The 72089-nt window shown below is 34.1% G+C and overlaps 1 pseudogene; it reads left to right on the top strand.

Moving 5' to 3' along the window:
* The first annotated feature begins 36710 nt into the window (after positions 1–36710).
* On the top strand, positions 36711–39784 carry LOC149265153 (putative methyltransferase PMT21; annotated as a pseudogene).
* Positions 39785–72089: the final 32305 nt, after the last annotated feature.

The raw sequence follows: 72089 nt of genomic DNA on the forward strand, positions 1-72089 counted from the left end.
TTGTCTCATCAATAATTTTTATATCAAGTTAATTAATTATAATTTAAATGAATTTAAAAAAATTAACCACTAAGATAGAAAGTGATTAAGTCATTAATATACCATATTTTACTGTACATAAACTATAATAAAGCAACAAAAAAAACATTTTTCTCATGATATTAGAAAACCTGAAATCTCCCAACAACTACTAGTGCTTCTAGCTTTTTTTCAGCCCCATAATTGATATTTTTCATATTATTGATTTTTATTTTAATTTAAAATGAAAAAAAAAAGATTAATTAAGTGGATAGATGTCTTTGTTTTGGAATAGGGTTTCACAATCATGATCAACCTATGGAAACCTCCCAACTGATATGTAGAAGATGGGCATTTAATAGGCAAGGGCCATAGATGCTTCACCTGATCAAAACCATAATCAAAAGTAAACGATATCCCTATATAAAAAAACCTTACATTTTGCAAATCCAATAAACTATATGCCTATGTAAAAAAAACTTACATTTTGCAAATCAGAGTATACTACTTTAAGAATTCACAATATACCTCTCTTTTGATACACACCAACCTAGATCCATCCTTAGTTAAGGTGAATGGGAAATGAGAATCAAAACCTAGTGAGTGGGAAATGAGAATCAAAACCAAGGGTTTCAAGGGATACCCAGAGGAAGAGGGAGAAGATGGATCTAGGCTAGTTTATGAGAATCAAAACCTAGCAAGTGGGAAATGAGAATCAAAACTGATGGTTTCGACGCATAGGAAGAGGAAGAGGGAGAAGATGGATCTAGGCTAGTTTAATTCCCCCTTTAAAAAGACTATATTCCACATGAATTTCATGGGAAATACCATGGGTTCTTATAAACCTGGAGCTAAAAAACCACTGGTAACTTCACAGAACAAGACAACATCCTTGGATGCAATTAAAAAAACCTCCCAAATGATAGCTAGAATATGGGCACTTAATAGACAAGGGTCATAGACACTTCACCTGATCAAAACTAGAATATAGACACTTAATAGGAAAGGGTCATAGACGTTGCACCTGATCAAAACCATAATCAAAACTCATCAAAACCAGAGTATGGGCACTTAATAGGCAAGACCATAATAAAACGTAAACGATAGCCCTATGTAAAAAAAATATCATTTTGCAAATCCATGTATACTACTTTAAGATATCCCTATGTAAAAACAAATCTTACATTTTGAAAATCCAAGTATACTACTTTAAGAATTCATAGCATACCTCTCTTTAGATATACACGAGCCAAGATCCATACCTCTCTAAGCTTGAGAGATTGACAAATCTTGAGAGATCAAGAGTTAAGGCTAATGCGAAATGTGAATTAAAACTGAGAGAGAGAGAGAGAGAGAGAGAGAGAGAGAGAGAGAGAGAATGAGAAGATGGATTTAGGATGGTATAATTCCCCCCTTTAAATAGACTATATTCCACATGAATACCATGGGTTCTTATAAGTCTTGAGCTCAAAAACCAGTAATGGACAAAACAATATATCTTGATATAATAAAAAAATAATAATGTAGAATTTTCGTTTTTACATAGAGTTATTTTAATTTTAATTTTCAAATTTACCTTTACTCAGCAAAAATTGATTAAAAAAAATAATAACCTAAATTTTTTACATAAAATAATAATGTAGACTTTTCATTTTAACATAGGGTTATTAATTATCAAATCTCTCGGTAGATCCAAAGTTAAAATGGATCTAGGTTTGTTTAATTATTAATTTTATTTTTTTAATGTAATTTCTATTTTTATGTAATTTCATTGAGTCAAAATATTTTAATTTTTAATTAATTAATTAATCAATTTTTTTAATTTGATTGAGTCATAATGTTTAGATAACATAACATGACATTACAATATCTTTTCCATACCAAAAATGTAATAACATTAAATTAAAAGAAAAAACTATAAAATATTTTGATAGTAAAATGAGAGATGGTTTTTGGGCATGTGGTATTGATAAGTCATGGTGTTGGCCCATGGTATTATAACAAAGCATGTTCACAACCTAATAATGTCCATGGTAAAATGGGGGTGAATATGCATGGTTAAAAAATTTGTTATATTATAAGTATTAAATTTTTATGTGCTTATTAATAAAGTTTAAATATGGTTACAAAATTATTAGACTAACTTATATGGTAAAATGGATCTTAATTTATAACTATTATTTATATCTCATATATTTGAATGTGATAAGGGATTTAGATATATCTTAAAAGTAATTATAATATTTTTGATTTTAGATTTAATTAAAAAAAGTTATAAAATTAAACTCAAATAAAATATTTATAAATATTTTGATTGTGAAATGAGAGATGGTTTTTGGACATGTGGTATTGGCCCATGGTATTAAAAAAAATTTCTCCCAATGTAAGGTATTAAATCATTTTAATCTCCCAAACCAGCGGAAAATATCAAAATTGGGTGATTTTAAGGGAATACGATTTCCCAAAACCAGGGAATTGGGCCAAATGAAGGTTCGGTTAGTTTACCTGCCCTTTTTTTTATTTTGGGCTAAAATTAAAAAATTAATTATTTTCTAAATAAAATTGGGGCTAACTATATGAACAGGTTTTTTAATAAAAAATTCGTCCTCTTAAAATGTAAAAACCCTAAAATTTCACCTATGGGCTATAATTTGCCACTAATATTTACCATGGGTGTGGGCGTTTAGTTGTATTGAATGGGGTCGCCGCATGGTTGCGGGTCGGCCCATGTGGCCGACGTTGGCCCAATCCCCGTCGGCCTTTGTATCTCAAGCGCAAGTGGGGATGGGGGCCTGGGTTAGTTCGATAGGAGGTGGCCCGCCCACCCCATATATATTACAATATCATTACGTGGGTTGGAGGTTGGAGGGTCAACGGGGGTCATGGCCCGTCGACCCACTTTTAATATTAATTTTTATTATGAAGGTTGGGGCTGATGGTGGTGACGGCTTGTTGGCCCAATTTTAAATAAAAATTTGTTTTTATAATTTATATTTGGGTCTGGTGGAGGTGGCGGGGGTCATGGCTCGCCACCTATATTAATATTTTCTTTATTCTCATGTAATAAGAGTTATTTTCTATTTTGTCTAATATAAAGGATATTAGACAAATTAACAATCCAACAAATTCACCCACTTTCGGGACCTAAGTTTCATTCCCCGTGGTCGGTAAAATTGTAGGACACTTAAACCTAGCCCACAACCCACTTTGAACAAAACATTGACTAGCTCATTCTCCCTCATACGAGATCGGATTGATGAACCATTCACACCGTTGCGATCAGGACGACAAGATCTATGCTCTAGTCCTAGTTCGAAAGCATTATGATCACTTTGCTTTTTGAGCTTCCATAAGCCCTCTTTGTCTTGTGTGTGTCTCTACAGCCACTTGGATCACCCAACCTCTCTATGAATATGTTTCTTACTATTTTGAATCCTCAAGTTTCCCAAAATAAAACACAATATAACAACCATGACAACAATAACCATAGGTATGATAACTCTTTTTTATTCCAAACACTTTCATGTTTGTGAGCATGGCATGGTGGTAGACTCTCCTAATGTCCACAATGATTAGGATTTCTCATGAATTCCATGGCACCAAGATTTTTGAAAATTCCTCCTTTAGGGACTACTACTAACAACTTGTTGAAAGAAAAATTACAATGGCAGAGAATTTTGAGCTTTTCCAATGACAACGGTATTCTACCTAATAAATTATTGTAGGATAAATCCATGTCGTCAAGGCTTTGAATTTCATTGAGTGTGACTAGAATTGGACCTTCAAGGGTATTATGGGAAAGATTGAGGTACTGCTAAAATTGGAAACTACACCCAAATTCCACTTTGGATAACTCCTATTGGAAACATTATTACAACATTGAATTCCTATTTTTGAGAGGACCAAAGTCAATCTAAAGATCACCAAATTTAGATAAGTAAAAATGAATTTTTGAATTTATGTTTCTCTCATGTAATTTATCAAGGTCAACTTCTTCCATAAGTTGGCTCAATCAGCTCAAAGGACACATCTCTTCATCTCCATTGAATTGTATATATAGAGGATCTCATTTCTGATCATCGAAAAGGCTTGGATCTATGTCTATGGCAGCCGAAGTCTTGAAGGAGGTCAAAGGATTATCTGGTTCTAGGTTCAATTCTACTCTAGGGCCAAATCTCTCTTTGATGGATAGTCGCAGGCTTGGATAAGTTTTTATGGGTTATCTTTCTATTACAGATTTACATTAGGGAGCTGAATGATAGGCCGAGTTTGTTTCCTAGCTTGTTTGTGGATAAGATGAAGGAGACACCCTCTCCTTACGAGGCCACACCACTGTCGTCTCATTTCAGATAGGCCCGTTGCATATATCCCAAGTAAAGGCGTCTGATATTCCTTTCATGGTAAAAAACTCACTCTAATGGAAGCTCCTTATATCTTAAAGTTAACCGCAACCATGCGGACTTGTTTTGAATGGATGTCAATGATTCTTGTGCAATCCTAACTAGACTCAGTATTTTGATGGATGGCTATATTTTTCCCTAACTTGTCTTATCCTTTCTGGCTATCCCCATTTCATGCATAGACTACAGTTGCATGTAGATCAATCATTGTTGAAAGACTGTTATGCCTAGATCTCTAGATTGTCAAGTCAGCATTGACTTTGTACCTTTGTACCTTATGTCCCTCTCTCCGCTGAATTTTTTATGACAAATAATAGAAGAATTGATCAAAGGTTTTCCCCATCTTGGGGATGTTTCCCATTAGAGTTTTGGAAAAAGGACTCATAGGGCTACCACAATTCGCAATTTCAGACCTTGGGGATCCGAAATTACAAAGATACAATAGATTCTATATCGATCTCCTATAAGGCAGAAAAAGGTGTGTGCATAAGTTTTTCTTGAAGAAATAGTTTGAAGTAATTAAAATGGCATGGTGAAGAAAAGTATCATTAATTCATGCCCCGAAGAAAGAAAATCATAATGTTCACCTAGTAACCAACCTAGAAGCTCTACTATGATTCATGAAGAAGAGGAAGAAATACAACATGACATTTCAAAATTACGAGACCAAGTGCAAAAAACCACTCTCACAAAAAGTAATAGAATCCAAGATAGACGATAATATGGATGGCATGGAAGCTAAGATGGATGGTATGAAAGGAAACATTGAAGATATGAAGAAAGACATGTAAGGTTTGAAGGGAGGTTTGGCAAAGTTGCTACAAGAAATGCTTCCTAATGGAGAAAAGGTAGTAGAGGAAACTTATGATGAGAACAAAAGAAATGTTAATCATGATTTCATAGACTCTAACATTGGATTGAATACCTGCCATATTTCAAATACCGATATGAGGAATTTTGATGGGCAAGGATCCCGTAACATGGATACTACAGATGGAGCAATATTTTGATCTCCATAATGTGCAAAACACACAAAAGGTACGCATTATAACTTTATATTTAGAACCCAATCAATTTGTTTTGTATCGATATCTTTGATCTCATAAAAAAATTGTCACTTGGTAAATTTTTCTGGAGGAAATCATAGCACATTATGAGGATACAAAAAGGAACACCTTCTTTATCCATTTGATAAATCTCAAACAAAAGGGCTCAATGGTGGAGCACATTGAGGACTTCCAAAAATTTAATATAAGGGTAAAAGATATTTTAGAGGAGCATAAGATTGATGTGTTCATAGGTACTTTAAATGATAACATGCAACATGAGGTTCTCCTTTGGGAATCTGACTCATTGGAGAAGGCATTTAGGATGGTAGGAAAAATTGAATGAAAAATTATGGCAACAGGGAAGCCTATCACTTAAAAATTTAAAGATGGAAGTGTTGTTTCCTCTAGCCTTCCAAAACCTACAAGGTTGACACCACAAAACTTGGAAGAGAAAAGAGAAAAAGGGGCTTGTTACAGTTGTGATAGTAAATACACTAAAGGTCATAAGTATGCTGAGAAGAAATTATTTTACATAGATTGTGAATAGGAGGAATAAAAGGAACAACAAACGTCAATAGAAGAAGATATACAACAGGAACCAACCAAATATAAAAAAGAAATGAATCCAAACATATCTTTTAATGTATTAGTAGGAATTATCACTCATCAAACCCTAAAGGTAGAAGGGCATATCAAGAAGAAAAAGGTAATAGTGTTGATTGATTCAGGTAGTACCCATAATTTTATTCATTGTGAGATAGCCAAGGACATGAGTTGATTCCTATATGTAGCACCAAAGTATCAAGTGATGGTTTCAAATGGAGGAACCATAAATTCCTCTCGAAAGTGCCATAATATCAAGCTATCGATGTGAGAATATGTATTGAATACTCCAATTATTTCCATTCCAATGGGTGGTGTTGATGTTGTACTAGGAGTCCAATGGCTACAATGTTTGGGTACAATAGCTTTTAATTTTCAAAAAAATTTCTTGAATTTTTTTTGGGAAGGAAAGGAATTTAAACTAAGGTTTATCGAGGGGAAATCAAGAAATATAATCAGCTCTGACAACATGACAAGGCTTCTACAGAAAGAATAAAGGGGCGTAATTGTACAATTATGTTCACTAGGGGTTCCCACATCGAAATAATCTATTTCACCATATATCCAAAAAAATTTGGACAAGCATTCCAAGGTATTTGAGACTCCTAAATGCCTCCCACCTATTCTTGATCCTGATCATGCTATTCATTTGATTCCAGTAAGTGTTCCTCCAAACATCGGGCCTTACAGATATCCATATGCCCAAAATAGTGAAATTGAATGTATGGTTGCATAAATGCTAGAGGCTTGTATAATTCAACCTAGTCAAAGTTCTTTCTCTGCTCCAGTAGTATTGGTGCACAAGAAGGATTGATCATGGCTCATGTGTCAAGATTATAAGGAGATGAACAAGCTCATTATTAAAGCTAAATTTCCCATTCTTGTCATTGATGAATTATTGGATGAATTAGAGGGAGTAATTTACTTCCCCAAGTTGGATCTTCGTTCAAGATATCATCAAATCAGAATGAAAAGTTAAGACTTTCTGAAAGCAACGTTTAGAACTCATGAGGGCCATTATGAATTTTTTGTCATGCCTTTTGGCCTTAAAAATGCACCTTCTACATTTGAAGGTTTGGTGAATTCCATTTTCAAACCCTTCCTTAGAAAATTTGTGTTAGTATATTTTGATGATATACTAATCTACAACAAGTCTTGGAAGGACCATGTTCAACATGTTGATAGAGTGCTCAAACTATTGGAAGAGAAACAATTATATGCAAAACCCTCCAAATGTTTCTTTGGAGTACAAGAGGTGGAATATTTGGGTCATATCGTATCTCATGAAGGTGTTAAGGTAGACCCTAGAAAAAGTAATTCCATTAAGGAATGGAAAATCCCCACCATTAGGGGACTTTTGAGGTCTAAAATGGGCCTCCTAAGAAAAATATACAACCAAAATAAACTTTATAAGAAAAAATAGGATTCAAGATTATGATTTCAACCATGGGGGATGATTCAACATTTTTGGAGTAAAACAACAGAAATATTAAAAAATAATAAAATAATAAAACTATTTTTTCAACTCGTAATTTCCACTTATCTCCCTAAGTTTTTACTCAAATTTCGAGTGGGAGTACTCGTTGGATGAAAAATTTAATTCCTCATCCAAGGAGTACCCATGTTGCATACTCTCAGCTTTTACATGAAAAATTAGAAATACATGACAAAAATTGCAATCACATTTTTCATGTATTTATCATTTTTCATACAGTAGGTCCATCGAAAGTATGCAAAATGGGTACTCCTTGGATAAGGAATCAAATTTTGCATCCAATGAGTGTTTTCCCTCTAATTTTGAGTAAACCCATAGGGAGATAAGTTGAAAAATTAGTTTTGTGTTTTTTCTGTCTAAATTTTGATGATGTAATCTAATCTTATTTTATTATTCCCACTATTATTTTATAATTTCCTTCGGAGGCCCATTTTATTCCTCAAAATTTGCTTAATGCATCCATAAAGCATATGAGAGGATTTCTCAGGTTGACAGGGTATTATCCTAAGTTTGTTAGGAATTATGGGAGAATAGCAGCACCTCTAACAACATTACTGAAGAAAGATGAATTTTCTTGGACTCCAGAAGCAACAAAGAAATTTGAAAATCTTAAAGAAATGTGCCAAGAACCAGTCTTAGCTACGCTAGACTTCAAAAAAACCTTTATTGTCAAATGTGATTCCTCAGGAAATGGAATTGGTGTTGTTTTAATGCAAGAAGGAAGACCCATTTATTTCAAAAGTTGTTCAATAAAAGGAAGGTATTTACACAAAGATATTTATGAAAGGAAATGTTGGATATACTACACGCACTTAAGAAATGGCGACCTTACCTAATGGGAGGACGCTTCAAGGAAAAAAAAGATCATGATAGTCTTAAATACTTTTTAGAACAAATATTATCCTTAGAAGAGCAGAAAAAATGCGTCACAAAGATGTTGGGTTATGACTTTGAAATCATCTACAAAAAAGGGAAGAAAAATACTGTTGCAGATGCAATCTCAAGAAACGATGAGGATGTGGAAGCATTGTTTTGTGCCATTTCTATTGTCCAACCAAATTGGATAAATGAAGCAAGGGACGAATGGAAGAATGATGAATAAGCGTGGGGGACACATTCAAAAGTTATAGCAAGATCCCAACACATCAGATACATAGCTGGAAAAATGATTTTTTATGGTACAAAGATCGCTTATATCTTTGTAAAATTCCCAAATCAAACAAAATATTCTTCTAGAATAGCATCCCTCTCCCTTGGGAGGGCACTCACGGTTTTTAAAAACTTACCATAGGGTTAAGAAGGAATTTTTTTGGGATGGTCTTGAATCTAATATTCAAACTTTTGTGCCGAAATGTTTTATTTACCAACAAAGTAAAGTTGATACAATTAAGACCCCAAGTCTGTTACAACCTTTTTCCATTCCAAGTCAATGTTGGGTGGAGGTTTCTATGGATTTTATCATAGGTTTACCCAATTTCGAAGGAAAGAGTGTCATCGTGGTGGTAGTTTATAGAATTACCAAGTATGCACAATTTTGTGCATTATCTCACCCATTTAAAGCTAGTAAATTTGCTATTGCATTTATGGAAACAATTCAAAAGCTACATGGAAACCCAAAGATCATTGTAAGTGACAAAGATCCCATTTTCACTGGAAATGTTTGGAAAAAATTATTTTCTTGTGTGGGTACTTAGATAGCTCATAGCTCATCTTATCATCTCCAATCTGATGGGAAAACTGAGATAGTGATAAAAATTTGGGAAGGATATCTTTGTTTCATTCTATATAGTAAGAAAACATAATGGGTCAAGTGGTTTCCTCTTGTTGAATGGTGGTATAACACTTCCTTCCATACTACAACAAAAATAAACCCATTTATGGCACATTATGGATGTCATCCACCGTCCATCACATCATATTTAAGAGAAAAGTTTAATGTTCAAGTAGTGGAAGATCACATTGAGCATCAACAACAAGTTCTCCAACTCTTAAAGGATAACCTCAGTTTGGTACATAATAGAATGAAACAACAAGGATATCAACATCACATCGAAAGAAGTTTTGATGTAGGTGACTGTGTATTTCTATGACTACAATCATACAAACAAATTTCCCTCAAGCAAGCTAAGAAGCATAATAAATTATCACAAAAGTATTATGGTCTGTACAAGGTGTTACAATAGATTACTACTATGGCATATAAATTGGAGTTTCCTACATCTTCCTAAGTGCACCTAGTTTTCCATGTGTCATGCTTAAAAAATGATATAGGTGACAAGCTCCCAGTTCAAACAATATTTCCAAAACTTAACGAGGAAGGAACAATCATATTGGAACCTGAAGCACTGACAAAAAAAAAGAAATCCACAACTACAGAGTCAATCAAGTTTAGAGTATCTCATCATGTGGAAGAACTTACCCACTCAAGATTCCATAAGGGAGGATGAACATTTTATACAAAAGCAGCCAAAACTACTCAAGCGTTGAGGAAAACAATTTTTTGAAGGAGAGGGACATGTTAGGCCCCTATAATACTACTGTATTCCCTTATTATTATTGTCATTGTAGCCCCTTATTATTATTGTTGTGCCAATGTTGTCCCTATATTGTTATTATTATGCCCCATAGAAGCCCACTATTGTTATTATTGTGCCCTTACATTATTATTGTTATGTGAGCTCTGATTACATTGTGACCCCTTAGACTCATATATATAGAAAGGAGGCTTTGTCATTTGAATCATCCAAGGTGTATTCATTTGTGTAATGTAAATTAGATTGACCCCCCGAAGAGGCTTATTTTGAAGTCATTGATCTATATTTCTTCTATTTTGTGAGTTGGTTGCATAACAAACTAATTTGATACAATCTCACTTGAAGTATGACTGCTATATGATCTCACTATAACATATACAATAACATATGGATGGCATATGGTTTCAATTTGTATGATTTCGCATTGAGATAAGGTCTCACATCACTTAATAGGGTCTTAAGTATGATCACTCATGGATATCACTTCATTGTATGCATCATGTATGGAATTGTCTACTTATGGATATCCTCTACTAACTTCTGTAGCTAGGAACATGACTGTGGCCTTTTTGTTTCCATTCATTTTCTGTAGCATTATTCATTTTATGAATAGATCTTAGTAAAATTCATTACTATATGTAGTACAAAATTGGATGTAATGATGTAAAAGAAACTCGCACTAGGCCTCACTCATGAGTTTGTTAGACTATGCATTATTTGCTTATCATTAGAGAGAAATGCTTTGGTTCGTCTTGTTAATTAGAAAGAGCGGGGCTATCACCCAATTTTTCCTTGTAGATATTTGTTTAACACCAATGAGTGTTTGTCTCCATGTTTCCTTATCCTCTAGTACAGTATTAAATTGTTCTGCAATCTTCACAACATTGTCAATTTTTATGAAGATTTTTCATCAATTATAGCCTTGCCAACTTTGCTCCAACTATAATATGTTTATATTATGTACAATTTTTTGAAGTTAATGTAATTCTTTCCAAAAAGTTCTTAGGAGACATGAAGCACATTCTAAGCTTTATCATAATTCTGGAGAAATGGCTATTAACGATCTCAGACTTGAATCATTTCTAAAATCAAAGCCTAATAGAATTAAAGATGATAAATGTCTTATGGATATGCATTTTCTTCATATAGATATTTTCTAGCTACATGTGATTAGAATAATGTCACAAGATTGTGGAGTATAACAAAGATATAATATTGCTACTTAAAGGAACATACTGAATGATTTACTGATGTGGCATTTTCGCCTATAATATTCCATTTAACAACCTCCTGTGTTGATCATACTACTATGGAATTCTGTAAGAGTTCTGATGAAAACATATGAAGGCCATAGTCTTTATCATCTCGCATTCTACCCATCTAGAATATATCTGGGCATTGCTAGCCTTAACAAGATGTAAAAATTGTGGGATGTTATCTTGGGGATTTGCAAGAAGGCCACAACCAAAGTGTGTATGGGACTGTCTTTTAGTTTGATGGTTCATTAGAAACAACCTGTGGGTTGAGATACATTTGGATACTCATACAAGGAGAATCATTTTTTCTCTTGAAGGCCACATGAAATCAATCATTTTCATAGTTTTCTCCAAATGGTCATCACCTAGCAACTAGTAGCAAGGATGATTCTTGTCACATTTGGGACCTAAGGAAGAGGAAATCAGTAGATATATCATACCTTCCCATTCTCGCCTTCATTAATAGGTAAAATTAATCCACCGGAGGGATATTTCTTTGTCACTTCTTCATATGACAACGCTGCTTAGGTATGTTTAGCACGAGACTTCAAATCCATTAAGATATTGGAAAGATGTGAAGAAGGTTATGACCATGGATATTAAAAGAGCACCCTTGTGATTGCATTATAAACATGAAAAAGGTGGCGACAATGATACATGAGGTAACAACATGAACAAGTCATATTTCATTATAACTTCAAATTAAGCATAAATGTGTGAATCAATGATAGTTCGCATAACCTGGAAGACATTATTGAAGTAAACCACTTGTCACCTTAGCATTATTACAATATCAACAATAATAGTATCAACAGTAATAATTACATGAACTTTAGATTTTGACATATTAGACTAATATCCTTCTTTCTTCAAGATCAAGATCTTGGCTTCACGCCTTTGACCATGAAGTACAAAATCATATGTGATGGCAAAAGATACGTACCATCTGGTGAGTAAATGTGTATCCAAGTTTATGGGGAATGCAAGAAGAAATGTTGTATCAATTAAATAATATTATCTACTGGTGATGTGGTGTCAATAGCCATTGTATGAGGCATCACCACTATTTTTATCTCCATGATAGGTTTATCTAAGAAAAGAAAAGAGATGGTTGCAATGCTCTTGTATTTTCTCCATAATGATGTGGATGAACCTGAGCAGTTGTTGATTCAAAATTCCTCCCGCCTTTCCAACCATATCATAAAAATAACCTCTAGGGGGTCCAAATGAAGTAAAACTAATTCAGGAAACTTGTAAATACTCTTAGTCATATCCTCTTCATATAAAATTGTTCGAATGGATTGATAACTCCTTTTTCCCTATGATTATTTGAGTGAGGTTGTCCATGTCTAAGGTCATAAGGACTTCTAGCCGATTGCAAATGACTTGATGGGCAAGGTTTTTTTCTGAATATTCAGGGGGGAGATACGATTCAAAGGGATTTGATGTCTTCCTAGCTTTAAGGAGATGATGTTGATGCAAACTCTTTGCAGGTGCTCTTAGGTACATCATCTAAATTGCTGAAGCATAATATGATGAAAAGTAAGATGCTATAATTCATCTTACTCTGAAGTCTGGAAGCTTGTTTAGGATGAATGCTCAAAGTAGTAAGCCCATACTTTATTAAGCCATTTCAATTAGCTCTTCAGTAGGAAAAGAGTACGATTTTGAGAATCAAATATTTCACATACCACATTATATGGTACAACAAACGACATACCTGTTTTATGGCATGTTTAAAGTGGAACCAAATTGACTGGGACTACTATTTATTTTTGCGAATTCAAACAATCCCCTTAACCCTCTTTCAATAATTACAATTGTATCCTTCTAATAAAGTGACTTGGAGAGTGGCCAAGTTCCCCAAGACTGGTATCATTTTTCATAGTCAAAGCCATCCCCTTCCCCCCTTGCAAGTAGGAAAGTTAGAACCTTCAAAGAAAATCAATTTTGAGAGTTCCATAGTTCACCAGCACTGCTATTAGTGACATAATAAAGAGATATAACGTGATTATTATAAATTTTTAAGGTGCTAGTGAGGAACTTCCAAGCCACAATTGCAAGACAAGTGCCTAAGATAATCATGGAGTTATGCTTAAGACCTGAGCTTTGTTAGGGAAAATTAAAAAAAAAAACAAATATATGACACCTCAAACACTAGAAAATTGTAACAATATTGAACTGAGGTCTCCAGACCCAATAAGTACCACTCTTAATGGCTTGCATTCAAGGTAAGGGAAAATGAAACATTCAGGAATGAACAAACAATAATACCACTAATTTGAAACCTTCACTTAGTAATATTTCACAAACATGGAAACCTATCTTATAAAGTTATTTTTGAAACAAAATTTTAAAATGAAACGACAAATAAATAAAAAAAACGAGTTATCAAGGATCCAGAAGACTTAAAGCATCCATATCCACTCTAGCCATTATTTTAAAAATGTTGTCCAAATTTCTGAAATTGAAGTTGATCTTCCCTTGAGATCGTTTGAGGATTTGAATATGGAACATAAGGTTTTTTTCCTAGCAGAGGAATTAAAGGACATTAATTATGATGGTAAATTATATCCACCAACATTGTTGGGTTTAGGTGTAATCGAAGGAGGATGAACATGAGAATTGTAGTGGTTAGAATCCATATTTCTTACAAAATCATCAATGCTCCAATGAAAACTTGAATGAAATTTAAAAACTTCAGTAGAAACATCATGAATGCTCAGCGTCCCTGGCACCCCATATTCAAGAATCCTCTATCTTAGAAACCCACTTTAGAAACAAGCACAATTTCACAAAAAAGGGATTAGAGTTTGTGACACAAATACAAGATCCGTAAATTGCAAATCCAATTCAAAGAGGATCCTAATCGGGTATATATCGAACCAAAATTATCATCTCGATCGAGTATTTCTTGGTCATGCTGCTTCAATCTGAAATGAAAGAAGATTGGTGGCAAGAATTCCATAATTTAAAAAAAAAATTGTAAAGAATCACACGAATGTCCTGGACAAGATTTTATGCCTCCTCTTGAACCAATGTGAAGAGAAGGAAAAGGATTTATCCATAATCTTTTTTTTTTGTTATAACAATTTGATTGGGATTGTGTTTGAAGTTCATGGCAATGAACGTTGCAATAGAATATTGTGATCATATATTATTTCTAATTTTCCAATGTAATCAAGCAAACTAGAGATGAGTTTCAAACCTAGGTTGTGTTGAGAATAGAGGTCAATCTCTAGAGAAGAACACATTTGTGAATAGTTTATTTGTATTTGACACGCATCTTGGAACACTAATTTTGGATCACAAGGAATACTTTGTCAAATGACCTAAAAAATTGCAAAATTCTTCATTAATAAGGAAATATCAGAGAGTGTAACATATTTATCCAACAATTTTATCAAACACAACAAGAAAAAGAAACATTAAATGATAATAGAGTATAGCTTGTTAAAGGACGTGAATGCTTTCAAAACCACATTTTTGATGTGAATGCCTTCAGGGATACATATTTCACTAAAATTCACTAAGCTCAATATCTACCTAACGCTTTTACAGAGTCTACAAAATTGAAAGCATGCTTCTACATCATATTTCAAAAATCTTGTATAGAAATACTTAGCGAAGTTTAGTAGGTTAAATAAAAATAGAATAATAAATTTCCCACTTACCAGGGTTGGGGAAAAATATTCAACGATCATTTGGGGCAACATAAAAGAAGAGAATTTGTAGGATCAAAAATTTCTCTGCATATTAATTAGAACCACTTTTGATAAAATCCTAGACCAGCTGCAAATTCTACAAGAATTTCTCCCTGTAAAACATCGGCTTCTACATAAGAAAGTGACACAAATTAATCCACAAGAAGTTGATATTTATGAACTAAAATTTCATGTTTTTCATCATGATCTTCTTGTGGTTCTAGAAGCATGGCCATTACTAGATACCTCTTGGACATGAAGTCAAGAAGGAGTTATATTCATGTAACCAAAAATGAGCATCATGCAATTGTAAATGTTGAGTGAGTTTGTTTAAATCTAATTGGCATGCACTTATCATGGATAGAAAATATTCCACATCATCCTTAGAAAGCCTGGGAATGGCACGAAGTCCCTTCCAAATGAAAAGGAATGGAGCTCAACCAAAAAGGAAATACTCACATGTGTTTCCTCATCTTTTGCTGCACCAAAGTCTTGACTCATTTGAGGGATCACTGCGGCAACCTCCACTGGCAACATCTCAATAAAAGGCACCCTCAACTTATTCCACTGGTAGGGGCCGATCTACTTTCACTCTCCTGCGAAGAGGCTGGCAATGGGTTCAACAAGATTGAGGATTTTATTGGATAGATGAGGCCTCAACCCATATTGGATCACAATGTGATGGAAATTTCAATTTTTGGGATTTAGTTTCCATAGAAAAATAGTTTGGAGTGTGAGATTGGGCTCCAAATGGAATGTACAAAAGTGATATTTGGTATTTATTTGTGGATTCATATCTGGAAGTATGAATGGGATAGTGTTTACAGTATAAATAAAACTCTAATATATACCAGAATGGTAGTATAATGATTTTAAAGATGAACTAAAATTTGAGAATGACTCACCAGGTTTTGAACATATTGAGAAGAGGACAACTTCTTCATGAAGATATATATTGCCAACAACAATGAGTATAGATGCCTCTCAGTTTTCGAATGATAAGTGTTTTGAGCTCTGGAAAACCCTACAAAGCTTCCTTATTTCCCTACAGAGCTCTAGAAGTTTAGTTATTTGGCACTAAACATAGCCTCTGCGAGTTGGCCGATAGAATTGAGACTCTCTTAGAGTCAATCACATGACCTAAACTTTGGATCAAAATGCACACAACAAAAACGCCCATATCATTCTTCGATCGAATTCCTTCGCCGATTTATGAGGCCAAAAACCACACTCCTCTGCACAGGGTTCGCTGTAATTTCCTATTCCGATGGTAGTTTAGAAAAAAGATGAACAATGTTTACCTATAGTCATGATGTGTAGAAGAGAGATGCTTGAGGATAGCAGATAGATATATCTCGCTAGCTAGGTCCATATGCTAAAGTACAGTATGAAAAAATATGGTCCTGAGGATCCTTGATCAGAAGCACTTCTTGTCCATGAAGATTCGATGGTGGCATTCAATTTTGGATATTTCATGATCAATCGACTGAAGGTTCAATGGTAGCATTCGATATTGGGTTTGCAGCGATCAATGGATTGAAGATTTGATGGTGGAATTTGATATTGGGGCCGCTAGTCCTAAAACCATAATTCATAACTCTGTCAGATGTCATTTTCCCTCATTATGAAAAGTTTGTTGTTGGGATGTCATTTTCCCACACTATGAAAAGTTTGTCGTTAGGAGGGGTATTGTAAATAAAAATTAAAGTTTAAATTTTTAAAATGTGTTAAAATTTTCCAATGCTAAAAAAATAGATACAATATTTTATTTGCACTTACATATTTTAGTTGTATATGAGAAACTAATAGCCTTTTACATGTTCTTGGTTGTGATATTAGGTGGTATTTATTATAATAAAAAAAATAAAAATAATTTAATTTTAAGGTTATGTTTTTATGAAATAATTTTGTTATTAATGTTTATGGAGGAGAAATGTGAGATGTTGGAAGGAAACAAGTTCTTTTAACTTGGTTGTATTGAAAACATTTAGGTTCTCTTGCATCATAGGTGGGCAAAAATAAAATATAGTATATAGTAAATGGATTTAATAGTTAAAAAAAAGTGTTAGTTTATTAAAATTCTTATGTCCAATTCGGAAGGAGAATAATACACATCTTTCTTTAGGTTAAATATATTCAAATTGTTGCAGGAATGCGGTTGTAAGACCCTATGTTTTCATCTTGAGAAAATGGATTTCTCTCCTACTTATTCACATAGTTTAGGTGCTTACAAGAAAAGTAGGTGTTTTTCCTTAAGACATGAACACTTAATTTTAAGTAGTGTTATAATGTGGTTCCAATGCGGCATCAAATATGGAATGAACATGCACATTTGGGATGCTATTGTTAGGTTCTTCTTTAGGTATGAATGCACGTCTAAGAAGACTCTAACAAAGGTTGAGGAGTGTGAATAGTTAGAGATGTTGGAGGGTTGTAGTCTCAATTAGAGGTTTAGACAAGTAATTTAAGTACCATGGGAAGTTGTCAAGAAAACTTAAGATATTTGAAAAGCTACACGAAGGAAACTTGGTAGTGCTACTAAGTGAACATTCCTTGATCAAAGTTCATGCCCTCTCCTTAGCACTACCACTTTGCAAGATGAAGAAGAAATGTGAAATAGATGTGCAACCCACTAAATAAGTTGGAAAGGTTGTTGCAACATATATAGGTGGTCATGTCATGTTGCAAAAGGAGGTGTTGGCCCACTCCCATTTTCGATAATTTGTCAACCTTTGAATTTAATTCCTTATGAATGTGATCAAATGATATGACCCTAAAGATTATAATAAGCTCCATAATTTTAATCATCCTCTAATCCAATAAAGAAGTGTATAAGGAAGTATAACCTTTCATCCAATCTATAACAAACTTTGAATCCTCTATCACTTGTAAGTTTAGGTTGCTGAAGTGACATATTTTAAATTACTAACATAAATGACTAATTCATATTATCGTAGTTCTTGTTAGGTAGTCATATTTTTGTTCCTAGACTAAATTAGCCATTCACATTAGTCATTTTTAGTAGTATTACTTATTAGCTAGTCATATATTTTAACTCGGGAGTAAATTTGTCATTTATGCTATTTGTCTTTCATTGGATCTCTTAATATTACTAATTTTTGGTAGTATTTCACTTGGAAAACTTGTGGTGACTAACATTTTTAGTCACCTAGTCACTAATCTCACTATTTTATACTAGTGAATGTTATTACATTAGATTAAATTTAGGATAGACAAATGGAAACTAGTAGATACAAAATAGAGAGGATAATAAAAAACAGACTAACAAAGTTGTAAGAAAACTCAATAAGATTTATAGGGTTATTGACTTACTTTAAATAGAAAAGATGATTTATTCTTGTACAAATTCACACATTTCACATGATTGTTCAGAGATAGGCTTGTGGAAGAACATAAGACCCTCGTCAAAAAAGTAACAATCACATCGGTGGCGAATGAGATGAATAGAGTGATTCTAGTTTCTATGAGGGAATACATGCATGCTGACTGTAACATAGATACCATTTTGAATCATTTCATATATGTTTGATTTGATTAGTGAAACAATGACATATGTGTGGTTTCAGAGTTGTATAATTGGTTTAAATGTACTTACATTAATTGCATCAATAATAGATTTTACTTTACATGTGAGCACCAAGGGAGAATCATGAACTAGATTGTTCCTCAACATGGTTGAGTATAGCATTACACTAGCAGAAAATGATGAAATTAGTGACTAGATGACTAAAAACATTAGTCACCACAACTTTTCCAAGTGAAATACTACCATAAATGAGCAATCTTAAGTGACCCAACTAAAAACGACCAACATAAATGACTAATTTAGTCTGAGACTAAAATATATGACTAGCTAATATGTAATATAACTAAAAATGACTAGCGTGGATGACTAATTTAGTCTAAGAACAAAAATAAAACTACCTAACAAGTACTAAAATAATACAAATTGGTCATTAATGTTAGTCATTTTAATTGTTCCACTTCAACAATCTAAAATTATAAGTGATAGGGGATTCAAAGGTTTTTATCGATTTGCTAAAAGGTTATACTTCCTTACAAACTTCTTTATTGGATCAGTGGATGATTAGAGTTATGGAGCTGATTATAATATTCGAGGTTATATCATTTGATAACATTCACAAGGAATTAAATTCGAAGCATTTGTCAAGTGTGCATGCACATGACATCCTTGTGAACCATCAACTTAAACAATGACATCACACTTCTACACATCATTTAGAAACATTGACGGACAAATACAACAAGGCCAACATCCAACAAAAACCCATGTAATGAAGAATACACTGTAATAAATATTTGGCCATAAAAATAAATCATTTATGCTAACCTTACCATAATTCTAAACTCGTTATGTTATATTACTCGAGTATGGTGCCATGGAACCATAGTTGAGTAATATAACATAATGAGTTTAGATTTATGGTAAGGTTAGCATTATATATATATATATATATAGTCAAATATATGTTACAGAAACACTAATAAACACATGTGGAATCCTCAATCCTTAGTTTTAAATATTAAGAAACCCATGCAAATGCTCAAATCCACCAAAAAAAATATAATGTGGTAATCTGAATGAAAAGGGAAATAAATTAGAAAATCATCAAATCCACTTTGACCCTCACACATAGCACCAAGCATCACAATTGTTCCAAATCATCTACAACATCTACAATACTAACGATTAGAAACAAAATTGATAAATAAATAAATAAATAAAATTACAAAAACCAAGTAAAATCCATCTAATGGTAAACCAGAATGGTGATGATTGTAACATCAACCACAAAAAGTCACAAAATAAGAAAGATCCATCCACTTATAGATTGCAATAGGGAGCCTCACAACATCATCTCACCAATGCCAAACCTCCATAAAGTTTTGATTTCTAAGGAGCAAGAGCTAAGTATTTGGCGGAAATTTAATTAAATTCAAATTACATTTCAATAAAAAATCAATTTTTTTCATTGCATTTTTTTATAATTAATCATTCTAAAAAGTGACTTTAAAGCTCCTATATGCTCCCTCCACCCCAATTTTTGAATAGAAATGCTGGTCATTCACCCTTTGATGAGAATGAAATCAAACTTCAGTTAAATATCATCAACATATCGTAATTGATCCTTGAGCCATGGGGTTTCCAATTGTAGATATCATGACCAGGGACTAAATTTTTCCAAGATCAAGATGATGAAGATCCCAATGCTGTAATTAAGATTTACTTCGGAGAGTAAAAAACCTAAGGTGATTCCCTCCTATCAGCACGACCACGTTTTCTTGGTGGGATATTCAAAATTTTAGAGTTTCGAATTCTATTTCAACTGTCATTTTTGCATTGTAGAACAAGTATCCATTTAGATTTTGTCTTGCGCAACCCTAAGGCAAAGCTTATCATCCCAAATGCTTACTAAATTCGATAGATTTCGATCTAGGGTTTTTATTTTGAATTTGATGGCAACATGCATGTATGGTCACTTCTTGTTGTTTTGATGAATTCTGCATGAGGTTCTAGGAGGATTTTATGTAATGTTGAAGTTAATTGGGGAGATGCTTGGAAGGAAATTGTCTATATATGATGTATGTTTAGATACCCAACTGTTATTATATTAATTATTGGATTTCACTTGCATAGAATACGACGGATTCAATCCATTCTTGGTAATGTATTTCAACGGGTTGCTATGCTATCGTCTTCATTTTGGCTGGAGTGGGGTTGTGAAATGGAGCAGTATGGAAAATTGGGGGCGTTGAAGAGTGGAATGGATCTAGTTATGCCATGGAAAAACAAAACTTCAAGTCACTCAATCTATTCATCCTTATATTGTGAATGTTGCAAGGGAGCAATGGATGTTGTAGGTGACAATGAGCACTTGTATAGGTCATTTCCTTCAAATGTCGATGGATCAGTGAATCGTTGATGAGCCATCATTCAATGATTCAATGACCAATACTTCTAGTATGAGGTCTATTTCTACTTCCGCTCCTCTTCCTACCTCATCCCCTTCATCCTCATCACTTAGAAGGTTTCAAGGGAAGCATGCACTGTTTTATGCTAGTATATTGCAATCGAGGAATACTTTTGGAGATGCACTTGGTTTCTATGAAACTAGTATGGAAATAGAACCTACCAATATCGAGGCTAGCATTGTAAAATTAATTTTTCTCCAAATATAAAGTCTCATTCCAAGGGCAATTGAATGCTTTACAGAAACTATTGTGCTCAATCCCCAGAATGTGTGTGCTCTCATGCACTGTAGAGTTTTGTACAAATATGATGCACCAGAGGTTTGTTTCTCAAAACTAACACTGTTTGATTTTTCTTTTCTTTTCTTGTGTACTATTTTTTTCATTACTTATTTTTTCGAGCTTCTATATAGTAGTAGGTATTTTATAATTGATTTTGAAACTGAATTCATTTTAGCATGTATCTTAAAGAGATCAATTCTTGGTTTTTTAGCTAAAAAAAATCAGTGTACACCAAGGCACCAGTTTAGAAGTTAGGTTTAAGTTATGAAGGTGAGCCAACAAATGTGACAATTGGTCCATAGTTTTATATTATTACAACCAAATTGGCAAAATTTCAAATCTTATAAGACTAGTAATTTGTTACTTTGGTTTACATGCAAATGGATTTTCAATCCTAAAGTATGTGACTGAAAGAATAAGTAAAATATATCAAGGAAGTACATATGAATATAACCCTTGCTTTTGCTCGGCAGATCATAACACTAACCAAACTATGGTGGAAGTTTCACAATTGGATAATCGTTCAAAGAATTTTATTTGGGAAGAAGCAAAACATGGGCAAGAGGTTCAAAATGTGACTATGGAAGTGCTTGAGAAAGTGACAAAAGAGCTTGGAAAATGCAAAGGCAGGCTCAAGGAAATGGAGGTTAGTTTAGAAGTTGGGATCTCATTAGAACCTGATAATAAATATCTTGCAATGGATAAAGATGATAATAATTTTTAGAGTTTTATGCTCCTTCCAAATGTTGATGGGCCTTCTGTTGAAAATAGTGATCTTGTTTAGTCTATAAAATTACCTTCTGTTTCAATGAGGGGGATGATAAACTGGAGAAGGTTGAGACTGAATTTGGAGATTTAGAAGCCAATTCTATGTCTCAAATTAGAAATACTTTCACGTTTGAGATTGGATAAATAATGTCACCACTGGAGAGGGTATTTATAGCTCAGTTGATTTCACCCAGTCTAGTGAGATAGATAAAAATTTTGGATGCTAGAAACTCCTTCAAACTAGCCATCCGAGCAAAGTGATTCAAGTTTACTTCCATTTATGATATGAAGTTTATTTTTATTATGTTAAAAGAAATTCATTTTTCATGTAGAACAAGTTTTACAAATGAAGCTTATGTTCATTACAATGTCATTTGGAATTATTGAATATGTTGTGGCGATCGAAGTCGGATTCCATTCTTCTTTCTAAAAGATTTTGATTATTTAATTGATCGGGTCTTATTCATTTTGACTTCATTGTTTGGACTGGGTTGGAGTCGGTCCTTTCTTTAGCTTTGTAGACTTACAAATAGGGTGCTTATTGAAAATATCTTATTGTCACTGGATTTTTCCACACAGAACAAGGCTTCTAAAACATGCCTAACTGGGAAAGATGAAGCTGAAGCATGTCAAAAATACGTAAATGATAATGTCAATTCTGCAGTGCCTGATACAATTTTAATACTCTTGAAGGGAGGTTATGCCTTTGTTGAAGCCAAAGCTAAAAATATACCCAATGGAGAGAAAATAAGTCATGAAAATATTGTTACAAACTCGGACAACAAATTTACAAGTCATGACAAAAAATGTGGTGATAGTGAGGTGGTATGTTTATGTACTATGGCCATGATCTGTAGTGCATTAGTTAGGCTAGGGAGCCATTCCTTGAAAATTGAGGCTAGATAGGAACAAAAGCCTTCTAGTACAGTTCTTCCTGATATTGGCCCATAATTTACATCATCATGTACCATGTAACTATCAACATTAACATATTTGAATGCAACAATAGTACCAACATCAATGTTGTTTCAACAACTTTTCTCAGGTTCACAACAAGTACAATTGTGTGCATAAATTCTTGTGTACTAGTTGTGTATGTGAGTTATCTCTACTGTGTTTATTCACCTCAGAACTCACAATTGTTCTTAATTGGGATCTGAATTCTAACTAGCAATGCATGATATGTTTTGGCAGTCAAGGGTCATTACCATATGAGGCATTGATGATAACAACTTTTTCTAATATAGGGGGAGGTGTGTGACCATGTTCTATGCTGAGTTTGTTATCTATGTGGGATGATCATTGCTTACATAATATTTCATTTTTATTTATTTATTGACTCTCCAATATATTTAAGACAAAAAATTTGTTTGTGTGCTAATATTGTGTGTTAGCATCTCAAAATGGTTCCTTTGCGTCAGATGGAAGGAGTATGCAGGAGAATTCTTGGTATACTGTTGCATATCATATTCATGGGAAGGGGTTCTCTATTACCTCACACACATCTATTCACACCCCTTGCTCAAGCACAACATCAACAATATCTAGCAAAATTTTTGAAGTCACGAAGATTACAACTCCTGCATTAGTTGATGCCCCTGATGCAAGGAATCTTGTTTTAGGAATGATTTTAGTAGACTTGGTAGTGTCAAGGATCCATTTATCGCTGACTAGAATGGGCACAACTTCTAACCTAGAGAGGGGTGGGAGCAAGAATACCCCTCGAGAAATTATGAGTCCACTTCCCCCACTCACATTTTCACCACCAGTGTGGAGTACTGCAGTGAATTAAGGGATGCATGGGTCCACCATTTAGAGGAGTCTGTTAGCACTCAAAATGATCCTCAAGACTGAGAAGAGGTAATTCCAAGGCAACCACAGGCCAAGCTTTTGATCTGGTATCTAGCCCTGCCAAACCAGAGAGGGCTCTCTATTTGCCAACAAAACATGGCTACAATAATTGAATCTTAGGCTCGCTATGAAGAATAAGGATTTGGTTGAAAATTGTGGGTTGAAAACATCAAGAGAAGGGACTGTTGGGCTATGGATTTTGGGCCAGTTTTGCTGGCAAACTTGGGGCAAAGTAAGCGCAATGTACAGCCAGATTAAAGATATAATGAGAGAAGAAAAGAGGGAAAAGACCATTGCCCTATAGGCATCAATTAGCGGATGGATCTATAGTGCAACTTTATAAGAAAGAGAATCACAGGGTTACTCAACAAAGCATCTAACAGAGGATGGATTCTGAAAAGATAACCACTACATCAAACAACATAATCATTGTGAAAGGAGAATCGTTCATGGATGGATTCCTAACACTTCCCTTAGAGAATTTTGTGACCAAATTAGTAGAAAAAACAAATCATGGAAATGAATTTATAAGAAAAACATGTTGCACATTAAACACCATGATGAATCCCAAATTTAAGGAGCAGAAAAAGCTTCATTAAAATAATATTCAAGGAAAACTTTACACAATCCAATGGAAGCCTCACTCTGCTACAAAAATCCAAACATTACACTCTAAAAGTCATCAAGTATATACAATTAGCTCATCCTTGTACTAAGGGAGTTGAGCTCAACCATCTCTCTCAAGATAGTATCAGTTACATTAAATTTGGACTGAATTTCTGAAAATAGGGCTCAAAGATGAACTCGTATATCTTGAAACATAACACCTGTTACAAAAATGAAAGAGGTTTTTATAGACAAGGTCATGATTGAGAAAAAAACTCTCATAAATTTTGGAAACTCGTTTCCAGTTTCTCAGAATATGTGCCACAAAATAATCCCTAAACAAGAAATCACTAAATATTTAAATCTGTAAAAATAGGCTGTAAAGATCTAGTCAAATATTCCAATTCATGGCACCTGTGAATAAACTGAAAGAGGTTTTTGTTATATGGCTTGAGATTGACAAAAAATTCCTTGGGTTTCTCAAAATTACTTACCATATGTTGTAAAATGGTGCCGCACTGTAATGACTAAAACAGTAAAACAAATGCAATTTTTTTTTTGTTTTAATGTAGGCTTCAAATATCACTGTATATCTCCCACATAGTAACACCTGTGCATAAACTAAAGGATGTTTTTTTTATTCAGTATGTGGTTGAAAAAAAGCTATTTCACTTTTATAAAATTCATGTCCATTACTTTAGAAACTGATTTTTTAGTAAACTTGTCCCTATGTGCAGCAAATGACCTCAAAACATGCGTAACCAAGAATCAATCATTCATTTCGATCATGTCTTCTGATCCGGGAGCTAGCCTTTGGAGTGTGATATACCGTTGGAAATATTTTTATGAGCTTCTTCTGATGAACATGCTTAGGATATGATTTTCATTGAAACTCATGTGCAAAACATCTCTGATAACCAGACATAGTAAGAGCCCATTTTGATTCCTAGTGACAGGTTACAAAGACTGGAACTAACAGAGTCTACATTTTGAACCCCATCAAATGATCAGAGTAAGGCATCTCTATCAATATGCACAAATTGGACACTACCTACTCCAGAAGTGCTACTCCTTAGATGTCTCACTTACCTCTCCCTGGACCATCGATGGTCCCTCCTCAAGGACTGCCACCAGATTTTGGGTTATACATTTCTAGTTTTGCAGTTCCAGAAGGAACTCAAGATGCACTTAATAACTGAAGGTATTAGTATCACCTTATGTACCATATACACCAATGACACCTATGGTTCCTCATTTCCTAAGTATGGTTGGGGCTACTACAATTCACACTGGTACCAATGTTAGTACAGATGTTCCAAAAACAGGTGTGGTAGTTGGTAGGCAGTCCAACAAGGAGAAGAAACCTAGAAAGAGGAAAAAGAAAAGTGTTTTAGAAGAAATTGTTTGAACTGGTGGCTTGCAAGTGACATCTAGTGTTCCTAAACACCCTACTGAACCCACATCAATATCTTTCCTTCGGTCATTAATGATTTTCTCAACTACTTCAAACGCTCTCATTGCATAAGGTACTAACATCCTGGGTACACCTTTTGTTTCTCATTATCAGGTAATAAGTAGAGGACAAACTAGAAAAAGAATTATATTTTCAGAGGAAACAAAAAATTGTATAGAAAAGGTTAAATTGAATGTTGAAGATGTTGCTTCTATTACAACTACCGTGGTTAGGCACAACCAGGGCATTTATAGTTAGTTAGTGTAATTTCTCGGTTACATTTCCCTTTTAAATTAAACATTGTAAATAGGCTGAGTTAGGGACATGGGTTCCAGGGATGAGGAAGACTTTTTATGGGGAAAAATGGAAAACAAGGGGTAGGTGGCATCATAGGGATTGGCTTGTAAGACTTAGCAAGAAAACATAAGTAAGTCAGTAATGACAAGGCTAACACACACAAAAATCTGGAATAAGATGGACAACTAGGAAGGATTAGATTGGCTTGCTTGTTTTGTGCTAGGCTGGAAACCAACAGAAAGGGGAAGATATTTTTTTCTTAAGTAGCAGGAGCAGGGGTGTTGAAAAGGAGAAGAGAATAACATAGAAGAGGACTGTGGAGAGGGGTTTGGTTTCCACTATTGAAAAAAACGCCAAGAAGGAACTATTGGGTTGCATGCATAGAAGGAAGGAACAAGGAGAACATTGCATGTCCTTGTGCATAACTCAAGGCCTGTAAATTCACTGAAGGGTGGAGGGAATCAATCTCTCGAAGTCCCTACAACAACCACCTATTTTAATTTAATCCTTGAGAAATTTCTCCCCCAAGCCCTAGAATATGGCTCGAGGGTGATTGGGTTGTAAGAAAAAGAACATTCTAGTGTAGGCCAATCTACATATGTGTGGAGAAGTCTAGTCCCTAACTCAGTTTCCATACCCACTTTAGAGATAAGTATTTCCATCATTGTTGATTTTAAGTTATATCTCCTAAAAACATCATTATAAGAATAATCACATTTACATGATGCTACGTTGTTGGGAATTTAATTGTTTCCATTGTCATCCTTATTATTTCATGCATATCTTCATAGGAGGCTATAGGGTGGTACAGGCGATGGGTTTGTCTATTATACATGAGGTGAAAATTATTTTGTGAAGAAATTTATAATAGGTTGTATGTAGGTTATGTTATGTCTACATAGACTGTTCTTGAAGGGTATGAGTAGAAAACCACACCTCTAACCAATATATATATATATTCACCTTTTCCCACCACTAATAAGTAAAAACAAAACGAAAGGGTAATATGCAAAATATGCCCTATTTCTCGTCGAGGAGCTATAAAAACTTATTAAAATATTACTACAACAATGCCATTGGAAAAAATGCATTCGTTATCGATGAAGGATGAAAAATATCTATCACCCCTTAAGGTTAAGTGACTAACCTATCAAGGAACATTGGGTTCTTGTTAGATAAGTGAGTCAAATCCTCCCATTAGTTTGATCTACAACTTCAACCTTGGAAGTGGTAGACTTCAGTCCTATAGGTGGTGTTAATTTTAGCTTCACATGTTCTTTGCTTAGGACAATTACTTCAACGTTCCATATTATCCCATTTATCAATCCATTTTATTTCCATCAGAAATCAAATGAATCATTATCACATTGGTAGTAATTGAAGAAATGAAATAAACGATAAATGCATAAGACAATCCAAGATAAGAGAACACAGGTATATGGATCAAGCTAAGGAAAGCCCCAAAGATGGGGAAAGCCATTGATCAATTCTTCTTATTATTAATGTCAAATGTTCAACAGAGAGAGAGTACAATAATTCAAAGTCAAAATGACATCAAAATTTTAAGATCTAGTATCGCTTCCCTTAGACAAGTAGATGGCCCAATCAAGACTGCAATTTCAACACTCTGTCAACAAAGACGAACTGTGCCTTATCTAATGGTCAACAATGGTCATGTAATCAACAAAATAGTCCCTCTTGAGCTTAGAATTTGTTAGTAAACTGAATCTTGGTTAAGGATTATTAGTTCAATGTAATAACTCCTTTTCTCAACTCCATACTTCCTTCAAGCAATTCGAATCATCCTTCTAGAGTCTAGACTAATTCTAGCCCTCAAACATGCCTCAATACCCTTCTTCTTCCATAAGATAAGGTTTGCAACTTTCCTAGGTTGTTACTTAGCCTTTCTGCCCCTTGTCCAAGAACTATTAGGCTTGCTGCCTTCCTGATGAAGCCTCCTAGTGTTACATCCTACCTGAAGAAGAGAGATCCCACACAAAATAGTCCCAACACAAATTCTGAACTACCCTCAAGTCTCTAACTTCCTTCTTGTACGATCTTGCCTACAAAATATGATAAACACTACCAAGAACATGCATTAAATTAACCCAGACTTTCTCCTAATCGCCTCAACCTCCTGCCTAAGGAACTCAACCCATCAAACAACCCAAAACAACATTTCCCTTCCTCATTCGGTGGAGACATCTTCTTTCTTTAACTACTTCAAAGAGGAGAAAATAAGAGATGTCTATGTATCAAATGAGGTTGGAGGTCACTTCCATTTATAGGAGATGGAGAGTGGTTCAACTTGGTTAATTAACCCCAAACTGACCTTGTTAAATTACACATATGTCAGCTTGAATCCAGAAACATATATCTCCTTATTCAAATTTGGGGATCTTTAGCTCAATTTTGGTCCTCTCGAAAAGAGGAATTCAATGCCATGATTATCTTCTTCAAATAATATTCCCAAAGTGAAATTTGGACCTAGTTACCATTTTTGACACCATCTCAATTAGTGAGAATTCCACTTGCTAATCCATCCATCATCATGCCATCCTATCATCATGAACAATCTCTGCATCCCTTCTCAACGTTGTTGAACACTGATATAGATAATGAAGAAGTATTGATCGAGAGTGAGTCACAAGACCTTGCCACTTTCTGCTGACAAAAGACAATCAACATAACCAGGGGTAGAAGCCTAATCGGGCTTGTTCCTAGACAACGTTTTTGAACACAATGCATCGTATTAAGAAGGAGTACGATAGTACACGATGCATCCAACTAGAATGCTATGGTCCCTATCTATTTTTCCCAACTCATTGGCCAGGTGAGAGGTACTTTCTATTAGTCCAAGACTACATGGGTAGGATGTATGTTGGGGCATCTGCATGAGAAGGTGAACCACTCATCATGCCTATATTCCATAGGAGAAGGTGAACCACTCATCCTATGAATTGTAGGGGAAGGTGAACCACTCACCCTATACACGTGTCATCATACTAGGGTATATTCTCAGAAGGGAAGGTGAACCAGTCACCCTATAGATAATGAACCAATAGGGGAAGGTGAACCACTCACCCTAAAGTCGTACATAGCTCTAAGAAGTACTCTAGACCCCTAGGAGCTCCCAGAGCTCAATGTTCAACGAAGGCCCTCATAATAGGATCTTTCCATGACTCCCAACCTCTCTTTGAAGGAAGGTAAACTTGACCTTACCAACAGGCTTTGAGGGGATGCTCATAACATGCACATCCATCTTGAAATGTTGGAGCTTGATTGCTCCCCATTGTACCATATCCAAAATAAGGTGGTACCTAATACCAATATGCTAGGAAAGGTCATGGAACATGAGATTCACTAAAAGGAAAATCCCACTCTACAACAATGGTTTCCAATATGTGCTCAAATGGCTCACTGAAGAGCTTCCTCAACCAAATGGCTTCATAATAAGCCATGCTTACTGCTTTATACATCAACCTCAATGGTGCTCCTAGAGTAAAAAAATTCAATCTTTGATTTAGTCACGAAATAAAGGTGGTTGCCAAGAGATATGGCACTTAGATGTGCTCTTTCCATTTACCACACTTCCAATCCAACAATTCTCAACAATGTATTTTAAATCATAATTAATCTTAATGAGAAACTATCCAATATATGATTCTTAACCATAAATTGTCCCAGTGTCTTAGTATTATGGGCCATAGCATACACCAGTGTCCTCACAAGTTGTCTATAACCAGATCAACAACGTCTCCATCTTATTAGACCTTTAAGCTTAGGCACAAAGCTAGGTAATCTTGATTTTAAAAGTCAACTCCCTCTTACATTAAGAAATAAGAGGATCATCATTTGTTGGGAAGAAATCATCAATAGCTTCATCCAAACATCATATCTCCCTCTGAATATCGGGAAAGTAACTTTGTCCAAAACATAACCATCGATCTATCTGCAACCTGATATTAATCCTATGAACCATGTACCAAAATCATCCAATCATAGTCATGTGGCTTCTCAAGTAACAAAGATTTATCAGATCATCATTAGAGAATTATCAACTGTCATGTCTTGCCTAATGTTCTTTGACATGCTCATCCTTCTTGAAATAATCATTGGGAAAAAGGATTCCTCAAGACATTTGGCTAGGGATTTTATACCTCCCTCTGAACTTTGAAGTCTTACATGAGTTAGTTATCCAACCCTCATCAATATGTTCATCATCTTTAAGATGATACATTTCCATGCTGCATCAATAGTACCTCAATATTACGTATATCATAAGTACTTCTGACTGTATGAAGACACTAGGGTACTTGTTCTGAATTTTTCCTTGGAATGATATGCTCTATTCCTTTTGAACTCTCTACTTCAATCCTGATTATGCCAGGGTGTCTAGCCCTTATTTACATTGGTCCAAACATCTTCTGCCATACTTTAGATAGTTCAAATAGAACTCAAGAAATGAGTATCATAGATCAAATCAAGTTATTCCAATTTACTTCTTAGCCACAAATTTTTAAACTTCAGAACATGTTATCATAGGATAGGTTCATAAGGTCATCAATATGCTTAGGATATATATAATTGTTGATGTACTATATTTCTTCAAAGATTCAATGTTGTTACAGAAGAATGTGGCAAATAGATAATGCACATTAAGCTTGTTGTTGAAAAATTGACTTCTTCCCTCAAGGTTTTGATACTTGCCATTGAATGTTGAAGATGAAAAATTGTGAACACATGTTGTGGCCCAGATACAATGTTCATCATGTATTGCAGTATAAATTTCACTTTATTTCTCAATCCAATTTAGGTTTTCTACTATATAATGTATGGTGAGAAAGAGAAGTGATCTCAACCATATAGAATATTAGTGGCATCATAAGCTCATAATCAATAATGATGCAAAGTTAACCAGCTCCTCATCAAGTCCTTAGGTCTGACGATGTGCTACTATAATCCTTGAGGATGTATATTGTTGCAAAATGTACCACTTGTGTACTTTAAGTTGCCTTCCAAATATATCACTAAGAATGCCCTTAATTTTGGTGATCCACACTTCACTGTACACCTATTTGCCACAACTATACAAGCCTGAGATTATCCACAATTATTTTGAAGATCCCTCAAGCTATTTTCATACTGACTGTAAGGATATGATTTAATCAACAAAAAAGTAGCCTTAATCTCATACAAATTTTCTTAGCTTCAGTCTTTAGTTCATTTATGCCACAGAACTTAATAATATTTTGAAATATAAATAGACCTTCATGCTCTATACCAACTTTAATGCCTATAATCATCAATACCTTGAGTGATGTGTCATTTATCTGTCAATAGGAGCGCCTGAAGTTTATTTTGATAGATTTCTTCCTTGTGGTGAGGATTCATGCTTCACACTGTCCACTTGCCCTAATTTGTTGTCACTAAAACTGGCTTCACACATGCCAAGTATGAATGCCTTAAGTCTGATACTGAAATTTTTTATCACAATGTTCATTGAACTGATTATCTTTTGTTAATTTTCATTTAGAGAGGAGACTCCCAATAAGATGAAGAAGAACTACCCATATTAAAACCTTACTGCTTCAGTTCAATGTTAATGTTTTGCTTGAGATTTTGTTGTGACTAAACACTCTTAGAGTTCAAATATAGGCAAGCCACACTTATCTTAATTAAATTGAATGTAACTCTTATTGCGATTAAGACTTTAATAATTTATTGAAGAACATATATGATTGTATTAAAGTCAAAAATTGCTACACAGATCTACAACCTCATAAATCGACCTTCAATTATAGACTTCAATAAAGATGCTAGAGTGAACCAATGATTTAAATCTCCAATCACATAACCATTAGTTTCAGATCAAATTATTCATGGTAAGTTTTCCTTGAGATGGTTTCCTTGATTCTGTCCTAAATGCAGAGGTTAGGGTATTTGAATTTTTCAAAATCAACACATACCTTAGAATGAGGTAGAAATATTCCTTGATGTACTAGGTCAATGAAATTTTAGCGTATCTCGTACGAATTGTCGTTATAACTCTTCCATATATGTCTTGAACAAAATCGATGATGCTGACTTAAAGAGGTTGATTGCTTGCTTCAAAATGACTTGTCAAATAATTCTAAGAGGTATGTCATAGAAAACCCTTATACCCGGCCTCATAAACCCTTTGAATTGTCACAAAACTAACCTTGAGAATGAGTGAAAGACCTCAAGAAAGAGGTTCAAGATCAGGTTATAAACATCCATGGAAAATTGCCTAAACAATGCTTGGATTACCTTCAAACGTCTTTAGAATAAGCCAAAAAATACCAAGAGATTAATTCCTATTCAAGGGATAGATTTGATCTATATTGAGATTGACAAGACTCCCTTGGACACAGAGCTGTATCACATAAAGAAATCACTCTTCTGAGCTCAGCTTGAAAGGCCTTCAATAAACTCGAACGTGGTTGCTTCCTTTCTCATGCGAGAGGAAAACTTCAAAATGTTTTCCAAACAACAATTTAGATAATATATTCATAGTGATTCTGAATTTCAGACCTATGAAGAAACTCAGAGAATTCAATCCCCCTAAATTGATTTCAGACCTCATATGATGTGCCCATGACTGCGATTTCTTTGAAAAATAACTCGGCTTTGTTCATGGGATATTAGATTAGCCCCTCGATCTTCTAGATTAGGGTTTATATGCCCCTCAAAAGTCTTCGCTCTTCTTGATTAGGTTTTTGTCCTAGTCATAGTTACTATGGCTTGAGATCATGCCCAAAATTTGACTTAATTCCATAAGGAGCTTGATCCTAGGTATGTCTCTGTCTTTTGATGTGATGAAGGCTTTACCTTTAGTGATTGCTTTGTCTCTTTCCTGGGCTTGTCTTCACATAAGCTCTGAAACCATGTTAATTTTAGCTTAACATGTTCTTTGCTTAGGACAATTACCTCAGTGTTCCATATTAGCCCATTTATCAATCCCTTTTGCTTCCATTAGAAATCACATGAATCATTATCACATTGACAGTAACTAGAGAAATAACATAAATGATAAATGTAGAAGACAAGTCAAGAGAAGAGAGCACAAGTATATGGTTCAAGCCAGGGAAAAACCCCAAGATGGGGAAAAATCTTGATCAATTCTTCTTATTATTAATGTCAAATGTTCAATAGAGAGAGTGTACAATAATTCAAAGTCAAAATGGCAAGCCAATTTGAAGATCCAATACCACTTCCCTTAGACAAATATATGGCCCAATCAAAACTACAATTCCGACACTCTGTCAATGACAGACAAATTATGCCCTATCTAATGGTGAACGATGGTCATGGCATCAACCAAACAATCCCTCTTGAGCTTGAATTTCTGTGGCAAAATGAACCCTAGTTAGGGCTTATTAGATCACTGCAATAACTCGTTTTCTCACCTCCATCCTTATTTCAATGGTTGGGACCTTCCTTGTGGCAATTCAAATCATCATTCTAGACTAATTCTAGCCCTCAAACATGCCTCAAGACCCTTCTTCTTCCATAATACAAGGTTTACGCCTTACCTGGGATGCTACTAACCTTTTTGGCCCCTTGTCCAAGCAGTATTAGGCTTCTGGTCTGCATAATGAAGCCTCTTAATGTTGCATCCTACCTAAAGAAGAGAGATACCACACAAAATAGACCCAACACACATTATGAACTGCTTTGAAGTCCGTGGATACCTTCCTGTAGGATCTCAGCCTGTAAAAGAGGATAAACACTAACGAGAACATGCATCAAAATAAGCTAGATTTTCTCCTAACATCCTTGGCCTCCTACATAAGGAACTCGGCCCATAAAACATCCCAAAACAACCTTTCCCTTCCTCATTCGTAGGAGACATCTTCCTTATGTGGCTATTTTAGAGAGGAGGAAACAAGAGATGTGTATGTATAAAATGGGGTTGGAGGCAACTTCCTTTTATAGGAGATGGAGAGGGGTTCAACTTGTTTAATTAAACACAAGCCAACCTTGTTAAATTGCACATGTGTCGGCTTGAATCCAAAAACATATTTCTCCTTGTCCAAAATTGGTGATCTTTAGGTCAATTTGCTCGTCTCGAAAAGAGGAATTCAATTCCACAATTAACTTCTTCAAAAAATCTACCCAAAGTGGAATTTGGCCCTATTTTCCGATTTTAATAGTGGTGAGTTCCTCATTAATAAAATTTCTTCCTACCACAGAATACCTTACAAAGTTGAATATATCTTTAACTATGGCATTGGGAGACTACTCTCACATTCCTTATCCTAAGAAATGAATTAATTCCTTCTTGAATGCTAATGGATGCATTGAAAGTTGGGATTGGAATCCCATGCAAAATAGCATACATGTATTATGCTGCTCGCAGGCTCCCAATGTCTAGTCTAGGTTACTAATAATTTCATCAACGATGTATTAGTACTCACATACCTAGCTGATCATGGTAACAAGATTTCACTATTGTATGTTCAAGCTTGAACAACATACATGCTTCAGTCAAATATTATACAAATCACCTTGATATAGGCATCCTCAAAAGATCTCATATGATCTGGCTGCATTAACCTAATTAGTAAATTATATCTACAAGTTTTGTTACTTACGAAACTTTAATTGGCATGGTATCTAGTATGACATTGTGGTGATTCTCATAGTCACACAAAATCGTTTGTTTGCATAGTTCTGTGTACCAATCATGAAAATTGAGTGTTTTTCTCAGGTACACCTTGCTACCGCATACACATTCCCTAGTAGTATTTCCATTTGAGCATATGGTAATAGTAACATGCAATTTCCTGAGTCAAAATAAGTATATTATCACATGTTGTAGTCTAGCAACATGCTCTATCCCATCACTTATTTAATCCCAATGTATATATCCATTGTTAAGGAAATTTTTCCATCTACTTGCATTAATTCATTGTACAAGCATAAGGTATTCTGGCACTATACGGTTAAATATAGGTCTCAACTCAGCACATGAATATCTGTTTTTAAATCCAAATCTAGGGTTTTTAAATCTACCTTCCATTTAGGTTGATATGAAATGAAGATTGTTTAAGTGTTCTTGCATATTTATATCACTGAAATTTAATCACTGGGGATAGTTGGATCATTAAAGAAATTAGGATATAAGCTCCATGCCAAATTCATTGGTTTATTTTGGGTCTAGCTCCCCTACTTTGGTACAGTATGTGTATGTGTTAATGGAAAAAGTATGCTTTTCCTAGACATTGCTGGTGATATGAAGAATCATATTCCAATGCCTCAATTACTTTTTACAGGAGTGGCTTTGCATTAGTTTTTCATTCCATGGGAACAATTTACAAGGTGGATTGTATAGTAAACATACAAGAAATGAAAGAAAAATGATGATATCAAAAGTAGGGTAACAAATAACTAATTCAAGCAAAAAAGATACAAAGGATTAAAAACAACATGTAGAATGTTGTGAATGATGAACTATAAAGGGTTCCCCACCTATGCATTGTAATTTCCTACTATTTCTCTGCAATATCTCGTGGAGAATCAATTATGGAATGAAGGTGTGACTACTCCACCTTATCTGACGTTTTAAGGGAAAACTTGTGAATTTTGATGCTTGATTATTTGTTATTTGGAAGGATGGGGGCATGTGGTCAATGTTGACCATGACACCCACAAAGTGGCTGTCTAATTCACTGGGAAAAAAATGTATATTCAAAAGGCATATATTTTGGCCTATTACTGTGTATTGCTACCATGGTTGATCTTTGTTATGCTAGCCCCCATTTTGACAAAGGATAATTCAAATGATAGAAATTTCCTATCTATTATTTTCAATTGTGTACCTTTTCTGTGGCCATTGCAACATTCCTTGGTTCAAGCATGTCCAATTTCATAACTCTTTATGTAGTTGATTGTTACTCATCTTATCTAGTACCTTTATTTAAGAACTTTTTAAATATGAACTCTCAAGTATTCATGGGAAAATGATCTTAAAGAAACCCCATTTCTATGAGTGAAAGGAATGTGCCTCATTCATTCAAGGATACTGGAGAAGCAAAAGCTCAGTGTATTTATTTCATATCTCACCTTTAGTCGCGACAAAGTCAAGAGTACCATATTGCATCCTAGACTTGCTAGAATATGGTATTATGTTGGCATGCAAAACAATGGTGATGATTATTGAGAAGTCTGCTTTTTTGCAATGGTTGTCATTCATATCTCTTTAATCCCCCAATCCTTAGATCCAAGCATGTAAGACTTTTGTTATAGGTTTCCCCACTCGAACTCCAAATATAAACCTTTTGATATTCTTTCACTCAAATGTTGTAGAGGATCTGTGATAATAATTTGGAATTGTTTCCAGACTTATTGCTTCTTAAATGTTGCTATTGGCACAAGAATGCCCCTATGAATGGATCAATAATGAAAAATCAAATCATCATTGTTTGAGGAAGGAGCAGGAGAAATTCCTTTTCCCGGGTGGAGGTACAATGTTTCCAAAAGGAGTTGGTGAATATGTGGATCATATAGAAGAGTTGGTCCCAGGAATGAAATATGGAATAGTTCTAGCTGCACTTGATATTGAATGTGGGTTAGGTAACATTCTAACTAGTGTCAATAGTTTTACCAAAATGAATCCAGTATTTGATACCTTTCCGAGTTTGTATTGTCGATTGCACAATGTAGTAAGGTTATGAAGGAAGTATACTCCATAAACAACAACAACGAATCTAGAGTCAAGTTAAACTAATGGATGCACCATCAACACACATGGATGATTCACCTTATGATGTTCATTATACCTGAGAGTCTGAGACATCCAGATTATCAAAAGAAAGCTAACATAAATTTTCATGTCAGAAGCAAGAGGATTAATAAGAATTGATCTAAAGTTAATTTTCTATGCATCATTTTACTTTACATAACATCTAAACCTGATCTTGAGCTATGTTTAATAGTAAAAATTCTATTAGAGAGACATTTCTCTTCCCTCCTACTAGCTGTGACAAGGTGGGTTTATACAATTAGGCCTCAGTGAACATGTTGACATGGTAATTAAAAAAGAATAGCTACAGAATTACATGTACTTTCTAGAAGTTGATTCCCAGATATCCTTGCATCTAGTATTCATTAATCTATCTGCAATTTCTATTTCTTGCCATGATATGTATATTTATGTATCTTACATGATAAAGATCAAAATAATTTACTTAACGTAAATTTTCATAGTTATGTTATTTGAATATGACTTGTGAGATCTATTATATAAGTATACATGTCATTGTTTATATAAGAGAATACTTTCTGTCCAGGTTTCCAGTTGGGGTGGTAATTTTTTTGACCGTAAAATTATTACAATGTCACTAGCGCTCAGAGAGAATCATGAAGAGCAAGTGCAGTTTTCACTTGAACAGGGTATTCCTACAATGTTGTGTATCATCTCTACACAACAGCTTCCTTATGCATCCAATGAATATGACATGGATCACTGCTCTTAATGTCTCATTCCATGGACAAAAATCTAATATGTTTGACGATACCTTCTAAATTTTCGTTGTGTTCTAGATTGTGTAATGGCTCAGGAGTACTCAAATTAACATGGATAAAATGAGCACAACAATTTGCAAATCATTATTTGTTAAAAATAAATATAGTTTCATTCTTATTGCGCAATCAATGTGAATAACCAGAGACGTGAGTATAAGTGCTATTGTAACTAAGTGTAGGGGACTTCCACCCAGCTCCCAATCAGTTTCTTATTCTTATTCTTCAATACTTTCCTAAATAAAAAATATTTCATTCCCTTTTCCTTATTTATTGAATAGAAATTTTCATATTCATTTTTGATTTGATTGTTATAGTTTAGGAAGGTGTACATACTCTATTTCTTTGGATTTGAAGTAGTGATTTTTTATGAGAAAACACATGTTCTTAACCATTAACCCCATACTAATTATTTAATTAAAGTACTTACAATTATTTTAATTTCATTTATTTATTTAGTTTTTAGTATTTATTTCAATTCAATAAAATGTTATGGCTATGAAGCATTTTAGATTGATATTCCTATTTAGTTTAGTGGGTTTTGTTCACTGATTTAGTAAGAGAGTGATTTTATGAAAAAAAAAATTTCCCTGGAAGACATAGGGAACATGATCCAACTAAGGTGTTTGAATTAGTTTCATTTTATCAAAATTATCCTTGATTGCTCTTCAATTCTTTAAATTTTATGGGAGCTTGGTAGCTATTTGTTGAGTGAAGTTCTGTTGATGCAGGTAGAGAATACCTTATGGAAATAGATCAAGTACTGCAACCAGGAGGCTTCTGGGTCCTATATGGAGCACCAATAAACTATGAAAATATATGGCATTGGTGGAACACAACAATAGAGGAGCAGAAGGCTAACTATGATGCCCTTCAAGGTCTTTTGAACAGGATGTGCTATAAACTATACAATGAAAAGGATGAAATTGTTGTATGGCATAAATCTTTGGACAATGGTTGCTACAATACCCATGAAAAAATAGTTTACCCCCCTAAATGTGATGACAACATTGAACTAGATGCTACCTGGTATGTTCCCATGAGGTCTTGTGTAGTAAAACCAAATCACAACTTCAAGTGGTTAGGAGTAGGATAGACTCCAAAGTGGCCACAACATTTGAAGGTAGCCCCAAAGTGGGTCCATACATTTTTTGGGGCAATGACGGTGCTTTTAGAAATGATACAACTCAATGGGCGGCGCGTGTTAACCATTACAAGGCAGTGGTACCTGTTATTGGAACATATAAAATAAGAAATGATATGGATATGAACACTCTTTATGGGGGTTTTGTTGCAGCACTGATAGATTATCTTATGTGGGTCATGAATGTGGTCTTCTCTTATGGTATAAATACCTTGAATTTTATTTATGACTAAGGACAAATTGGTACATATAATGACTGGTGAGTTTCTTTCTCTTGCTGGTTTGATTAGGAAATCTAGTGTGCTTAGCACCATTATCTTTGCTAATACTTGAGGCTTGTGTTGTTCAGGTGTGAGACATTTTTAACCTATCCAAGAACATATGATCTCCTACATGTTGATGGTATTTTCAATGCAAAAAGTCATAGGTAGGTACAAAATTTTCTATCTAGTGGTGCTAAATGTTGGTTTTTTAATCCCGATGACATTGAATGAGGAAATAATACATTTGCTTATTGATTATGTGTATTTTGTGAAACAGATATGAGATGAAATATGTGTTATTGCAAATGGACTGTATACTAAGACCTGCTGGCAATGTCATAATGCGTGAATGACCCAATTTTGTCAATAGTGTCAAGAATATAGCCACATGAATGATATGGAATTGCCACTAGAGGGACACTGAGGATGCTAAGAATGGGGATGAAAACTTCTCATTTGTCATAAAAAGGGTTGGAAGTCTTCAAAAGCTGCTTCTAAATGATAAATCAAACCTTAAAATTTGAAGGCCTCTATTCCTATTCTATCCAATCAATCTGGCATTAAAGTGAGTGTGTTGCTGTGAAGGTATCTATTTATAGGATGCATTTTCCAGCCATTATATATCATGTCAGTGAAATTTAGTGATCTGTTTCATTTTCCCAGGATGCCAAGTTATTTATTCCCCTGGGAGGCCTAATACTAAAGATTAGAACTACTATATTGAATCAAATCCATTCTTTTTATCTTGAAGCTCTAAGGTGGGTAGTTAGGTGTTATTATACTTGCAATTTTCATGACGGAGGGATTTTGTAATGCCAAAACCCTTTGCGCTGCAGTCTTTTAGAACTCTTTTATTACTTTCATTTCTTGTGTCTTATGAAACAAGTAGATTCCCAGTGATGTGTTGTAAAAAGAGCAGGCCATGAAAGTACTTATCAGAGCATTTTAATGCCTAGCTAGCTATAGGAAATGGACTTGCATGAGTAGAGTATGAATCTTGAGGTGATTTTCAAGGTAAAGGGAGGGAAGTACTGAGAGCACCATCTGAGAGGGATGAATTTGGTCTTCCACATTGGATCTTTTCATCATCTTGGTAGTCTATGACTCTCTAGAAAGATTAAATATTATGCCCTTCATTTTGAGCTCTTGAATGCATCTAATCATAACCCTATAAGTAACCTTGGAATTACCATTTTCCCATTCTAAAATGAACTTGGAATCACCCTTTATCCAAGAAAAGTTTATACCTATTTCAACAACAATTTTTAGCATCAACAAAGCGCAAATATCTCTACTTTGTTATTAGTCTCAACCCCACTGGTGCCTTTAAAGAAACAACATGGTTGTCTCTAATAATTATATTGTATCCTCCTCGACATTTTCAAGGAATACCTTGACAAACTCCATCAAAATAGCTCCATGCCTTACATTTATCAATCTCATAGTTTTTCAAATTTCATTGGTTGTTCGTCTTGATAGGTTTGCAAATACCTCGATAGGAATATCTGACATGATCAACTCATGATACCCAACTAATAGGTGATATTTATGATATCCACTAAAAGATCTCCTATTGCTAGAACAACAAAATTCCTAATCTATTTTCCTAAACACTAGAGCAAAGAACACACATCTAACATTCTACCATCTGATTCTGCTCAAATGCAAATTTGGGCCTTGAGGAAAATTTGGCTACAACATGTAACTTCATTCAATCTTCACTGAAGCATAAATGGTCTGTAAAAACTAGAAGCATGCTTAGAAACCAACTTCACTTGTCAATACAAAGAAAGCATATGAGATAATTGTCATTTAGCCGAAGTACAAAATACCAAAGACAAGGTTCATAATCTCCATCTGGGTGAAGAAGTAGAATGTAGCCTACAGGAATAGGTAAAGTGCAGATGATCCTGAAGTTAGATAAGCTCTCCACCACCATTATTAGTCCTCACTACACAACTGAAAGTACATAGGACAATTGTGATCTTTGGAGAAGTAACAATAATGATAACAAAGACAATGAACAGAAACCCAAAAATGTTATAAAATTGATGTAGCAAAATAGATGTTAATATGAAGAATAATTCAATGAAACTACACTAAAGGGCAATATGCCTCCAATGAGTACTAAGAAAATTGGCTACATGTACCATGCCTGCTCTGGAATCTACCTGGGAATTTTATTTGTCTTAACAATATCTTTAATTATAGGTTTCTTATAGCCAAAGTAACTACCAACAAAGACCAAAGACACATATATCACAAACCATAAAAATACCAAAGTAGCCATTGTCCCAACCGGTATAGCACTGGAGGGCTCTTCACCTTAGATCAGTGCATTGAGGACAAGGAAAATTCCAAAAAAAAATGCCAGTGAAGATGAACGCAATCTTCAGTGTCTTTGTTTTCCATTCTGTCCCCTTGAACTCTATATTGTGTCTATGAAGTTGAATTATTTTCCAATTGGGAAATATTTTTTATTAAATAAGAAGACATACAAAAACTAGGATACAAATTCTACAAAACGGACGTAAATCTTCTGGTGCTCTCTTGGATATTTGGTGAATAGAGTGGCCCCTTAGGCATTAGTGAAATTCAACCTATAGGTTTCAAAATTCCAACTCTTTGCAAAGTATTCAATTCTGTCCTTTATCCGCTCTTGCATGCTAAGTTCTAGTCTTCTTTAGTGTAATTGCTTTCTAAGAAGAGAAAGGTAGATGAGATGTCTTGAGGAGGTTAGTCACCTTAGGTATGAAGGGTCTTAATTGTCTTAGAAAATAGTGTACTTTTTTGGCATTAATTTTCCATGAATTCCTACATTTATAACAATTTGTCAGTTGTCTTATCTATAGTCATAAAGTGAAGATGCTATTATTGTATTTCCAAGTATTTATTCTAAATGCCATTTTTCATTCTGAAAATACTATCCACTCAATGAATGTATCAACATCCATTCAGAAATTGATTGATGGAATGCTTTATGAAGAAAATGACAAATGTTTTTTCATAGCTTGTTTGTCCATATGAATGCACCTTTGCTGCTCATCTTGTCATTTTAATTTGGAGTTGTCGCCCTTGACCTTTCTTTTTGTTTCTACATAGGATATACCAACACTGAAGCTTGAAACAATGGAAAACAAATTTGTTCTTTTTTTTATTCTATTTATTGTTGTTAATATGGCCCTCATAGGTTTAGTGGCTAGATGGACTTGGAGCATTGAGAGAGGCAGGAGCTGTAGATCGGGAGTTGAAGGATCGGGCAAGTACATGGTACGACCGAGAGGACCTGACGAAGAATATGACAGCCATATGGTCAAAGTATCTTTTCTTGTACTAGTGGATGTATGAGGGCCATTATCCCTGGTCCAGGAGCCTTAGAATTTTGTACTATATTTTGTTACTATAACAAAGTTGGATTGAAAAATTAAAAAGTTGTCTATGTTCTATGCATATGTGATTTACTGATTTATATTTCCGCTGTGCAAAGTAGTTTATGGTTGAGATTCTTGGTTTGGTAGCGTCAATGATTTTAAGACTCTAACCTAGACCTAAGGTCGTGGAAATTCAATAAAGAAATGCTTTGCACTGAGGTGAAATATTTTGTCATAAAAATCCCATAGAAGATATTTCTTCATGGTTGAACGAAACACTGAGTCCTTGCACAATCTGTCTGTAGCTGAGCATTTTGATTTTTTTGTAAGTTTACTATTTCTAACATCTCGATGTATTGAGCACTGAGTCTCCTCTTGTAATATCAATTGGCTTGTCACTCTGAAGTTGGAGGAGTGGATCTTGATGAGTTTCCTTTTTTCTTATGATTTATCTTCCATCCATTAAAATACAGAGTGGTCATCACCCTGTCAATATACTTTCTTGATGTCTGACACCAATCCCAAGAGAAGGAAGGATAAGGATCTGACATACATCCTTCCATATACTATCCAATAGGAAGAGTTGTGGAATATTTAGAAATGACAATACAAAAACCCATTCAATATGTCACTTCCATCTACATTTGCCATTGTGGAGCTAATTGGCATGTTAAAAACAATCTTCTCTAGTATTTGATGGTCACACCCTTTTGCATACAAGAATATTGATGCTCATCCTTGCCACAAGCTTGCAGGCCTCTTCTTGTCTTGACATATGAAATTTGATATTGATTTTATGTCTTGCACATTAAATTTTGAATAAATCATAATTAGAGCTCATGTTATAGGGACAATGAGGAGTGGTGTTCCTTCCATTTGTAACTAGTTTTCTAGCTTGTAGGAAAGATGTTGCATTTGTTGAGTGATCTACATTATAGTTTAGTCCTCTTAGCACATGGTAGAAATCAATGAAATCAAACCTTTTTTCCTATCATTTGATTCTTGATATTATTCTTGCATGATTAGGAACCACTGGTCTGGATAAATTTGGCATGTATCTCATAATAAGAGAAGAATCTGTTATGATGACCAATTGATCAAATACATTTGATGCCTTGCTAGACCCCACCCATAACTATTTCTATTTCCCCCCCAGGATCAAGCACATTCCTCCCCGACACCGACGAGTGGATTACCCTTTGAGTTTGTTGAGAAAGAGTATTTTTTCTAAGATATGTCATTTTTTGGATTCATCCTCATCCATTAAAATTTTCCATAATGAAAGGTATTATTGTTGTTGTTAGTGTGTTTTTTTAACTGGTGACACTCATGCCTCAACCATAACCCCATGCTTCCCACTTACTCTGTTGCGTGGGAGTCCACAGTGGCCATTTGTGTAAGTTGGGGCATTCCTTAAGTTTTTCCTCTTATTACAGGTGGACATGTAGTTAAAGCTTATTGAATTTCCTTTGATGTCATGGAAAGGGTGGCGTACAATATCCTTACAACAATATTTGCTCATTTATCTTGAGACAACCATTTGTGAGAGATGTAATAATATCTTTTTCATAAGATGATGGCTTGACTTCTTAAAGATTTAGAATCATGGGATTTAGCAATGGTTATATAGCCATTGGTCATAAGACACTTTTGCTTGTTATTAATATGCTTGTCAATGCTCAACGTGTTGGTTGTTTTGTAAATATGAAACTACTAACATGCTAAGTTTTCCTCTCCTAGAATCCAATGAATTCAAATGGATTTATGGGTGTTATTATCACTTCCCATAAAGATTGTTACCCACATATGGATAAATTCTAGAGCCCACCATGTGGCACAAACGATAGTCTCCTTGTAATTACGTTGGAAGATGATAAAGTGAGTATTTTATTCTTGAAAACATCATATTATGACGTAGTTACTTTGCAATCTGCTTGTTTTGAAATTCATTTCCTAGTTTTTTACACAATTTTTTATGTATGATTTTTGAAATTTCTACCATCATATGAATTTCATGGATAAAGGATTTCTTATTGTTGTTAAATAGATGACTGTGCAAGAACTACCTCCAAATTCAACTATGGAGGATTTTCTAGACAAAAATGCTTATGGAAGTTCACTTTTTACATTATATGGTTTGCCACTACAAGAGGAGTTGAGGCATTTGAGCCATATACTTTGGAAATGTTTCTAGTAGGGATTCCTACGGTTTTTAATGTTGTGATTATTTCACCTCATGGTTATTTTGGGCAAGAAAATGTTTTAGGAATGTTAGATAAAACACTGGTGGACAGGTAAAATCTGCAAAATGTATCCCTACATTTGAATTTTGGGAAAAAAACATATGATTGTTATCATTTAACTGATCCATATCTCTTCAAGCCCAAAAATCCATTTGCTTTGGATAAGCTTTATCTATAACCTCAAAAGAAACCCTATTATAAGATGAAGAACCAATATGTCCTATTGAGTCTTGAAAAAGTACGATGGAATGAAAATAGGTGACGACCAGATCCAAGTTTACCATTTCAGAACCTAGGTTCGTTAAGATGACGATCTTGGTTTGAAGATATCCACTACACAAACTAGGACAACCCATACTTATCATTTCCATCTCTCTTTCATCATCAAGACTAACATACTGTGGAGCTGTAACCTGTGGAGGCCAATGGAAGTCATTGCAATGCAATTTATTAGAATACATGTCATGTCCACAAGTTTTTATATTTAATATCTGCATCCAATGTGACCATTTCTTATTATCAGATTTGCCACATTCGAAAATGGCATCATTCACATCATTTTGAAGAAGTCTACAAAGGTCAACATAGTTTTTTTCACATTTACAAGTTCCCTCACATTTGCTGGTTTCTGAAGCTCAAGCACTTTCATAACAAAACAGGAAAAGTCAAGTAGCGAAAATGGACCACTCCCATTTCATCTATTGATATTAGAATGAAGTTTTATTAGAGGCATTGTTTGTTTGTTTGTTTTGGTTAGGAAAGGGTTAAAGGGTTCTCTCTTGGTTTTATGTGACATTCAATTTATCATATGTAGCACGTTGAGAAATGGGAAAGAATAATGTGTGACATTTATCTTTCAGAAATTGATGTCGAATGAAAGGATACAAAGTTTAACCAAGCTACAGTTCACTTTGGTAAAGGTAGAGGAACATCTTAAAAAGTTGTCGAAGAATACATGATATACATAGTTTGAACATAAGCAATATATGGACTTTTCTTTTGTAGATATGTTCTTTTTTCTACCCAAGATATTATAGAAAGAAAAATATTGATATTGTACAAATTGTTTGAGGACATCATTGAGGTCGATTTTTCTGATGTCATGCTTGATTGATACCTTATCATATGTCAGGAAGAATATAAATATAAATTAATGTGTTCCTGAGGCAAATCAAATTCAAATTTTATAGATATAAAAGATAAAAACAAATGTTAATGCTTTCATTTGATTGTTACTTGAATTTTCTATGGGCAGGTTACAGGAAATGTGATTGGAAAAAGGATGGGGAGACAATGCAGAGCATGTCTTGGATATGATTCATTTGTTGTTAGAGATCCTTCAAGCACTCGAGCTATCGACTTTGGAAATGTTTCTAGTAGGGATTCCTATGGTTATTAATGTTGTGATTCTTTCATCTCATGGTTATTTTGGGCAAGAAAATGTTTTAGGAATGCCAAAAAAGACATCAATGGAAATGTAAACAGATGTTTTATAATTGCAATCTCCATTCCATGATACCCTTTCTTTATTGTTTGATTGTATTTTGAACATTTATTTTGATTTTGTTTTGTCCTTTAACTATGAAATAGAAAATACTTTGTATCAGGTCCATTTAAACAACCACTAAAGCTTGAAGATGAAATTAGTATTACACGATATGGATTGGAATCCTTATAGCTATTTCTTGTTTATAAAAAATCATGACTATAAAAAAGTTTGTTTTCATGTTGTTATTTGAGCACATGTTGTTTATACTTGACCAAGTTCATGCATTAGAAAATGAAATGTTTTTGTGAATAAAATGACAAGAATTAAACATCACACCTCAGATTATTTGTTTTCACAAGTTATCTACAGCGTGATTTTTTTAGCATGTAACTTAGTTGGCATGATTGTGCCTAATATTTCCTTGAAGGTTGAATACTAATTTACTAAGGTGTTATTTTAAATTTTATTTTCTTTGTTTATACAGGTCATCTAGCTACATTATAGTGGCCACTATCGCCCAACTGAGGAAAGCTTGTTCGCGTTTCTTGCTTATATGGGGAAAAATGGCTTTGACATTGCTGATGTTGAGGTAAATGTCATATAAACACTTCATAGTATACTTTATTTTATATTCTAGTGTTCATTGTGTTTAATGTCTTACACTCTACATTGTATATTCTTTTTCTTTCAGAAAAGGAACTCAGTATTGATGGTGAGAAGCAGGAATTGAAGAAAGAGACTGAGGGAAATAACAATGGAGCGACAAATGCAAAAAGAGAGAGACAAGAGAGCTGATCTAATGATACCCTTGGAGTCAATATCCCACATAAGACAAACACATAGAGACTGATGGTCAAGTCTTACGAGTTGGTGAATTCACCTGCAATGCCTTGGCAACACAATGATAATGCTTTGAAGTGATGAAACATCATTTAATGTGTAAATTGTAGTCCAACCAATATTAAGTTGGAAACTCGTATTGTAATACTTTAACATTTCATACAATAAAATTTATGTGGATGAAATTATTCATAGTTGCACATGATATTGTTTAGTATTGTAATTAACATATGCAACTTTGCATTTTCATATTAGATGAACATGCACATTGTATGGCATTTTTTAAATTTAGTCAAAAAATCATACGAATTAATTTATGTTGATTAATAATGAACACATAAAATCAATATAAAACCACTAAATTAGTAGGTTATATTGATTAATGATGAACACAAATAAAATGAATATGCGACTAAATTAGTCATTTATAATGGTTATCAATGAATGTAAATGAAATGAATATAAACTGCTAAATCAGTAGTTCATATAATGAATATGAAACTGCCAAAAAAAGATAAATGACTATTCCAAATGATAAATTTGTAACTACAAATGAAGACTAAATTTTGCATATATATGACTATTACTAGCTAATTTACAGTATCCTATAACACAACCAAAATTTAGTCATATTTCTTTGGTCATTAATTGGTTTCAAACGATGACTAAAATTTGCATATATATGACTATTAGTAGATAATTTACAGTATATTATAACATGACTAACATTTAGGTCATTATTCTTTGGTCATTAATTCGTTTTCTTGGGTGATCATATAGTAATATATTTTGTTGTATATTTGGTCATTAATTGTGGCAATTAATGACTAAATCAATGACTAAATTAATGACTATATATACTACTAAATGATAAAACTGAGACAACCAATTAATGACTAAGATAAAAATGACTAAAAGTTGGTCACGTTATAAGATACTGTAAATTATCTACTATTGGTCACCGACTGAAAAATAGTCGTTTATATGCAAATTTTAGTCATTTTTTTAGTAATTAATTAGTCATTTTGTACTAGTGTTAGTTTTATTGTTTTTTGAAACTGTTATACAAAAGAGTTTGATAATTAAAGAAGATCATATGATCGCATTGAAAGGCATGGGATAGAACTTGGAAAACTTGTGTATGAAAATATTTTCATGGAATTGATAAAAGGAAAAACGATAAAATTTTACAGATTAATCAAGGCTCCAATTAGTGATATTGCCAGGTCAGTGGCACCTTGCCCATTTAACCAAGGAATGAACTAACTCCTTATATTTAAAAGGTTTTGAAGGCATCGTTTGTAACCACTCTAGTTTTATAATATTGGTGGAGTGTCCACCCAAATGATAATGGACAAGATTAAAAATTCTAAATGTTTTACAATATTATAAACTCAATATTATAGTCAAACATAGTCAATATATTGTTACTCAATAGTAATACTCCAATATAGTGAAGAACATTAGTGAATATAGTCAAACAAATCCAGTATTGATAGGCATGTTGAAATGTATAAATGTAGTCACACAAAGTTAACCTTAATAACCATTTCAATATTAGAAATGTAGAGTTTTTTAAATGAATGTATGCTGGAAGTAATGCTTCCATGTCTTATGTAGTTGTCATTAGGAGTTACGAGGAGCCAATATAAAAGTTGTTGTTTGCAATGTATGAGTCATTGTCATGATCTAGATGTGTGGAATTCAATGTCTTATGTCATATATATTGTAACTATTATGAAAAATAATAAAATAAGTGTGATTTGTATTGCATGTGAAATATATCTTTCTCTCTTCAGATTTCTAACATGGTATGAGAGCAGGCACTAGCTTGACTCCCTCAAGGGAGGGCTAGGAAGATGAGATAGTGTTGAACTTTTTTCCTTTGTAAATACATTTCGGTAGGAAATTTTGTTGTGTTTGTTTTCTGTGAGTAAATATTTTATTCTTACGTCTGTATATTTGTTTCATTTTGTAGATCTGTTCAAAAATTTTGGAGATCATTCAATCCTATGCTTCAAGTTCAACTTTAGTCCATAAAATCATTAATCTTGAATATCTGATATCACTACCATAATAGATGGAAGAAGAGGCTTATTCTAAGCCATAAATAAGTAAATATTTGTGAACGGGAATGATTGAAATTTATCCATATTTAATCACATAGTGGCAGAATTTGGAGTCACACATTCGAATTTTTTATATTCCTCAAGAAATAGTGTCAGCAATGTAACAAATCTCATATGTTGCAGTTCAAGGTTATGGATACGAGTAGTTTGATGGAGCTATTCAATATATGAAAGGAATCCAAGTTGTCGGGCTTGGTTTGATTTATGCACGCATGATAAACTCTAGTAGGAGATGAGTCCCTCATGTTTGGCTTGGGAATTATGTTTCGCTGCTATGGAGAGCTTCCTGCAGGGTGACTCCACTTCTTATGGAAGGTTAGGAATGGAATCAATTTGTTGAAGCTCCTCAATGGAAATGGAAACTACTGGACTACCACGATGTCATGTGGAGTTTATATCTGGGCACACAAAAGTCTCTGTGAGGAGTTAGCCAAAATGGTGGAGTTTAAGCACGTGTGGCATAACAAGTGAAGATGAGCAATGCAGAGACCTAGAAGAGTGTTTGAGATTTACTACCACCATAGGATATAAGGAAATGTGCTTTCAAGATGTCTCTAAATAATATTTTAAGTAAAATATTAGTTTGGAAACATAACATTCAAATAAATTATGGGTTTCTCTACTTCAATAGTTCCATTCCAAAGGCATTTCTTAATGGGTTTTTTCTTACTCTCGAGATCATAAACGCTGGGCCTATTGAATAGGAGGAGAAAAAAAATAAGGAAAACGATTTTTCTACGAGTGGAGCGGTGAAACATTTATGTCGAAGTATTGGTAGACGAGAAACGGAGGCTATCAAGAACATTCTTAATTTTTTATTTTTTCGTTTATTGGTTTTCAGATTTGTGTCGTGAATATGTACGGGCTCTTAAAAATGGGTCGAGCATCATATCAGTAGGAAGAGAATTACGACTGCAAGATATTCTTTCTACTCAGAGTTATCACAGGAGTGTCTATCCATCCATTGATTCCACTATCTGAGATATTTTGTTGGGGGTCCTTCATAAGCTAGTTGATTCTAAAAAAATTCTAGAGATCAACTCAAAAGTTGTTTACCAAGTGCGTCATGTAGATCTCTAATTGAATGGGGTCATGGGAACAAATTTATGGCTGCCAAAGATTGATTTTACTCAAAATTATCCAAGGAGTGATGATTCATCCATCAATTCCACTGCCTTGCTTGCTACATAAGGTAGATCACAATGGGTATGATTTTCTAAACAAATCCATGGAGAGATGATCTGGTGTTTAGATGTTTATTTGCTCAGCACTAATATATTTATGTGGATTTGATATTTAGAGGTGTATAGTTTATTATGGGGTCTATTATTTCCAAGTGAAATGTGAAAAGTTAAATGAAGAACCAATTATAGAATATATTAACAAATTTTTCAATTGGTGGTTCTTGATGCATATGACGACACAAGAACATATCACCAATTTGATTATGTATAATATGTTATAAGATGGTGGCATCGTGTGGAACCATGAAGATCAACTTATAGGTTATTTTGATCATGTGTTTAAGAGGTCATCTTGTATAATTGACTTCTGAATACATTCAGTACTTAGGTTGTCTTCTTAGATAACTAGGGAATACAACGAAAGACCATGTGTGCAATAGATGGAGGTATGTCCATAGGATGGTTCAGTATCGATATTGACCCGTCGTTCTTTGGGAGGTCAAGTGTCAGTTACGTAAAGTACATCAAAGATGGTCTAAAGCAGTTATGTTTTAAATGGAGGTAAAGTAACACCTCAAAGATGTGGTGGTGAAAGAGTGGTGTTTGAAAGATTCGAGAGTGTATGTTAGTGTTGATGAAGACCATTTAGACATAGATTATCTTTGTTGTTGTAATATGTGTTTTCCATGTAAGAATTGAGGGATCGTGTTGGAAGTAAGGCTTCCATGTCACGTGTAGTTGTCATCAGGAGTTACGAGTAGTCAATGAAGAAGTTGTTGTTTCCAATGTATGAGTCGCAATCATGATCTATATTTGTCAAAGTCAGTGTGTTATGTTCTATATATTGCAACTCTTGGGAACAATAATAAAATAAGTGTGATTTCTGTTGTGTGTGCAATCTCTCTCACTCTCTTCATATTTCTAAAAATATAAACATTGAAATGTGAACTCAATAAAAAAAATAAAAATATGAGTTTCTTTTAAAATGATTTTTTTTTTAGTAAATGATGAGTACAAAATATTTTAAAATTACATTATAAGTAAGTTTATTCTATAAACATAATGTAATCCCAAATACAATTGAAAATTAAGTTTATCCATATATAAGCATAATATAATGCCATATACTTGGTTTTCATGTTTTAAAATTATTATGTTTTATGTTTTAGTGATTTAATATATTAATTTTAAGGATTAATATATTAATATATTAATTAAAATATTGATCTTATGGTTTACAATTTTAGGGTTTAATATATTAATCTTAGAAAATAATATATTAATTTTAAGGTTTATGATTTTAGGGTTTAATATAGTGTTTATTGTAGAATGTTTATATTGTAAATGTTTGTAACTATGATTTATATATTAGGGTTTATAATATATTGATTTTAGCTAGCATAGTCAACCATGGTCAACCATAGTTAATGTTGGTTAAGAATCAATATCACTTTCAACCTAGAAAACCCCTTGCTTTCCTCATTCCTAATGGAAAAGTACGGTCTACCAACTTTAGAATGACCAAAAAAATTTGACCAAGGTCTCTATGTTTGAACGTGGGATTCAATATTATAGTTTTAGTATTGTATTTTATTTTTAGTTTATAATACATTGTTTTAGTTTTGGGTTTTAATATTAGGGTTTTTAGTATTATGTTTCAATATTGGGTTTCAATTTTAGGATTTTATGATCAAGAATGTTGTGATGTTAGAATGGTATAGAAATTTATCCAATGTAACATTGTGAAAAATATTGTCGCATTAGACAATCATTGTAACAATCATTGTCACAATATTGCATTACATTGCAATTTATTCAACATTGCATTTCAAAATTACAAAATTAGTCAACTGGATTTACTAATGTCATTGAGTATGATTGACTATGTTTCACAGTCAACACTCATCATCTTTGGTCAAACATAATCTCATGTCATTATTATTGATCAATATTAATAGTTAAACATAATTAACCAAATTAGTGAACATAGTCAAACAAAGTCAACCTTGATAGTCATTGTTTAAATAGTTAACCATGATGATATTATAATATTGGGATTAATGTTAGGGTTTATAATATTGGGTTTATAATAAATGATTCTTAATATTAGGATTTATAATATTGAGTTTAATTTCGGGTTTTGTAATATTGGATTTAATATAAGGTTTTATAATATTTGGATAAATTTTTGGGTTTATTATTAGGTTTATATTCTTGAGTTTATAATATTGGGTTTAATATTAGGGTTTGATATTGAGGTTTATAATGCTTTGTTCTATATTAGGGTTTATAATATTTTGTTTAATATTTTGGTTTAATATTGTGATGTTGGAATGGTACAAAAGTATATCTATTGTAACATCTTGACAAACATTGTTGCAATGTGACAATGATTGTCATAGTGTTATATTACATTGTAATTTATTCCACATACCATTGTGATATTAGAATATTAGGGTTTAATATTATGGTTTATAACATTAATCTTATAATATTATGTTTAATATTAATGTTTCATGTTTGGTTTTTAATATTAGATTTATAATATAAGGGTTTATTATTTTTATTTTTTTTTCTAGTTAAGACTAACCTAAGTACCCACGAGGGATTTGAACCGGTGACCTATCGCAAGGAGTGCCTTAAAAGCGCACCCATTCACCATCAATCCAAAGGCCCATGGGCAATATAAGGGTTTATTATTAGTTCTTAACATTAGATTAATAATACTGGGTTTGATAGTATGGCTTATAATTTTGGGGCTAATATTAGGGATTATAATAACGGTTTTATATTATTAGGGTTTATAATATTGGGACAATATTAAGGTTTATAATATTAGGTTTATTATTAGCTTTAATATTATGTTTTATAATATTGGGTTTATGATATCAACTTTAATATTATGGTTTGATATTGGATTTATAATATTGAGTTTATAATGTTGGGTTTAAAATTAGAGTTTGTATTATTAGGGCTTATAACATTGGGTTATATAGGCTTTATAATATTGGGTTAAATATTAGGGCTTAATATTGGGTTTAATATTGTGACACTTGAATGGTACATAAATATTTTAACGTCGCATTATGACAATGAATGTTGCATTGTTACATAACATTCCAATTTATCCAACATCCCATTGCAACATTATGAAATTAGGGTTTGTAATATTTGGTTGAATACTAAGGTTTCGTATTGATTTTATAATCTTCGGTTCAATAGTATGGGTTTAATATTGAGATTATAAATCCCCGATGAGGGTGATAGCTAGTAGTAGGACAGGTTCAGTAGGGGCCTTGTCATCCTCGCCCAAGGAGCACTTGTCTTAATGGAGCGTTTCATGCACACCTCCCCCAGCAAAGACACACTGAAGTTTCTTTAGGCAATGAGGGTTATATTAGTTTGAACATTCCTATTTGTGACCTATTGTTTGCATTATGTTATGGGATCCATGGTCGTTGAAGTTATTGAGTGTTTTTTTTTTTTGTAGGGTGTCATTCCATTTGTGCCATCTCTTGCTTTGCAGGTTACGAAGAGCCACAAAAAATATCAAGCCGACACTGACATAGTTGTTAGCGTCATTGAAGAGCTGTAATGTTAGTGAGTGTGGGATCTAGGCTTGAGGTGGTGAACTCTTTATACTCATGGTGTTTTATTCACATAGTTGGATGGGCAATGGTAGGGAAAGGACAGAAGGGTGGATAAATTTGGGTATGCTTCGAGCACCATCATTCTTATAAGATTCATATATCCTAAATTAAAGATGGTTCTTGTATGCTTAATTCATTTGAGTGTCCAATATTTTGTCTCTTTTATTGAATTACACTAGGTATCCATGGTGGAACTTGTTCATAAGGAACAAAGAGTATTCCTAGTGTTTTTCTCTTTAGGAACATATTTTATTGTTGAAGGTGGGTTCTAGGGAGTGTTTGACTATGAAGGGTAATCATATTTATGGAATAACATGTGTTATTGTGATGTGTAGGACATTGCCAAAAGAGTAATTGAATTTCAGTCATGGATGGTCATTTATAAGGAAATGGGCCTTATTTTTGTGTGCGTGGTCCTGGGAAAGCTGGGGACGGTGTTGTTATGGTAACTAGAGAGGTGCATTAGGGGTGCTATATTATGGAAAATTGGTGCAATTTGAATTATTTAAAATCCGTGTTGCAGAAACATGGAAGATTTTTTTGGGGCATAGGACCACCAGGTTGTAGGGGAGTTCATATTAGAGACCACTATGACTTGGTGGAAGAGGTAGATCCACAACTCATGCATTGTACTAGTAGAATTGAGTTTCCTCCTATTGTGAAACCAACTCACAAATAGATAGAAAAGATAGATCAATAGCTTAGAAACCAGCCTCATCGAGGGGGAAACCTCCTTTACATTACACAAATGAACAATTCTTGGATGATACAAATGAAAAGGTCTCCTTTCTATATATAGGAGTCTAAAGGGTCATAATATAATCAAAGACAACATAACAATAATAATGTAAGGGCACAAAAATAACAATAGTGGGCTTCTATCAGGCACAATAATAACAATATGGGGACTACATGGGTACAAAAATATAATAAGGGCTTTTCACTAATAACAATATGGGGTTACACTAGTAATATAGGGACCTAAAATTCCCCTCTCCTTCAAAAGGTGTTGTCCTCAACACTTGAGTAGTTTTTTATGCTTTTGTATAAAAAATTTGTCCTCCCATGTGGAATCTTCAGTGGGTAAGTTCTTCTGCTTGATGAGAATCTCTGAAACTGATCGATTTCATAGCTGTCGGGTTCTTTTTTCTGTGACTGCTCCAGGTTTCAATATGATTTTTCCTTCTTCGTCAAGTTTTGGAAATATTGTTTGAACTGGGATCTTCTGTAGATTTTTAATGAGTGGCCACACTTCTTCGTATTTCTTCCATTCATCCCTTTCTTCATTTATCCAATGTGGTTGGATAATAGAAATAAAACAAAACAATGGTTCCACATCCTCATCCTTTCTTGAGAGTGCATTTGCAACAACATTTTGCTTCCCTTTTTTGTAGATGATTTCAATGTCATAACCCAACATATTTGTGACCCATTTTTTCTATTCTTCTAAAGATAATCTTTGTTCTAAAAAGTATATAAGACTATCATGATCCATTTTTACCTGGAAGTGTCTTCCCATTAAGTATGGTCACCATTTCTTAAGTGTATGTAGTATTACCAACATTTCCTTCTCATAAATAGCTTTCTTGAGATGTATCCATAAAAATACCCAATCACCTACATCGAAACTTCTTTCACTGCGATGTTGATCTACTTATTGTTTCATTCGATTATGCACCAAAGTGGAGTTATCCTTTAAAATTTAGAGAAATTGTTGTTAATGCTCAATGTGATCTTTCACTGCTTGAATCATTTTCTTCTTAATATGTCGTTCTATCTTGAGAGTTTGAGGAGTGGTAATTTCTTCCAATGTATTACAAGATATGGTCGGATTCATTTCTTGATGCTCGATGTGATCTTTCACTTATTGAACATTTTTCTTCTTGATATGTCATTTTTTCTTGATAGTTTGGGGAGTGGTAATTCCGACAAATTCATTACAAGATATGGTCGGATTCATTTCTTCTTTCTTCAAGAGATCTTTCACTTCTTGAACCTTTTTCTTCTTGATATGTCCTTCTATCTTGAGAGTTTGAGGAGTGTTAATTCTTGCCAATGATTTACAAGATATGGTTAGATTCATTTTTTCTTTCTCTGGTGTTGGTTCTTGTTGTATATCCTCTTATTTTGAAGTTTCTTGATCCTTTTCTTCCTCCTATTCATAATCTATGTAAAATAATTTCTTCTCAGCACACTTATGACCTTTAGTGTATTTTCTATCACAATTGTAACAAAGCCCACTTTCTCTTTTTTCTTCCAATTGTTGTGGTGCAAACCTTGTAGGTTGTTGAAGGCTAGGAGAAAAAACACTTCCATAATTATAGTCGTGAGTGGTCGGATTCCTTGTTTCCATAGTTTCTCTTTCATTTTTTCTTACCAACCTGAATGCCTTCTCCAATGAATCAGGTTCCCAAAGACGAACCTAATGTTGAATTTTTTCATTTAAAGTCCCTATCAAGACATAAATCCTTTGCTTCTTTGGAATATCATTTACCCTTATATTCACTTTTTGGAAGTCCTCAATGTGCTATACCATTGAACCCTTTTGTTTGAGATTTATCAATTGGCTAAAGAAGGTGTTTCTCTTTGTATCCTCATAATGTGCTATCATTTCTTCCATGAAAATTGACCACGTGACAAGTGGTTTAAGAGAAAAAAGCCCTTCTTATCATAAAAATTGATTCGGTTCTGAATATAAAGATGCAATACATACCTTTTGTAACATTTGCACCTCATGTAGATCAAAATATTTCTCCATCTGTAGTATCCATGTTACAGGATCCTTTCCAAAAAAAATTCTCATATCTATATTTGGAATATGTTGTATCTTTAATCCAACATTAGATTCTATGAAATCATGATCAAAGTTATTTTTTTTCTCATCATTAGTTTCCTCTACTACCTTTTCACCATTAGGAGGCCTTTCTTGTAGTAGCTTTGTCCCACCTTCCTTCAAACCTTCCATGTCTTTCTTTAAATACTTTGTGCCTTTCTTTTAGTATTCTTTCATACCATCAATATCAACTTCCATGGCATAGATAAAACTATTTGTCTTAGCATCAATCTCATTCTTCAAATCATCCATAAAATTTTGATTACTAGGTGTTTCTATTTTCTTGATTCAAGTCATTATTTTTCTTGCTTTTAGGATCTCGATCTTCAATCTATTGTATCTATGAAAGTTCAGATCCCCAAGGTTTGTAGTTGCATCTTGAAGTAGCCCTCTCAACCCTCTTTCTAACCCTGCAAGTCTGATCAATATTGGATTCTGTAAGGAAGAGTCATATCCAATCTCCCAAGATGACCTACTTATATACTTTTTTAGTATAGAGAACTTGTACGACGTGCCACGTGTCAGTGTTTCGATCTTAGGTTCTGAAACTAATACCCAACCAAATAAAATCCGTCTTCTTTCTGTCAAGTTTGATGAAATTTGAATCAGAAGCTCTGAGAGAGAGTTATGACGAGTTTCCCCAGGTCACCTGTTTTGGATGTAATTCAGGAGCCTGTAGGAACCCTAAATGGCTAGGACTGCATCTCCGAAGATATAACAAAATAAGATCTTAAATTTGGGCATGAGCTTCACAAGATTTTCGGCTCAAATGGGTTTCAATTTCAAAGTCTAAAAATTTGTAAAAAAACAATTATAGAGAAAAATGCATTATGACCTGTTTGGAGTAGCCAAACCCTAGAATCCAAAGCTTTGATACCAAATGTTATGAAACCAACTCACAAAAAGATAGAAAAGATAGATCAACGACCTAGAAATAAGCCTCTTCGAGGGGTAAACCTCCTTTACATTACATAATTGAACAATTCTTGGATGATACAAATGACAATATCTACTTTCTATATATAGGAGTCTAAGGGGTCATAATATAATCAGAGCCAACATAACAATAATAATGTAAGGGAACAACAATAACAATAGTGGGCTTCTATGGGGCACGATAATAACAATATGGGGACTACATGGGCACAAAAATATAATAAGGGGGTTTCAATAATAAAAATAAGGGGTTACACTAGTAGTATAAGGACCTAACACCTCCCCACTTTGGATCTTTGGACGAACTACTTACCCATATTTCGTTGCTCTTGGAATAGCTTGCTCATAATAGGCATGATGATAGAAATGAGATCATTGGATTTATGAATGACTTTCAGTAAACTCAATGTCATATGATGGACAAGTTGGCTTCTCTTCATCATGGAAAAGAAAATAATAATGACAGATTAGAGTGTCTGGAAGGAAGTTTAGAGCATATGGAAGGTTGTCATGGAACCTTCCTCAATTTTTCTTTTTAAGTATTCCATAGTCAGAGTCTTAATAATTCTTAGATGCATCCATGATATTTCTTTATTGTACATTTATATAAATTTGGTAAGGTATAGAAGAAACATTTAGAAATCACTCGTTTTCCCTATAATGATCATACCCTTAATTGTTCTGCTTGTCATTTCTCCTATCAACCTATATACTAATATCCCCTCTTATGGCAATACATATCTAAGCCTTTTTGAGAGGAATTTTTTCCCCAGTGCTATCATTACCTAGCTAGAACCCACCAAGCTATATATTTATATATGTTCATAGCAAAGGTATTTCCCATCTATACCATATGAATTTGATTTCATTTACCTAACTTTTATTTATTTAACTTTTTGTGCTACCGATTCCCACATAAATTAAACGACGTTAAGGGATATCCCATCTCTACCCTTACCATGTTCACATTGAATATGGTTCAGACTCATCGGTCCTTTGGGTGAATGAAACTCTGCAACATTACAAAACCCATGTGATCACTCCTCCACGCATATTTGACTAATCACGCTTGATTGAAAGGACTCTAAGGGTGGTGATTTTGCAAAGGAAATAAATGGATGTCAATCCGCCTCATAACCCTAAGTGCATTAATGCCTTGTTTGTGTTCTCATTTACGTCATCATCACCTGCAGTGGAGAGGGTTGTGACCCATCTGCTCTTCATTTTCCTTCTTGGTATTAGGGTTCTATATCCCTAGAACCTGAGTTCAATAACACTAGATTCTATGGGAGTTTTCCATGGCAACGTTTGTGGTCCTACATGGTGGTCTCGTGCTCTCTTCATACTTAATCCTCTACTTTTACCAGATTTCATGTTTTTATGGTTCCTTCTAGGGTATGGTGACTATTTTTCTCGAAGCTTTACTTTTAAATATGCCTTGACATTGAGGTTATCATTTTAGCCATTACTTTGACAAGATGTTTATTCCTCACTATAAGAAACTATTTTGATAGGATGGTGTCCCTTCTCTATAGGGTATTCTTGTACTGATTTCTTTTTGGAAATGGCAATGCCTCACCCACCAATGTCTTCATTTTTATGTAGGGTAAGATGGGTTCGGTTATTGTCGACCCTGCTGCATTTTCCTTATTTCGTTTTTTTCTTCCATTTGTTTTCCCATTCGTGAATTGATATTTAATAGAACAAGGTTGCTTCCACGTCTGCTTCCCAATGTCTAGTTGTCTGGAAACCCCTCTCAGGCATATTTCTAGATTGGCTAAGTTCCTCTACACTTAGATTATATTCTTATTTTTTCTAAATTTTGAGCATTTAAACTGAGGGCCATCTCATCCTTTACTTGCAGGTAAATTTTCATCCTCTGAGGAGATTTGTAATGTTGTGGGAGGGTTTTCATCTACAGTCATCAATTAATACCCCGTTTTGATCCTCTACTAGGTTAGTTTCGAATTCCTCAACTTCTCTAAGGCTTCTGTCTAGCTTGGACCTCCTACCCAGATGACTGCACTACCCTAGTCACCCCATTCCTGGAAGTGGGTATTTCCTCAGTATTCGTTTTGTTCTTGCAGCCATCGAGTAATGTCGTTAGCTACAGTTTGTTGTCTCTTTAGTTAAATATTTAATTTGTTTTTAAGGGTTCCCTCTACTTCCTATAGGGGTCTCACATTTGTACCAGGATTTGGGCATTGGGTGTTTTTCATATGATTTAGAATTACTAACCCTCACCGAATTGGGTTATTTGGTGGATGTACTCATTCTATATCTTGTCGGATATATTTCAAATAAATTGATTTATGTTTTCATACGTTGTATTTAAATTATTAAAATGTATTGCATCTGGAGTGCCATCTTGTTATCTGCACTATATGACATTCTTATATACATATTTGGTTATTTGCAACTAGATGTCTCGTTTAAAATACCTGTTTTGCTTGAATTATAGTTCCTGTGCATAAAACATATGGTAGTTTATGCTGGTTCTCTATATGTTGCGCTTCTATTCATTTTCAATGGTTACAGTAATTATTTCCTAAAAAATTATGGTTTGTGGTTAAAGGAAGTTCTATGTCAATATACTAGTTATATGTTTTTTTTCTCTTTTCACTTGTGATTTTGTTGTGAGTTTTTTGGGAAAAGACATCTAAGTATTCTACTTTCGCCACATATTGTGAACATGGTCTTTGTTATGCAGTTGTCTAAGTTTCTTCCCTTACGACATCAATATTTAGGGCCTTTGTCTTCCTGATGGTCATATGATGCATTCTTAATATCTATTTCGTATATCGGTGTAATGAGATCCTTTTATAGAAATGTTTTTACTACGGGTTTACTTAACTAATCTGGCTTCTTCAGTTTGTTCTATACCAATGACTCTCTATAGTCCACTACAGTTAGTATTTCATTCAATAATTAGGCATAATAATACTGCTCGTAGCGATTTCTAGTTTCATTGCAGCATCTAGATCTCCTTGAATCATAAATTTCTAGAATCCCTGAGGTTCCCTCTTATATATGAGGAAGAATACTAGGTACAGGATGATGACTATCTTCTTGGTACATCCAGGTTATCCCTATTACTTTGAGAAAGATACTTACAGTTTCCTTCCATCACAGTTATTCTTCTCCCCTTTTCCAGGTGTGGTAAGAACCAATATAGGACACAGTGGCCTACAACCTTAGGCTACCTTGGCCGAACCCAGGTTCCTACAGGTTCTATGTGCAATCTCAATCCTATACATACACTTTTTTCATCAGGATCTGCTTACGGAAAAAGGTTATTATCTAATGAAATTAGTTAATATACTTCATTTTCTACACACACTAAGCATAAATAATCATATCTGTATTCATTACGTAAATCGATGACAAGAATGATCAATTTACTATATTTCCTCAAAATCACCTACACGGTTAATTCCAAAAATAGATTTTACATCATTTCATATTATCACAGTAAAAATACAATATTCGTTTCCATATATTAATAAGTCCCATACAATCTATGATGAATTTAAGTAAGCATAATTTCTTAGAATTTCATATTCCTTCTGCTCAGTAAATCTATAGATTTAACCATAATAGAAAACACACCATCATGATTTCTACGTAGTAAACATCTAACTTTTGATATGCATGACTATTAAACTCCACTATAGAATAGACACAGAATATAACCTTGTAACATAATTTATAAGATAATGAGGTAGGTGAATGGGTATGTTGTACGAGAAATTTACTTTCTATAACTGAATCACACTAGTCAGAAACATTTTCCTCCCAACCATGAACTATTTCTGTAGGTTCCCCCCTGAGCTGAGATCGCACCTTTTCCCCCTAGAATCAACAAACACTATTGGTCTGGTATAGATTTTATTTATATTTTTTTCCCAACAAAATTTCTTAAACGACGTGCCATTTTTTTGGAACTTTCTTATCCTCATAGACTAGGATTATTTTTCTGATAAAAGTATTATCTTTTCCATTTTTTCATCATTTAAAGCCCTCCTTTATGTGCTACGATGCTTTGCCACCCCTTCCAATGTTGTTTCCCCATCACACTAGGTGATTTTCCTAGATTCCTTTCTCTACTTATCCAAAAAATCACCTAGTTCTACTCCAAGAGGATTTTTCTTCAGAGTGACTTGGGAAAGTTCAACATTTTTTCTGCTTTTCCTAATATGATCCTTTCTCCAAGACAAAGGATCAGGGTAATGATCTCAATATTCTTTTGTTCTTTCCAACTAATTCATTTCAACCATCTTAATTATTAATTCCACATAAATAATTACATTATCATAAACATGACTTGGCCAACCTGCCATTATTACTAATATTTTTACTACTAATTATACTATCTTAGTCATTATGACTTTACAAAACACAAGAAAAAGAGGGATATTACATATCCCCCCTTCAAATAAAAGCACACCGTCCTTAGTGTCTAATTCTTGGACATCTCCAATGTTGTCCATTTAGAATAATTTTCTTTCATATTGTCTTCCAATTCCTAGGTGGCCTATTCAGGAGTAAAGTTCTTCCACTACACCTTAACCCGAGACACTACCTGATTATAGAGCATGGTGTCTTTTCGCTCCAAAATATGGAGTGTTTCTGGTAGAATGTCTCATTCGGGCTGCACCCGTAACACATTCCCGTCAAATATATGAGAAGGATCATGAGCATACTTTTTCAGTAATGATACATGAATTACATTATGAACTTTAACGTGACTAGGCAGAGCCAATTGGTATGCTACTGGACCCACATGGTCCAGGATTTCAAATGGTCCACAGAATCAAGGTGCTAGTTTTGCACACTCGCCAGTTCTAAGGGTAATCTTTCAAGGCTTAAGCTTTAGATACACATGCTCCCCCACTTGGAATTATTTATGAGTCTTCTTGTGGTCCACATAACTTTTTTGATGGTCCTCGATAATTTTAATATTTTGTTGAATTTTCCGCACCGTTTGTTCCATCTCTTGTAGAAGTTCAGGTCCAAGAATTAGTTTATCTTCAGGTTGACTCCAGCTGAGTGGAGTGTGACATTTTCTTTCATATAAGGCTTCAAAAGGACTCATCTTGATAGTAGCTTGATAGCTATTGTTGTAGGAAAACTCCATTAGATGCAGGAAATCTTCCCACTTAGTGGGTCGATCCATTACATACATTCAGAGCATGTCCTCCAGAATTTGGTTTGTTCGTTCTGTCTACCCGTCGGTCTGTGGGTGATATGCAGTACTAAAATTCAACTTAGTACCCAAACTCCTGAATAATGCCTTCCAAAAGTTGGAGGTGAACTTGGCATCTCAATTAGATATTATCATTTTTGGGATTCCATGTAGTCTAAAAATATCCTGCATGAATACATTAGCAATCTGAGCAGTACCAAAGGTGGATTTTACTGGAATAAAATGTGTTTCCTTAGTTAATGTGTCAACCACCAATATGATAGAGTCATTTTGTTGTGTCGTTCGAGGAAACCCAGTTATAAAATCCATGGATATAACCTCCCACTTCCACTTTGGAATGGGTAGTGGATTTAACAATCCTGCTGGATGCTGATGCTCCACCTTCACCTATTGGAATTGCAGGCATTTGGATAACTATTCTGCCACCTCCTTCTTCACGCCTGGCCAAAAAAACTGTTTCCTTAAGGCGCTAATAATCTTTTGGTACCCTGAGTGGTCGACATATGGTCTCGTATGACACTCATCCATAATTATTTTCCTTAGTTCTGTCACTTCTGGAACATATAGCCTATTCCAATAGGTCACTAACCCCTTTGGATTTATAGCATATTCTGTGTTTTCTCCTTGATGTACCTTCAGTTGTAATTCTAGATACTTTGGGTCCCACTTCCATGTTACTTGTATTTTCTCTTCTAAATGTGTTTTTACAGTTCTTTCTTCAACAACCATAACCAAAATAGGATATCTAATTATGGCATCCGTGATTTTGTTTTCCTTCCTGTTTATGTGTTTAATTTCCATGTCAAATTCGCTTAGGAGGGCTAACCATCTGGCGTGCCTAGCATTTACTTTTGGTTGGCTAAAGAAATACTTATATCATCAATTACCAATACAAAATTTTTTCCTAATAGATCATGGATCCACATTTTTAACGCATGGATGACTATCGCTAACTCTCGGTCATAGAAAACATAATTATGTTCATGTTATTTTTAGTTTTCTTCACTCATAGGCTATAACTGCATTATCTTATAAAAGAACCCCTACCAGTCCTTCAAAGCAAGCATATGTACATACAATAAACTCCTTATGTAGGTCTATTATCTTTAGTACAGGGGTTGTTGTCAACATGTGCTTTAACTGGTCAAAAATTTGTTGACACTTTTCACTCCATTCAAATTTAGCCCCCTTCTTCTGCAAGGAGGTGATGGGGTAAGCCAACTTAGAGAACCCCTATACAAACCTATGGTAGTACCCAACAATTCCCATAAAAGAATGAATTGTTGGTACATCCTTTGGTATCGGCTAATTCATAATGGATTTAATTTTTTCAGGATCTATTGCCAACCCCTCTTTGGAGATGATGTGTCCCAGATATTGAATTTGAGTTTTAAAAAACTCACATTTACTACCCTTTTCATAAATTTGATGCTCTCTGAGCGTTTGTAACACCAATCTTAAATGTGCTTGGTGTTCCTTGTAGTATACCTAGGGGGGATAGTATGAGAATACAAATATACCCAAGGAATAACGAGATCTGAATATAGATAGAAATGCTTCTTTGAGTATATTAAGATGTCGTTGATAAAGACTAGCACAAATTGATCCAAAAACTTATGCAGTACATTGTTCATGAGACACATGAAAGTGGCGGGGGCATTGGTGAGTCTGAAAGGTAATACTACGAACTCATAATGTCCATACCTCATTCTAAAAGTTGTCTTGTATATATCCTCATCTTTTATGCGCAACTGGTGATATCCAGTTCACAAATCAATCTTGGAGAAAATTGTAGCCCCTCTTACTTGGTCAAATAGGTCATCAATTCAGGGAAGAGGATATTTATTTTTTATAGTTAACTTATTCAATTTTCTATAGTCAATACACATTCTAAGTGTACCATATTTCTTTTTAACGAACAATACTCGAGCTCCCCATGCAGAAACACTTGGTCTGATATATCCTTTATCATGCAACTCTTGTAGTTTCTATTTCAACTCTATTACCTCTGGGGTACTCATTCGATATGGGGCTATGGACACTGGAGTAGCACCCAATACCAATTCAATGGAGAAATCAAGGCTTCTATGAGGGGGTAGTTTGGGAATTTCTTCAGGAAATACATCCAAGAATTCTCTCACTACTGGTAGCTGATCTACTCCTCTCACTTCAGTGTATTATTTTCACTCTTCCACTTGTGCTACATATACCTGACAACATTTTCTTGTTGTTATTTTTAGTTGTAGGGCTGTTATTTGTCTTAATGAAATTGGTTTTGGTTTTCCTTTCACTAGAACCGAATTCTCGTGTTGGTTGACACAACTCGCCGTATTTTCTAAATAGTTTACTACAACTTTCTGTTGTTCTAACCAGTCCATTCCCACCAAAATATCATATGATCCTAAGGGAAGGATGTTTAAATTCATTTCGGTGAGATACCCATTTAAATTTACTACGCCCTTCTTTACCATATGGGTCACTTTCCTTTTAGAACTAGTGGCTAATTGTACCAAGTAATGGTGGTGATTTTTTTTCATTTTAAGCCACACTTTTCCACTATCTGGGGGTTTATATAACTTAAGATAGCCCTAGGGTCTATTAAAACAAAAACAGGATGTGTTTGGAGAATACCTTCTATTTCAATCATGGTAGATTGATGTTCTTCTTCCGAATCTTCGAGAGCTGCATTGGTTCATAGGATACTCCAAGCCACATCACTTACTGTAGAAGCTTCAGGTGCTATCTGAACATTATGGATGGATTTGGGATTATGTGGACACTCCCTCAGCAAATGGGGTTCACCACATCCCCAACACTTTAATGTCTCTCTTTCTTTACCCCCAAGATACTTCTTGTTACTCAACTCTGTAGGCATGTAAGATTATGCTGGCTCACTAAGATCACTCTTGTTAATCTTCTTCCGCTGGTGGTATTTACCAATTTTTTAAATAAGGAAGTTTCTGTCTTTTTAGGCTGGCCCCCATCTTATTTTTATCTGTGTTCTGCCAAGGTCAAGAGCCCTCACTTCTATTTCCGAAATGCTCATAACAGAGTCTTTCCTTTCTTACCACTTCATCCATCATCCTCGAGTTATCAAATTCAATTATTTCTTTATATATAGGTGGTAAACAGTTCAAAAACCTTTTAACCTTTGCCTTTTCCTCTCGGATGTAAGGCACATACTGAAGAAAATTTGTGAACTTGGTCACAAATTCATCCATGGTAAGTTGACCCAACCTCAGTTCATGAAATTATTTCACCTGATCATCATAGTATCTCTCATTCAGATAGCAGGCTTTGAATTTTTGCTGAAATTCCTCCCATGACACCGTTTTTTCTTCTAACAGATGTACCATCTTCATCTCTTCCCACCAGAGAGTGGCTTTTCCCTGCAACTGATAAATTGCTAATCTTGCTTTCAGGTTTCTTTTATATTCATATACTTGAAAGTATTTAACCATATTTAACAACCAGGATTCAACATATTCTTCTTTCTCTCCGTCGAAAGTGGGGGGTTTTATCTTCCAGAACTCTCCCTGGAGTTCCTTCCTTTTTTTGACTTTCTGGTTCTTGGAATCCAATTTTTCAGATTCCTCCTCACTTTCAGATTTGTCTGGTGACAATCTTGATTGTTTCTATTTTGACCCAACTAGTTCTACACTCTTATGACTAGACTTCTCTGTCCATTCTCTAATCAATTTCTCTTGCTCCTCACTAGCTTTTATTAATTATTCATTGTTGTTCTTGAGTTAGGCTAGTTCCTATTGTAAATTGCGTATTACCCCAACCAACTAGTCAGGAGAGGACATACCCCCTTCCCCTAGTTCCACGTACAACGCTTCTCATTATGTAGTGTCTAGATGAATATTCTTCATTATTTACTCAGAGGAAGATACCGGTACAAAAATAATTTTTCCCATTATTACAAATGTTGTTTCTGGAATCTGTGATGGAACCTCTATGCAGGCCCAGTGTAGAAACCTAGGCTCTGATACAATTTGTCATTGACTCTTCCTCAAATTTTTTTTAATTTTTTTTTTTGTTATAGTATTCCATAATCGCAGTCTTAATAATTCTTATATGCATCCATGATATTTATTTATTATACATGTATATAAATTTTGTAAGGTATAGAAGAAGCATTTAAAAATCATTTTTTTACCCTGTAATGGCCATATCCTTAATTGTTATTCTTGTCATTTCTCCTATCAACCTATATACTCATATCCCCTCTTATGGCAATAAATATCTAGGCCTTTTTTTGTTGAAGATTTCCCCCAAAGCTATCATTACCTAACTACAACCCACCAAGATATATATTTATATATGTTCATAGCAAAGGTCTTTCCCATCTATACCATATGAAATTTATTTAAATTTTTTTTCTACCCATTCCCACATACATTGAACTAGGTTAAGGAAGAGCCCTTCTCTACCCTTACCCTATTCACATTCAATATCGTTCACACTCATTGGTCCTTTGGGTGAATTAAACTATGCCACGCTACATAACCAATGTGATCACTCCAGTCGTATTTGACTGATGGTTCTTGATCAAAAAGACTCTAAGCGTGGCGATTGCCCATAGGAAATCAACAATTATCAATCCACCTCCTAACCCTAAGTGCATGAATCCCTTGGTTGTGTTTTCATTTACGTCGTCACCGCTTGCATTGGAGAGGGTTGTGACCCATCTTCTCTTCTTGTTCCTTCTTGGTATTAGGTTTTCATCTCCCCAAAACCTAAGTGCTAAAGCTCTAGATTCTACTGGGTGGTATCGCGTGGCCTTCATACTTAATCCTCTGTGCTCAACAGATTTCAGGGTTTGATGGCTCCTTCCTGGGTAAGGTGACTAGTTTTGTCACAGCTTTACTTTTAAATATGCCTTGACCTTAAGGTTATAGTTTTATCCATTATTTTGACAAGATGCTTATGACTCGCTATAGGAAAATCTTTTGACATGACGATGGATCTTCTCTGTAGGGTATTCTTACGCCGATGATTTTTTGGAAATTCGAGTACATCGCCCACCAATGTCTTCATTTGTACACAGGGTAAGATGCGTTTGGTTACTGTTGAACCCATTTCATTTTCATTTTTTTTTGTTGCAGTTGTTTTCCCCTTCATGAATTGATATTTAAGAGGCCAAGGTTGCTTCCAAGTCTCCTTCCTAGTGCTTTTTAACAATTTCAATCATATCATGTAAACATTAAATAGTTAACAACACAAATCTACAATTCACAACATAAAAGACAATATAAAAAATATCATCTCGATGGAAACCATTATAGGAGAAAAATCATCGAACGCTTTCAATATAAGTCTTACATATTAAATCAATAAGAAGCTCCAAATTCAAAGGTTCTCCAACTACTACTGGAAGGAGCCTCCAAACCCCTAATTTATCAACTCCATCTAAAAGTATGTACCAACACCCTAGTTTACCAGCTACAACTAGAAGGCGGCTCTAACCCCCTCATTTTATTAGCTCCAATTGAGAGGATGCTCCAACGCCATCCAAAATCCAACTAAAGGGAATATTCAACTTCCTAGTATTCTATTAAAAAATATTTCTATTTGTGAGAAACATCTAACTCCTAAAAGGATGCTCCAACACCTTGCAAGCTCCAACTTGTGCTAGCACCACCCTGCCACCTTCAAGTGTTCTCAAGCTTCAACATGAAGGAAATTGTAATCTTTGCCTTCCACCACCCATACAATCTAAAAATAAAGATAAATGAATAAAATATATCACATTGATCACGTTTCTCAACTTCTGCACTATGATCACTACTTAAATGTCAATGAACTATGTCTATTTCTATCCAATATTAGATATTTTATATCACAACACTTGTTACAAAATTGTTTCCAATGTTACCATTGTCACTACTAACTCTTTCCCTTACCCAGTGTCGTATCTCTGTCCTCTGCGTAGTCTCAAGTTGTCTCAACTTTTTCCTTAGGAAACACAAAATCATTCAAGCCTTCTCTATAACCTCATACTCTAGCTACTCAGATTGGGTATATACAAGTGAGTTTCAACAAGGTCTCTCTCTATGTTATAATCTTAGTTCTTATTTTGAATCTCAATTTGGGTGAATAATGACTCCAAAAATAGAAAATAACCATGATAAACCATATGCCAAATTAAATATTCTACAAATTTTATATTTTTGGACACCATCCAAATGAATTTCCAGATTCTAACACTGGCCACTGACAACTGCTAAAAGTGCAACAAATTGGTAGTAAATAAAAATAAAAACTATGCTCAAACCCATCATTGAGTTTGAACCTACGACAACATGACATGCATATACCTCACCAACTTTGTTACTCGATACTTTTCCAGAGATTGCTTATATACTAATTTCTTGTCACCTTGCTTAATTTACTTCGAATAACAACTAATCCATGATCATTCAACATCCAATATGAAAATATATACAAATTACCCTTGACATGTCCAATCCACGTATTTTTTAGCTTGCCAACCACAGGAATCATGCCAACTGAACACTATAGAAACATGGTTTGGTGACATGCACTTTCGATGTGTCAAACCACATTGTGCCTATGTGGTTGATTTCATGGGTTAGGGAAAGCTAGAATGTGTTAATAATTGACAAAACACATTGTATGACAAATTTAACTATTTTCTTGCACTAAAGCTATGTGGTTCCTTTGTGATCCTTTGTATATGTCCATATAGCTTAGTGTTATACAACAATTTGAAAACACAATATATGACAAATTTAACTATTTGCTTGCACTAAAGCTATGTAGTTCCTTTGTGATCCTTTGTATATGTCCATATAGCTCAGTGTTATACAACAATTTAAAAACCACTTCATTTGTTAATACATATTGCACATAATCATCAACAAAATATGGCACTGTTATAGCCAATGAACCATAATCCTTCTGCCACATATAACCAAATAAGCTTTCACCTATGCTACCAACGTAATTCGAATATCGACATCGTCCAAACTCAACCAAAGTGAAGTTGAACTTTAACTACGAATTCAATCAAAATTTTACTAGAATGAAATTACTCTGCAGGAACTAAGGTTTTTCAAATCCACGCCCTAAACTGAACTTATGGTACAAACAACCTCATATTTATACTAGAACTAAAATTGATCATTCTTTCCCACAAATTTTGTTTAAATGATAGAAATACTAATGACAATGCATCAAGATACACCTTGCAATTAGATAATCACATTGATTTTTAATTTCCCACAAAACTCATCACACCAATTCAATGTTTAACAACACTCCAATTAGAAATATTTGAATGTCTTTATCACTCATTTGCTTGGAAAAAACTAACAATTCATTAAGAATAAATGAACCATGAAATAAATTCGCAAGAACATATTCATTCCACCATGACATCTACGAAAAAGAGAAGTTAATTTTATCGGCATCTAAAGAGATCAGACCCGATTCCCAATAGAACTTATATTATTTCTATTTTGAATTTTTGAGTTCATGCCTTTGTTAAAGACCCATATGCCCATATATATACATGAACAAGAGGGTTGAATATAAGTTGTTTCATACTTGTGAACTGAGGCTGACTTGTTTTATACCTTAAAAGATGTTTTCCATGTTTTTATTCTATTTAATTGAATTTATTTAAGAAGTAGTCCATTGCATGACCTTTATTCAAATCAATGGGGATTTTCCACACCAATATGTGCTTTTTTGAAACCATGTGACCCAACCATTAATAATTGAGCCAAGGTCCAAATAACTTCCCTTACAGCCAACCTCATGCATCTTGAGAAACCAATTTCATAATGAAAGAAATCCTCTTTTGGGGCGCTAACTAGGTCAAACACTTATGGCCCATAATATTATGAGCATCATGAATTTTAATACCACACCTGGACCAATCAGAGAGCTACTTTTTCAATTCATTTGGGTCATCTTGACAAAAGCTCAGGGCTTCAACATTGAAGAAGCATATCTCCTCAACGAAGAAGAGGTATGAAGCGAGCTACCTACCATTAGAAATGGCATGATGAATACTTATTACAGGAAATTTCATCCTAAAGGTATCCTCCTAAGGGAAGATATTAAAACAATAGTTAAAATAGTAAAATGAAAGTGATGAATTTTGGAGGGAAAAGAGGAAAACTACTTCTTTTAATTCTATCTGTGGCTTATCTCCTTAAAGGTTTACTCAATTTCAAAGTGCAGATACTCGTTGGATGAAAAATTAAATTCCACATCCAACATGTACCCATTATGCATACTTTTGAGAAGATCCACATTGATAAAAATTGAACATAATTTAAAATATATATTCAACACGTTTTTTAATGTATCTTCATTTTTTATCAATGCGGGTTTTCTCAAAAGTATGCATGATGGGTACTCATTAAATGTGGAATTTAATTTTTCATCCACTGAGTGTCTACACATGGAATTTGAGTAAACGTATAAGGCAATAAGCTAAAAATACAATTAAAAAGAGTAGTTTTGCTTATTTTCCCTCTGAAACACTTACATGAACATCTTTTTAAATTTAAAAGGTTTTGACATATTATGACATGGAAATTACATGAAAATTTTATGGGCATTTTGGGCTGAAATTTCCTCTAATGATCATCCTATGATGGTATTGTTTCCTAATTCACTATTATTTGCATTTAAATTTTTTGTTAAATACGTAGTATCATAACCACACGACATGGACTTGCTTCTTTCTCTTCCTTCTAGGTCTTCTTGTCCCTTGGAACTTCCAACTAATGCAATCTATGACATATATTAGAAGCGTTTAAAGACATATCAATGACAACGACACTCAACAAGCTATTCATATTAGATTCAAAAGAGGTGAAGAATTATGATACAAATAAATAACTTTTTAATTTATATTGAGAATATTAGTCTTCTAAATTTAATA

This window comes from Pinus tabuliformis, chromosome 6 (assembly GCF_031772625.1).
Source record: "Pinus tabuliformis cultivar Carrire ecotype Pingquan chromosome 6, CPIR1, whole genome shotgun sequence".
Lineage (NCBI taxonomy): Eukaryota > Viridiplantae > Streptophyta > Pinopsida > Pinales > Pinaceae > Pinus > Pinus tabuliformis.